The following is a 72,089-nucleotide window of genomic DNA, read 5'->3' as shown; positions in this document are numbered from 1 at the left end:
AAGTGTAAAATAAAGCCCATTAACATCCAAAAAAGATAATATAATAGCATGGAACAATCAAAAATTATAGATACGTTGGAGACGTATCAAGCATCCCCAAGCTTAATTCATGCTCGTCCTCGAGTAGGTAAATGATAAAAACATAATTTTTGATGTGGAATGCTACCTAGCATAATTCTCAATGTAATTCTCTTTATTGTGGCATGAATATTCAGATCCGAAAGATTCGAGACAAAAGTCTAATATTGACATAAAAATAATAATACTTCAAGCATACTAACTAAGCAATTATGTCTTCTCAAAATAACATGGCAAAAGAATGTTCATCCCTACAAAATCATATAGTTTGGTCATGCTCCATTTTCGTCACACAAGAATGCTCTCATCATGCACAACCCCGATGACAAGCCAAGCAATTGTTTCACACTTTAGTAATCTCAAACTTTTTTCAACTTTCACGCAACACATGAGTGTGAGCCATGGATATAGCACTATGGGTGGAATAGAATATGATGATGGGGGTTATGTGGAGAAGACAAAAAAGGAGAAAGTCTCACATCGACGCAGCTAATCAATGGGCTAGGGAGATGCCCATCAATTGATGTCAATGCAAGGAGTAGGGATTGTCATGCAATGGATGCACTAGAGCTATAATGTATGAAAGCTCAACAAAAGAAACTAAGTGAGTGTGCATCCAACTTGCTTGCTCACGAAGACCTAGGGCATTTGATGAAGCCCATTGTTGGAATATACAAGCCAAGTTCTATAATGAAAAATTTCCACTAGTATATGAAAGTGACAAAACAAGAGACTCTATCATAAAGATCATGGTGCTACTTTGAAGCACAAGTGTGGAAAAAAAAGGATAGTAGCATTGCCCCTTTTTATTTGTTTTTTTTTTGGGCCTTCTTTTTTTCTGGCATTTCTTTTTTGGGGGGGATAATGCTCTATTAATGATGATCATCACACTTCTATTTATTTACAACTCAATGATTACAACTCGATACTAGAACAAAGTATGACTCTATACGAATGCCTCCGGCGGTGTACCGGGAAGGGCAATGAATCAAGAGTGACATGTATGAAAAATTATGAATGGTGGCTTTGCCACAAATACGATGTCAACTACATGGTCATGCAAGGCAATATGACAATGATGATGTGTGTCATGATAAACGGAACGGTGGAAAGTTGCATGGCAATATATCTCGGAATGGCTATGGAAATGCCATAATAGGAAGGTATGGTGGCTATTTTGAGGAAGATATAAGGAGGTTTATGTGTGACAGAGCGTATCATATCACGGGGTTTGGATGCATCGGTGAATTTTGCACCAACTCTCAAGGTGAGAAAGGGCAATGCACGGTACCGAAGATGCTAGCAATGATGGAAGGGTGAGAGCGTGTATAATCCATGGACTCAACATTAGTCATAAAGAACTCACATACTTATTGCAAAAATCTACAACTCATCAAAAACCAAACATTACGTGCATGCTCCTAGGGGGATATATTGGTAGGAAAAGACCATTGCTCGTCCCCGACCGCCACTCATAAGGAAGACAATCAAATAACACCTCATGTTTCACATTTGTTACACAATGGTCACCATACGTGCATGCTACGGGACTTGCAAACTTCAACACAAGTATTTCTCAAATTCACAACTACTCAACTAGCACACTCTAATATTACCACCTTTATATCTCAAAACAATTATCAAGTATCAAACTTCTCCTAGTACTCAGTGCACTTTTTATGAAAGTTTTTATTATACCGATCTTGGATGCCTATCATATTAGGACTAAATTCATAACCAAAGAAAATTACCATGCTGTTATAAAGGACTCTAAAAATAATATAAGTGAAGCATGGGAGATCAATAATTTCTATAAAATAGAACCACCACCGTGCTCTAAAAGATATAAGCAAAGCACTAGAGCAAAATTACCTAGCTCAAAAGATATAAGTGAAGCACATAGAGTATTCTAATAAATTCCGATTCTTGTGTGTCTCTCCCAAAAGGTGTGCACAGCAAGGATGATTGTGGTAAACTAAAAATCAAAGACTCAAATCATACAAGACGCTCCAAGCAAAACACATATCATGTGGTGAATAAAAATATAGCCTCAAGTAAAGTTACCGATAGAAGAAGACGAAAGAGGGGATGCCTTCTGGGGTATCCCCAAGCTTAGGCTTTTGGTTGTCCTTGAATTTTACCTTGGGGTGCCTTGGTCATCCCCAATATTAGGCTCTTGCCACTCCTTGTTCCATAATCCATCAAATCTTTACCCAAAACTTGAAAACTTCACAACACAAAACTTAAACAGAAAATCTCATGAGCTTCGTTAGTAAAACAAAACAAACCACCACTTAAGGTAATGTAATGAACTCATTATTTATTTATATTGGTGTTAAATCTACTGTACTCCAACTTCTCTATGGTTCATACACTCAAATACTAGCCATAGGTTCATCAAAATAAGCAAACAACACACGAAAAACAGAATCTGTCAAAAACAGAACATTCTATAGTAATCTGTAGGTTTCGAATACTTCTGGAACCCCAAAAATTCTAAAATAAATTGATGGAAGTGACTAATTTATCTATTAATCATCTGAAAAAATAATTAACTAAATAGCACTCTCCAGTAAAAATGGCAGCTCATCTCGTGAGCGCTAAAGTTTCTGTTTTTTACAGCAAGATCGCAAAAACTTCCCCCAAGTCTTCCCAAAGGTTCTACTTGGCACAAACACTAATTAAAAGCATAAAACCACATATAAACATAGGCTAGATGAATTATTTATTACTAAACAGAATCAAAAATCAAGAAACAAAAATAAAATTGGGTTGCCTCCCAACAAGCGCTATCGTTTAACGCCCCTAGCTAGGCATAAAGATTTCAATGATGCTCCCATGAAAGACAAGAATTGAATCACAAAGGGAGCATCATAAAACACGTGACAAACACATCTAAGTCTAACATACTTCCTATGCATAGGCATATTATAGGCAAACAAATTATCAAGGCAAGCAAAAACTAGCATATGCAAGGAAGCGGAAAGAAACAATAGCAATCTCAACATATCGAAAGGTAATTTAGTAACATGAAAATTTCCACAACCATATTTTCCTCTCTCATAATAATTACATGTAGGATCATAAACAAATTCAATAATATAGCTATCACAAAACATATTCTTAACATGATCCACATGTATGCAAAGTTGACACTTATCCAAAATAGTGGGATTAAAATTAATTAAAGTCATGACCTCTCCAAACCCACTTTTATCAAAAATTTCATAAGATTGAACATTCTCCAAATATTTGGGATCTAAAGTTGACACTCTTCCAAACCCACTTTCAATAATATTGCAAACACTATTATCAATCTCATATTCATCATGGGGCTTAAATAAATTTTCAAGATCAAAAGAAGAATCACCCCAATCATGATCATTGCAACAAATAGTAGTCATAGCAAAACTAGCATCCCCAAGCTTGAGGTTTTGCATATCATTAACACAATTGACATTAAGAGAATTTATAATAACATCGTTGCAATCATGCTTTTCATCGAAGGAACTATCAAGTATGGGTGCAATAGCAACGATCTCATGTTTAACATAAGGAACTATAGCAAATTCATCTTCATAAATATTGGCATCATGGCCACAAGAATAGCAAGCATCATTTTCATCAAGGGATATTTCAATCAAATCATCGGAATCATAATTATCTATAGATTCATGCATATCATTATTTTCTTCCGAAGCAACGGTAATTCTTTCAATAAATTCTTTGACATAGACATTATCAGCATAGTTTTCATAGCAATATTTAAGTATGCAAAAATTTTCAGATTCGTAAATAGTAATATCATACTTTTCAATCAAAGAAGCAACTTCATAAGCACCCATAAAAGCAACAAATTCTTCAATTTGCTCGATATCGTAGTAACTATAAACACCCTTATAAGATTTCATTATCATTAAACTCACATAGGTAGGGGAGGTGTTTTTTAGGGTTCTTAGAGCAACAAGTAAGATCACAAATTTCACAAAGATTCCAAGCATAACATAGCAATCTGTTCATTTGATCCCATAAGAGTCTCCCTTTTTCAGACAAACGGTGACGCACAAAATGAGCATGCTCGTCTAAAGATTTCCCATCAACTAGGCTAGTTGGGGTTTCAGCACGAGCGCATAAGGATCGAAGATGATCCAAGTAGAACACTTTAAGTGGATCCATAACAATAGATTTTTAGCAAGCAAAGATGCAAGAAAATAGAAGGCACATGGAAACACAAAGGAAGATACATACGGGAAGAAGGCGAATGGAAAAAAGGGCAAATAAAACGGCAAAGGTGATGTGGTGGAGAGGAAAATGAGAGGCAAATGGCAAATAATGTAATGCGAGGGATAAGAGTTTGTGATGGGTACTTGGTATGTCTTGACTTGTGCGTAGATCTCCCGGCAATGGCGCCAGAAATCGCACGTTGGCGGGAGATCGAATCTTGACTTGGTGTAAGCCTTCCCGGCAACGGCGCCGGAAATCCTTCTTGCTACCTCTTGAGCACTGCGTTGGTTTTCCCTTGAAGAGGAAAGGGTGATGCAGCAAAGTAGCGTAAGTATTTCTCTTATTTTTTGAGAACCAAGGTATCAATCCAATAGGATACTACATGCAAGTCCCTCGTACCTACACAAACAAATAAGAACCTCGCAACCAACGCGATAAAGGGGTTGTCAATCCCTTCACGGTCACTTACGAGAGTGCGATCTAATAGAGATAATAATGATAAGATAAATATTTTTGGTATTTTTATGATATAGATTGAAAGTAAAGATTGCAAAATAAATGGTGCCAGAAATAACTTGTTGACGGGAGATTAATATGATGGAGAATAGACCCGGGGGCCATAGGTTTCACTAGTGACTTCTCTCAAGATAGCATAAGTATTACGGTGGGTGAACAAATTACTGTCGAGCAATTGATAGAAAAGCGAATGATTATGAGAATATCTAGGCATGATCATGTATATAGGCATCACGTCCGTGACAAGTAGACCGACTCCTGCCTGCATCTACTACTGTTAATCCACACATCGACCGCTATCCAACATGCATCTAGAGTATTAAGTTCATAAGAACAGAGTAACGCATTAGGTAAGATGACATGATGTAGAGGGATAAACTCAAGCAATATGATATAAACCCCATCTTTTTATCCTCGATGGCAACAATACAATACGTGTCGTTTCCCTTTCGGTCACTGGGATCGAGCACCGCAAGATTGAACCCAAAGCTAAGCACTTCTCCCATTGCAAGAAAGATCAACTGATAATTCGAAGAGACTTGCAAAGATAACCAATCATACATAAAATATTTCAGAGAATAATCAAATATTGTTCATAGATAGACTTGATCATAAACCCACAATTCATTGGATCTCGACAAACACACCGCAAAAAGAGTTACATCGAATAGATCTCCAAGAAGATCGAGGACAACTTTGTATTGAGATTCAAAGAGAGAGAAGAAGCCATCTAGCTAATAGCTATGGACCCAAAGGTCTAAAGTAAACGACTCACACATCATCGGAGGGGCCATGGAGTTGATGTAGAGGCCCTCCGTGTCGATGCCCCCTCCGGCGGAGCTCCGGAAAAAGCCCCAAGATGGGATCTCTTGGGTACAGAAGGTTGCGGTGGTGAAAATAGGGTTTTGTGGTGCTCCTGGATGTTTTCGGGGTACATGAACATATATAGGAGGAAGAAGTAGGTCGGTGGAGCCACAAGGGGCCCACAAGGGGGAGGGCGTGCCCAGGGGGTAGGGGCCCCCTGCCTCGTGGCCACCTCGTTGGTTGCTTGACGTCTACTCCAAGTCCTCTAGATCACGTTTGTTCCAAAAATAACTCTCCTGAAGGTTTCATTCCGTTTGGATTCCGTTTGACATTCCTTTTCTGCGAAACACTGAAATAGGCAAAAAAAAGCAATTTGCACTGGGCCTTCGGTTAGTAGGTTAGTCCCAAAAATAATATAAAAGTGTAAAATAAATCCCATTAACATCCAAAACAGATAATATAATAGCATGGAACAATCAAAAATTATAGATACGTTGGAGATGTATCATTACTACAGAACCTTGTAGGTCAACTAGAGTACGATCCGCACTAGAGTGGTACTGTAATCCTGTTCTGGAGGTCATGTTACTTGACCATGACGAACCTACGAACTATGAGGAAGCGATGATGAGCCTAGATTCCGCGAAATGGCTTGAGGCCATGAAATCTGAGATGGGATACATGTATGAGAACAAAGTGTGGACTTTGGTTGACGTGCCCGATGATCGGCAAGCCATAGATAATAAATGGATCTTCAAGAAGAAGACTGACGTTGACGATAATGTTACTATCTACAAAGCTCGACTTGTTGCAAAAAAAATTTGACAAGTTCAAGGAGTTGACTATGATGAGACCTTCTCACCCGTAGCAATGCTTAAGTCTGTCCGAATCATGTTAGCAATTGCCGCATTTTATGATTACGAAATTTGGCAAATGGATGTCAAAAATGCATTCCTTAATGGATATCTTAAAGAAGAGTTGTATATGATGCAACCAGAAGGTTTTGTCGATCCTAAAGGTGCTAACAAAGTGTGCAAGCTCTAGCGATCCATTTATGGACTAGTGCAAGCCTCTCGGAGTTGGAATATATGCTTTGATAGTGTGAACAAAGCATATGGTTTTATCCAGACTTGTGGAGAAGCTTGTATTTACAAGAAAGTGAGTGGGAGCTCTGTAGCATTTCTAATATTATATGTGGATGACATATTGTTGATTGGAAATAATACATAATTTCTGGATAGCATAAAAGGATTCTTGAATAAGAATGTTTCAATGAAAGACCTCGGTGAAGCTACTTATATATTGGGCATCAAGATCTATAGAGATAGATCAAGACGCTTAATTGGACTTTCACAAAGCACATACCTTGATAAAGTTTTGAAGAAGTTCAAAATGGATCAGTCAAAGAAAGGGTTCTTGCCTGTGTTGCAAGGTGTGAAGTTGAGTCAGACTCAATGCCCGACCACTGCAAAAGATAGAGAGAAAATGAAAGTCATTCCCTATGCCTCAGCGATAGGTTCTATCATGTATGCAATGTTGTGTACCAGACCTGATGTGTACCTTGCTATAAGTTTAACAGGGAGGTACCAAAGTAATCCAGGAGTGGATCACTGGACAACGGTCAAGAACATCCTGAAATACCTAAAAAGGACTAAGGATATGTTTCTTGTTTATGGAGGTGACGAAGAGCTCATTGTGAATGGTTACATCGATGCAAGATTTGACACTGATCTGGATGAATCTAAGTCACAAACCAGATACGTATTCATAATGAATGGTGGAGCTGTCAGTTGGTGCAGTTCCAAGCAGAGCGTCGTGGTGGGATCTACGTGTGAAGCGGAGTACATAGCTGCTTCGGAAGCAGCAAATGAAGGAGTATAGATGAAGGAGTTCATATCTGATCTAGGTGTAATGCCTAGTGCATCGGGTCCAATGAAAATCTTTTCTGACAATACTGAAGCAATTGCCTTGGCGAAGGCCCAGATTTCACAAGAGAACCAAACACATCAAGAGACGCTTCAATTCCATCTGCGATCAAGTCAAGGAGGGAGACATAGAGATTTGCAAGATACATACGGATCTGAATGTTGCGGACCTATTGACTAAGCATCTCTCATGAGCAAAACATGATCAACACCAAGAATCCATGGGTGTTAGAATCATTACTATGTAATCCAGATTATTGACTCTAGTGCAAGTGGGAGACTCAAGGAAATATTCCCTAGAGGCAATAATAAAGTTGTTATTTATATTTCCTTATATCATGATAAATGTTTATTATTCATGCTAGAATTGTATTAACCGGAAACTTAGTACATGTGTGAATACATAGACAAACAGAGTGTCCCTAGTATGCCTCTACTTGACTAGCTCGTTAATCAAAGATGGTTAAGTTTCCTGACCATAGACATGTGTTGTCATTTGATGAACGGGATCACATCATTAGAGAATGATGTGATGGACAAGACCCATCCGTTAGCTAAGCATTATGATCGTTTAGTTTTATTGCTATTGCTTTCTTCATGACTTATACATATTCCTCTGACTATGAGATTATGCAACTCCCGAATACCGGAGGAACACTTTGTGTGCTATCAAACGTCACAACATAAATGGGTGATTATAAAGATGCTCTACAGGTGTCTCCGATGGTGTTTGTTGAGTTGGCATAGATCGAGATTAGGATTTGTCACTCCGAGTATCGGAGAGGTATCTCTGGGTCCTCTCGGTAATGCACATCACTATAAGCCTTGAAAGCAATGTGACTAATAAGTTAGTTACGGTATTATGCATTACATAATGAGTAAAGAGACTTTTCGATAACGAGATTGAACTAGGTATGATGATACCGACGATCGAATCTCGGGCAAGTAACATACCGATGACAAAGGGAATGGCGTATGTTGTTATGCGGTTTGACCGATAAAGATCTTCGTAGAATATGTAGGAGAAAATATGAGCATCCAGGTTCCTCTATTGGTTATTGACCGGAGATGTGTCTCGGTCATGTCTACATAGTTCTCGAACCCATAGGGTCCACACGCTTAACGTTCGATGATGATTTGTATTATGAGTTATGTGATTTGATGACTGAAGTTTGTTCGGAGTCCCGGATGAGATACAGACATGATGAGGAGTCTCGAAATGGTCGAGAGGTAAAGATTGATATATTGGAAGGTTATATGGGGACAGCGGAATGGTTCCGATAAGGTATGGGGATTCTTCGGAGTACCGGGAGGTTACCGAAACCCCCCGGGAAAGTTATTGGGCCTAATGGGCCATAGTGGAGGAGAGAAGACATGCCACAGGAGGTGGGGCACGGCCCCCTTGCCCCAATCCAAATTGGACAAGGGGAGGAGGCGCGTCCCCCCTCTTTCCTTCTTCCTCTCCCTCCTTTCCCCTTTCCCCCTCACCGTTGGAAGGGAAGGGGGGCCGAATCCTACTAGGTTTGGAGTCCTAGTAGGACTCCCCCCCTTGGCGCGCCTCCCCCTTGGTCGGCCTCCTCCTCCCCCCTCCTTTATATACGTGGGCAGGGGGCATCCAGAGCACAACCGATAATCTCTTAGCCGTGTGCGGTGCCCCCCTCCATAGTTTAACACTTCGGTCATATCGTCATAGTGCTTTGATGAAGCCCTGCGCCGGTAACTTCATCATCACCATCGCCACTTCGTCGTGCTGGCGGAACTCTCCCTCGACCCTCTACTGGATCAAGAGCTCGAGGGACGTCATCGTGCTGAACATGTGCTGAACACAGAGGTGTTGTACGTTCGGTACTTGGATCGGTTGGATCGTGAAGACGTTCGACTACATCAACCACGTTACTAAACGCTTCCACTTTCGGTCTACGAGGGTATGTGGACACACTCTTCCCTCTCGTTGCTATGCATCTCCTAGTTAGATCTTGCGTGTTCGTAGGAATTTTTTTGAATTGCTACATTCCCCAACACCAGTAGCTATGTGTTTTATCTCTCTCTCTCTCTCTCTGTCTCGTGTTCTTGATTTGGCACGTTCTTGATGTACCGTGAGCTTTTTTACTATAGTTGGATCATATGGTGTTTCTCCCCCTCTATCTTCCTGTGATGAATTGAGTTTTACCTTTGAGGTTTCACTATTATCGGATTGAATACTTTTATGGATTTGAGAACACTTGATGTATGTCTTACGTCGTGGTGACAATGGCATGTTCTATTGATTCACTTGATGTATGTTTTGGCACTCAACTCACGGATTCCTGAGGTGACATTGGGGTAATCTATGCATAGGGGTTGATGCACGTTTTCATCCTTGTTTCTCCGGTAGAGATCTTGGGGCACTCTTTGAGGTTCTTTGTGTTAGATTGAATATTATGAATCTGAAGTTGTTTGATGCATATCATATAATTGACCCACAAATACTTGTGGTGACATTGGAGTATCTAAGTGACATTAGGGTTGATTGATGGGTTTTCATATGGTGTTCTTTTACTACGAACTCTAGGGATGTTTGTGACACTTATAGGGATGGCTCAATAGATTGATCGGAAAGAATAACTTTGAGGTGCTTTCGTACCCTACAAGTAATTTCATCTTATTTTCTCCGCGATAGGAACTTTGGAGTGACTCTTTGTCGCACTTTGAGGGATTGCCATATGATTTAATTATGTTATCATTATTGAGAGACTTTGCACTAGTGAAAGTATGAACCCTAGGCCTTGTTTTCAAGCATTGCAATACCTTTTTTGCTCACTTTTTTACAAGTTACCTTGATATTTTTATATGTTCATACCACAAAAACCCATATCTGCTATCCATATTGCACTTGTATCACCATCTCTTCGCCGAACTAGTGCACCTATACAATTTTCCATTGTATTGGGTGTGTTGGGGATACAAGAGACTCTTTGTTATTTGGTTGCAGGGTTGTTTGAGAGAGACCATCTTCATCCTACGCCTCCCACGGATTGATAAACTGACATCCACATAAGGGAAATTTGGTATTGCCCTACAAAACTCTGCGCTTGGAGGCCCAACACGAGTCTACAAGAAGAAGGTTGCATAGTAGACATCAAAAATCACGTCTTGACCATATCAGATCACAACATACCCTGCAAAAACAAGTTAGACGTCCTCTACTTTGTTGTTGCAAGTTTTACGTGGCTGCTATGGGCAACTAGCAAGAACCGTTCTAACCTATGCAAAACCACAACGGTGATTATCAAGTTTCTATTTAACCTTCTGCAAGGACCGCCGTAGTTAAATCCGACAACTAAAGTAGGAGAAACAGACACTCGCCATCCACCTTTATGCAAAACAAGTTGCATGTCAGTAGGTGGAACCGGTCTCATGTGCGTGGACATGTAAGGTTGGTCCGGGCCGCTTCATCCCACAATGCCGCCGAATCAAAATAAGACATTGGTGGGAAGCAATATGAACCTCACCGCACACAACTCCTTTGTGTTCTACTCGTGCATATCATCTATGCATAGACCTCACTCATGATGCCACTGTTGGGGAACGTTGCAGGGAAAACAAGAATTTTCTACGCACACGCAAGATCTACCCATGGAGATGTATAGCTACGAGAGGGGAGAGCATCTACATACCCTTGTAGATTGCTAAGCGGAAGCGTTTATCAACGCGGTTGATGTAGTCGTACACCTTAACGATCCGTCTCGATCAAGTACCGAACGTACGGCACCTCCGCGTTCAACACACATTCAGCTCGATGACGTCCTCACCTTCTCGATCCAGCAAGAGAGGCAAAGTAGTAGATGAGTTCCGGAAGCACGCCGACGTGGTGAAACTATTTCTGCAGGGCTTCGCCAAGCACAACAGATTTAGGACGGAGGACGAACTAGAGGGAGAGGGGGCGCCGGCACACGGCTTGGTGAATCATGGTGTCCCCCAGGGGCTAGCCCTGCTCCTCTATTTATATGTTGAGCCCCGGGGTCGCTTCTTCGAGAAAGCGCCTCCTCAAAGTCGGTTTGGAATGCAAGGAAGAGTCCTTCTCGGTTTCCAGTACTAGACGCCACGGTCCTCGGCGTCTGGCCCAGACGCCATGTACCTCGGCGTCTCGCCAGGGTCCCTGGCATCTTGTCCCTGACCTCCGCAAAACTTCCTTTTGCACCAACCTAAAGCCCCGTGGCCTTACCCCTTGGTCCAACCATATCATCTTATATATCAATCTTTACATCCGGACCATTCCAGAGCTCCTCGTCATGTCTGTGATCTCATCCGGGACTCGAAACAACATTCGGTCACCAACATACATAACTCGTATAATACTATATCGTCAACGAACGTTAAGCGTGCAGACCTTACGGGTTTGAGAATGATGTAAACATGACCGAGACGCTTCTCCGGTCAATAACCAATAGCGGGACCTGGATGCCTATATTGGTTCCTACATATTCTATGAAGATCTTTATTGGTCGAACCTTTATGACAAATACGTAGTTCCCATTATCCGTCGGTATGTTACTTGTCCGAGATTCGATCGTCGGTATCTTCATACCTAGTTCAATCTCATTACTGGTAAGTCTTTTTACTCGTTCCATAATACATCGTCTCGTAACTAACTCCTTAGTCACTTTGCTTGCAAGCTTCTTATGATGTTGTATTACCGAGAGGGCCCAGCGATACCTCTCCATCATACGAAGTGACAAATCCCAATCTCGATTCACACCAACTCAACAGACACCTTCAGAGATACATGTAGAGCATCTTTATGATCACCTAGTTACGTTGTGACGTTTGATAGCACATAAGGTATTCCTCCGGTATCCGAGAGTTGCATGATCTCATGGTCGAAGGAATATGTATTTGACATTTAAGAAAGCAGCAACAATGAACTTAACGATCATATGCTAAGCTAACGGATGGGTCTTGTCCATCACATCATTCTCCTAATGATGTGATCCCCTTATCAAATGACAACTCATGTCTATGGTCAGGAAACCTTAACCATGTTTTGATCAGTGAGCTAGTCTAGTAGAGGCATACTAGGGACTTGGTATTTGTTTATGTATTCACACATGTATTTAAGTTTACAATCAATACAATTCTATCATGAATAATAAACCTTTATCATGATTAAGGAAATATAGTAATAACCACTTTATTGTTGCCTCTAGGGCATACTTCCAACAGAGCTTGTGCTGAGGACTATGAAGAATGGTCTTGTGGAGGTAAGTCGTGATAAGACGTTGGCCTTTATCAGAACCCACATTGGCCCAATGCATGAGATACAGATCAAGGAAGCCAACTTCCTCATTCTCGAGTAATGGATTTGTAGCATGCTAGAGCGATCAAAGCCTCATTAAAGATGGCTTGACCACACTCTCAAACCCAAGATATATTTTATCAGCAGGGTACTCGCTGACAAATCCAAGGCCCTCTATAACATTGGCAGTGTAATACATCTCACCCATTCCTAACCTAACTACTACGTCTTCGTGTAGAATCTGAATTTTAACGCTTAGTGCACTCAACTTGTGTTGTGGTAACATCAATTCACCGGGCTTAAACATTTGCATGAAGCACCTACTGGTAGAAACATTCACCACATCTTCTCCTGGTTCCTTACTGGCGGTAGGTTCATTGGTTGATTTCCTCTTTCTCTTTCTACCCTTTTTACGACGCCGAGCTGAGGGGTCCGTAGAAGATGGCTCTTCGGAATCCATTTGTTGCGTTTGCTAAAATTTAGTGTGCAATTATGAGTCATGAAGCATAAAAAATGAAAGAAATATTCGACATGACCTTTGCTAAAAGTAGGACATAACGAGTACCAGAAATTCGGCGAAATGGAAATGAATCGACATTTCGCCAAAACATTGGCACTCATGTCAATACCTGCAAATATAAGCCAACGACACTACAATGGATCCTAGTTAAAAAATGAAAGAAAAAATTGACATGACCTTTGCTAAAAAGAGGACATAACGAGTGCCAGAAATTTGGCAAAACGGAAATGAATCAACATGTCGCCAAAACATTGGCACTCATGCCAATACCTACAAAATGTTCCTAATCTACTCATAGTTACCCTAAGCACAAATAACACTAAGACACACTACTCAAATTTAATCCATGCTAAATATCTATTTACCCAAACCCAACTTTGACCATACCGGAGAGGTGGCTCGATTGGTGTCCAAAGGCGGTGTGTGGTCTCCGATGTTGGTGGAGGAGGGCGTGATGTCTGGAGGGGTAGCCATCGCGGAGGAGCTTCGCGGTGGCGGTGGCAACAAGATGTCCCCGGTGTTAGAGGAGTCCATGCCCACGGCAGTGAGGAGGGCTGCGATGCAGCGTCGACGAAGGGGCAACAACGAGGGGCGCGGCGGCGACAAGAGGGCCGTGATGCCACGTCGATGAAGGGGCAGCAACGATTGGCGGGGAGGCAGCGAGGAGGAGAGGCAGCAACGAGGGCGCCGCCGTGAGTCAGGCGAGATGTAACGCCCTCGATGCGGCTATAGCTCCCACGTGTCGAGGCATGACTTAGAGACATAACCGCATTGAAAGCAATGTCGCAAGTTAGGCAATCTTCACAACATCCCATGTAATATAGATAATAAAAGGGGAGATACATAGTTGGCTTACACTCGCCACGTCAATCAAAGTACATAAATAGCATTACAACATTCAAACACTCATGGCCCGACTGCGGCGCCAAAATAAAAGATAAACCCAACATGCGACACGGTCCCGATCACCCCAACTGGGCACCACTACTGATCATCAGGGAAAGACACGTAGTATCGGCATGAGTCCTCGTCGAACTCCCACTTGAGCTCAAGCGTGTCATCTGGAACGGAATCATCAGGCCCTGCATCTGGTTTGGAAGTAATCTGTGAGCCACAGGGACTCAGCAATCTCGCACCCTCGCGATCAAGACTATTTAAGCTTAATAGGTAAGGCAAGGAAAAATATGTGGAGCTGCAGCAAGCGACTAGCATATATGGTGGCTATCCTGTTCGCAAAAGAGAGCCAGAAGAGGAGGCAAAGTGTGAGCGAGTAACTAGAGGACAACCTGCGCAAGCATTACTCCAACACCGTGTCCACTTCCCGGACTCCGCCGAGAAGAGACCATCACGGCAACTCACACAGTTGATTCATTTTAATTAAGTTAAGGTTCAAGTTATCTACAACCGGACATTAACAAATTCCCATCTTCCCATAACCGCGGGCATGGCTTTCGAAAGTTCATATCCCTGCAGGGGAGTCCCAACTTAGCCCATGACAATCTCTCACGGTCAACGAAGGAATAGACCTCCTCCCGAGACGTTCCGATCAGGCTCGGTATCCCGGTTCTTCAAGACACTTCGACAAGTTAAAACAAATCCAGCAACAGCGACCAAATGTGCCGACAAATCCCGATAGGAGCTGCACATATCTCGTTCTTAGGGCACACTCAGATGAGACTAGCTATGAGTAAAACCAACCCTCAAGTTTCTCCGAGGTGGCCCCGCAGGCAGCTCGGTCGAACCAACACTCAGAGGAGCACTGGCCCAGGGGGGGCTAAATAAGATGACCCTCGGGCTCCGGAAACCCAGGGGAAAAGAGGCTAGGTGGCAAAAGGTAAAACCAAGGTTGGGCATTGCTGGAAAAGCTTCAATCAAGGCGAACTATCAAGGGGTACCCATTATAACCCAACCGCGTGAGGAACGCAAAATCCGGGAACATAACACCGATATGACGGAAACTAGGGCGGCAAGAGTGGAACAAAACACTAGGCGAGAGGCCGAGCCTTCCACCCTTTACCAAGTATATAGATGCATTAAGATAACATGGCAATATAATGATATCCCAACAAGTAAATAATGTTCCAACAAGGAACGGTCTCCAATCTTCACCTGCAACTAGCAACGCTATAAGAGGGGCTGAGCAAAGCGGTAATATAGCCAATCAACGATTTGTTAGGACATGGTGGGTTAGAGATTGAACATGGCAATTTGGGAGGCATGATAAGCAAGTGGTAGGCATCGTAGCATAGGCATAGCAAAAGAGCGAGCATCTAGCATAGCAAAAATAGTAGTGATTTCGAGGGTATGATCATCTTGCCTGCAAAGTTGTCAGAGTTGACTGGATCCTCGAAAGCAAACTCAACGGGCTCCTCATTAGCGAACTCGTCTCCCGGCTCTACCCAAACAAGACAAACAAGCAACAAGGACACAATCAACCATGTGCAAACTCAAACAATATGATGCAAACATGGTATGCTATGCGGGATGCAATATGCGATGCATATGCAAAATTTGACAAGGAATGCATGAACCTGGCCTCAACTTGGAAATCCAAGTGTGCCACTGGAAAGGTGAGATGAAATCTCTTGAAAACGATATAAAGAACACCGGAATCGGAGTTACGGTTTGGAAATGGCAAGCAATTCAAATATGGCCACGTTCTGTGATTTACAGCAAGTAGCCATCTAAATGCAACAAGATGAACATGCTACAACACCCAAATATGGCAACAAAATACATGGCAGGGATCCACTCATGATGCTTAACAAAAGACTAGCACTGAGCTACGGTCAATTCATCCATTAACAGGTTCAAACAAGCATGGCAAAAATACATTTGGCAAACAGATCTCAGACTTAGTGAAATTAACACTTGTCTGGAATTTCAGATCAGATAGCACTCTTTGGAGCATGAAAACTATATGCTACAGGACCTGAACATGGCAAAGTAAAGCACGGCCTAGAGCTACTCAAAGAGCTTAACAAAAGTCCCCTAGTGACCTTGAGCCAAAAGGGATCAGAAAATACATTTGCAAGCATGTGAACATGGCAAAAACATAATCAGATCACAGACTTAGTGAAAACTGGAGCATGCTGAAACAGATATCAAGTAGGCATGTTTACGAGCTCGATGCACTCACTACAGAGCAAGTCATGAAAATCTAAGCATACACGCATCAAGAATACACAAAATACAAGCTATACATGGCAAGAAAAATAACATAGCATGCACGGATAAACTACAACATCCTCGGCAAAATCGCTAACAAGTAGACAATCTGCCCAGATTCATGAAATGACAAAAGTAGAGCTCGATTGACTCAAGTTAGGGTGCTCCATAATTTCAAACAAAGGCATGGATGGATAGAGCACTACAAGATTAACAAAACATCCTTACTGATCATCCTCTAAAGAGGCACGGATCACTAGGAAACAACATGAACATATGGCATAATGAGATAAACAGGTCAAGGACTTAGTGGAAATGCTAAGTCCCTGAAATCAGCATTAACGAATGCTCCACTTTGCAAGCTTGTGCTAGTCACCACACACATCACAAAAATACATGGGTTGCACCTCTGGATAGATGGAAAAACATATAACAAAACTCATGTAGAGATCAAGGGCATATCATGCACACATTAATCATGGCAAAAATGACAAATCTCTAATTGGAGCAGCAGATCTGACAATTATCTCAAATAGTATTCTTCTAACAGCATTTCGGGCATCAAGATGTACTCAAATGAAAATGATGCAATGAGATGAAATGATGTGCTCTTAGAGACGAACATTTTGATATGCTATATGTCCAAAACGGAGCTACGGATGCAAAGTTACGGCATGATTAAATATGCTAGAAAAAGTAACAGAAAAGGACTTAGAGAAAATGAGAGGTCAACCCTAGGGTTTTTTGGATCCAAATCTGAGCACGGGGTTTGAGGCTCGCCGGGGTGAGTTCGTCGGAGTTGCCGGCAGGAGTGGAAGACGAGGACGGCGTCGAGGGAGAGGGGCGGCGGCACCGGATCCGGTCGTCGGTGCACCTGCCGGCGACGAGGGCAGCGCGGTTCGGACGTCGAGGCGGGAGGAGGCGGAGGACGGGCGCGGCGGCGAAGGTCGACGGCGGGGAGGCGCGTCGGCCGTCGAGGAGGGAGTGCGGCGGCGCAGCGAGGAGGAAGCAAGCGCGGGCGCGGTCGGGCGGACCGGGCCTCTGGGGCCCGCTGCGGGCCGCGGCGGGCCGGCGGAGGAGGCGGCGATGTGGGCACGGGCGGCGCCACGTGGCAGCGCGGGATTGGTCCGGGTGGGGCGGCGGACGTGTCCGGCCGGACCGGACACGTCCGTCGGCGATGGTTTTGTCCGGCGGCGGCGGGTGGAGATGGATCTAGGGTTTCGGGAGGAAGGGGAAGGAGAAATTTCGGGGAGTCTTTAAATAGGCATAGAGGGAGCTAGGAGAGTCCAAATAAGGTGCGGTTTTTGGCCACTCGATCGTGATCGAACTCTCTAGAGGATGGAGAGGGTTTTGGTAGGTTTTGGGCCAACTTGGAGGGGTGTTGGGCTGCAACACGCATGAGGCATTTTCGGTCCCTCGGTTAACCGTTGGAGCATCAAACGAAGTCCAAATGGTACGAAACTTGACAGGCGGTCTACCGGTAGTAAACCAAGGCCGCTTGGCAAGTCTCGGTCCAATCCAAAAATGTTTAATCCCCACACATGAAAGAAAGGTAGAAATGACCACCGGAGGAGAACGGAGCATCGAAATGCAAAACGGACAACGGGGAAAATGCTCGAATGCATGAGACGAACACGTATGCAAATGCAATGCACATGATGACATGATATGAGATGCATGACAACGACAACACACACGGAGACAAAAACCCGAATCCGAGAAAATAAAATAACTTAACGCCGGAAACGGCAAGAGTTGGATTACATATTAGGTAAATCATATCCGGGGTGTTACACGAGATTTGGGAGAAGGAGATGGGGGGTAGCGGCTGGGGAAATTGCAAATTTTGGTTTGGTTTATGGGGTGGGCGGAAATGAACTGCAGTCAGCATCATGGGTCTACATGTGACGGGCGTGGTAGGGTGCCCGCCACACGTAAGTGGACAACACTGGCGAGCGGCCAACAGAACCTGCCACTGCTACGAGTGCATAATATGTACGTCCTCCATGCCTGGTAAGAGTGCTTACCATAATTTAGTTGTGGCGTGCAACAGCCGCACCCGCCACTGATGTATAAATAAACAGTGGCGAGCATGTGTCACCACCCGCCACAGTTAGGTTTCATTATGCGGCCAACTCTGAAACGGTCTACCTGTGGCGGGCTGGTATTCATGGCCACCACTGCTTTGTCAATAGCAGTTGCGGGTAAGCTTTGGTACTCGCCACATCTACATTTCTAAATTAGTTGTGGCGGGTGACTCGCCTCGCCCGCCATAAATTTGTGTTCACCTATAAGTCTTTTCCCAGTAGTAATGAGAGAGACGAGGAAGGGGATGTGGCCAATGCACCACTGGAGAAGGGGTCGAGGGTTGCCATCTCCAAGGCATGGGGTCGCCCTGCTCGCTCGTGGAGCTCCTCTCCTTGAGGCCGTCGGCTAGATCCCATCATGATGTTGATGTCTTGTCAGTGAGGAAGAAGGGACCTCTGCTCGCCAGAGAAGCAAGGTGAGGTTGATGGCCACCAAGCGATGAGGCGGCTAGAGAAAGGCGCAGACAGAAGGCCTCGACCCGGAGCCCCAAGTGAAGCCAGGAGATCATCGACGTTGAGTGCGCCATGGCGGATGGCGAGTGGCAGCGGGTGGAACCCTAGCCGGTTTAAAAAGGAAGAGAGAAGGGAGGCAGGGCGAAGGACATGTGTTGTGCCCGAGGGTGTGGACGTGTTTGTTTGCGTGTTGAGTATTGGGGGGACTGGGAGGGAAAAACCGGAGTAGAAATCAATACGGGGGGTGGGCTTCGTTAGGAAAAAATCGGTAGGGCATGGGATGTCTTCGATGGATGGGAGGCAACGAAGAGAAATGAAACGAAACGACAACATACTCCCCTTTTGGCGTAGAGATATGTACAAATGCATATGCAACTATTTATATAATGGAATGTGCAAGACGTTGTCGTGGCAACAAAACACTGCCACATCAGTGTCTTATTTTGAACTGGGCCATGCTACCGGTGGCGGTGAGTGGTTTAGCTCATGAGTGGTATGATACTTTGTCCAGGGATACAAATGAGGGGCGCCCTGCACGCCATAACATGTTACTAGTGGCGAGCATCATGCCCGTCACTGGTAGGCCTTTTGCGCCTGTCATTGGAAGCTAATTCCGCAGTAGTGTGAAAATCTAATTCTATGGCTGGACTTCTCCATGAAAGCAAATAATTCTGCTGTACTGTAAAAATAACTGACTGTTGCTTTATGTACCTTTGCTCTCTGTATTTTTGTGGGTGTACCTTTGCTCTCTTCCATGTGCACTTTCTGGAAAGGCCAAACCAACAAAGTAGACCACTGTCGCCAAATTGAAGTTCTTACTTAACATCATAATTATGAGATGATGGAATATTTGGATGATAAGGAATAACAAATTTTGAACAACTCCAGAAATTTTATCCTGGAAAACCTTGTTAAAGCAGGACCTCAAGATCATGAGCTATCATATTAAACAACGTCACCATTCCTCAATACTGGATTGATAGTACTTTCTGATTTCAGTTAACAAGGATTTTACTATGATGTTCACTAAACAAGGAGTTGGCTGATTTTCCCTAGTCTTGCTTTTCCTTTTCTTTTTGTATCTATGATACCTTGGCTTAATATATGAAATTACCGTAGAAATATCGTTTTCCAGTTCTTGTGTGAAAAAGAAGATCACAACACTTGGTGTATGAAATTTAGCAAGTGGTTTAACAAATGGAAGAAGTAATCAAACAAGTCACACACCATGCAGACGTACATGAAGCGCAAATTTGGCAGTACTATGCCAAAGCTTCAATCCTCCGCCGCACAAAAAAAAAAGAAAGCTTCAATCCCAAACACCGCTACTCAAAACCGTGACGAGAGATAGAGCAGTAGAGAGGGTCATCTTCCCCGTCGGATCGTCGTTCTAGTATCGGTGTCTGCCAGACCCCGCTACAACTGGAGTGATACTACTGCTAGGTAGATAAGCTAAACAGCGCACTACAACACGAGGGGGGAAAGGCAAGGGTTTGGCTAAAGCGCAAAAGATTAGTGCTTGCGGGTTGGCTTTTGTCTGTGTAGTTTGCTTTGATTGTAGATGCTTTTCCCCCAAAAGCGGGACGCCATGATGGAAAGCACCATGCCACTTGCATTCGAGCGCACCAAACCAACAACCGCACGCACGTCTAATTTGGGCAAATCAGCGTCCAATGTTGCATATAAAATATATTGTATTTTTGCTTTGGATAAGGTTGATAGGACGGATCAGATATATTTTATCGAAATCCACATGAAATCTGACGTGACAGTGTGATTTGCTAGTGTCGTCTTTTTTTTTCTTTGCGAAAAGATTTGCTAGTGTCGTTGATTTCCGCTGCATGCATGGAGAGTCGTGTATACACCCTCCGTGCTCGAATAAAACAATGTAAAGTTTATTTTTTTAGCATCAGTACAGACACAAGCGTTCATATACATGCGTATACACTCACCCCTATGAACGCATACACGCACACCCTACTCCTATGAGCACCTCCGAGAGACTGAGCCGGCATATCAACTTGAGATTTACGAAGCCAACGTAGGCGCCTCGTCGTCGACAGGAACGTCTCCTCTCACTGAAAGCGCATCGCCGGAAATCTTGAAATAAATCCAGGAATAATGCGAACACCAGGATTTGAACCCTGGTGGGTTGGGGATACCACTGTCCACCTAACCATCTCAACCATAGGTTGGTTCGCAAAAAAATGTAAAGTTTAACATACGAAAAAGATCAACATCTACAAATCCAAATTATTGATTCTATGAAAGTATATTTTATTGTATTTCTAACGATATTTTTCACAAAAAAAAGTATATTTAAGGATACTAGTTTGGTATTGTAGTTGTTCGTAAAATAATTCGACAAACTAAGTCAAGGTTTTCATTGTTTGACTTGAACAAAATTTATAGGTTTTCTTGTCGAGCACAGAGGGGGTACTATATTGTGAATGCTATTGTCTGACGATCTCGGAAAACACATCGGTCATTTTCAAACCAGATGAAATTTCCTTTTTTTCGGAAGTCAACGCCTCATCAAACTTTCTTTTTTTGTAACTTAAAAAAACTAGAAGTTTAAAATCTTGAGAAATTTATAATTATTAGGAATTTCAAACTTTCAAAATTATGAAGCTTTAGTTAATTTCCAACTTTTAGAATATATTGGCATGAAAAATATATTAAATGGATTTTCTAATTATCCAGAAATCCAAAATTCCACGGAAGATGGGAGGATTATAGCAACTCTAGCAGAGTTTATATTGGCAGGCTCCATATCGTGTATGGATTTGAAAACCTCTCAGGCAAATCGCACAGAGTCGTCATAATGCGGCATCCATATATTTCCCTGCAAATAGGACCCACCAATCATTGGGTCATAGGTTCTACCCAAATGATACTTCTTCAATGTATCTATAATTTTTATGTGTCGTGCCGATTATTATTTAAGTTTGCAATGTTTTCAAACTATGTCAAGGGACTAACCTATTACTTCAGTGCTCAGCGTAAGTTTCTGTTTTCCGATGTTTTCACAATTTCAGAAAATTGCCATAGAAAATGTCCACGAAAATCAGAACAAATAGGACAAAGGTTTTTGTGTCAGAAGAGGATCAAGCAGCCAAGGCTCAGCCTAATATGTCTCCAACGTATCTATAATTTTTTATTGTTCCATTATTTTATATTATCATTATTGGATGTTTTATAATCATTTTATATCATTTTTTGGGACTGGCCTATTGATATAGTGCCAAGTGACAGTTGTTGTTTTTTGTTTATTTTTAACATCGCAGAAAATCAATACCAAACGGAGTCCAAACGCAGCGAAATTTTTTGTGGATTTTTTCTGGACCAGAAGACACCCAATGGACCGGAGAAGCACCTAGGGGTGCCCCGAGAGGAGCACAACCAACCAGGGCGCCCCTGGGGCCCCCAGGCACGCCCAGGTGGGTTGTGCCCACCTCAGTGGCCTTCCGCACCGCCTCTTTGCTCTATAAATCCCCAATATTCCAGAAACCCTAGGGGAGTCGACGAAAATCAATTTCAGCCATCACAAGTTCTAGAACCACCAGATCCAATCTAAATACCATCACGGAGGGGTTCATCATCCTCATTGGCGCTTCTCGGATGATGCGTGAGTAGTTCTTTGTAGACCTACGGATCCGTAGTTAGTAGCTAGATGGCTTCCTCTCTCTCTCTTTCTCTCTCTCTCTCTCTCTCTTGATTCTTAATACAATGGTCTCTTCGAGATCTATTTGATGTAAATCTTTTTGTTGTGTGTTTATTGGCATCCAATGAACTTTGAGTTTATGATCAGATCTATGCTTTTATCCATGAAAGTTATTTGAGTCTTTTCATCTCTTATATGCATGATTACTTATAGCCTCGTATTCCTTCTTTGAATCTTTGGTTTAGTTAGGCCAACTAGATCAATTTTTCTTGCCATGGGAAGAGGTGCTTTTTGATGGGTTCGATCTTACGGTGCTTGATCTCAGTGACAGAAGGGGAACCGACACATATGTATCATTGCTATTAAGGATAACAAGATGGGGTCTATTTCTACATAAATAGATCTTGTCTACATCATGTCATCGTTCTTATTGCATTACTCCATTTCTTCATGAACTTAATACACTAGATGCATGCTGGATAGAAGTCGATGTGTGGAGTAATAGTAGTAGATGCAGGCAGGAGTCGGTCTACTAATCGTGGACATGATGCCTATATAATGATCATTGTCTGGATATCGTCATGATTATTCGAATTTCTGTCAATTGCCCAACAGTTGCTATTTTCTCGAGAGAAGCCACTAGTGAAATCTATGGCCCCGAGTCTCTTGTTTATTATATTTGCCTTTGTGATCTATTTTTATATGCTTTTATTTTCACATCTATTAATCCAAAAACACAAAGATACCTTGCCACAATTTTTATTTATTTATTTTAACTCGTGATCCCGCGAGATCTATTTATCCAATTTACTATAATTTTACCTATCTTTTTACCCGTGAGGGATTGACAACCCCTCTCTTACGTCAGGTTGCAAGTATTTATTCTTTGTGTGCAGGAGCTGTCTATGTGGTGTTGCGTGGTTCTCCTACTGGTTCGATAACCTTGGTCTCATCACTGAGGGAAATACCTACCGTAGTTGTGCTGCATCATCCCTTCCTCTTTGGGGAAATACCGACGTAGTTCAAGCCGCATCAAAAGGAATTTCTGGCACCGTTTCTGGGGAGACATCATCAACATCTACCAGGTTCCTAATCACAAATCTTATCTTCTTGCAATTTACATTATTTGCCATTTGCCTCTCGTTTTCCTCTCCCCCACTTCACAAAAATTTTCCGTTTTATTCGCCATCTTTTTCGTTCGCCGTTTTCTCGTCAGATCTGTTTTTGAGTGCAATCTTGTTGCGTAGTCACAATGACTCAAGAGAACACCAAGTTATGTGATTTCTCAAATACCAACAAGAATGATTTCATTAGCACTTTGATTGCTCCTCCCGCCACTAGTGCGGAGTCTTGTGATATTAATACCGCTTTGTTGAATCTTGTTATGAAAAATCAATTTTCCGGTACTCCTAATGAGGATGTCGCATCCCATCTTAATACATTCGTGAAATTATGCGATATGCAAAAGAAAAAAGATGTGGACAATGATCTTGTGAAGTTGAAATTATTCCCGTTTTCTTGGCGAGATCGTGCAAAATTTTGGTTTTCTTCTTTGCCTCGCAATAGTATCAATTCTTGGGATAAGTGCAAAGATGCTTTTATTTACTAAATATTTTCCGCCCGCTAAAATTATTTCCCTTAGAACCCAAATCATGAATTTCAAGAAACTTTAACATGATCATGTTGCACGATCTTGGGAAATGATGAAATTAATGCTAAGGAATTGCCCAACTCATGGGTTAAATCTTTGGATGATCATACAAATTTTTTATGCAGGGTTGAATTTTGTTTCTCGTAAACTTTTGGACTCCGCTGCGGGTGGTACTTTTATGGAAATTACTTTGGGTGAAGCCACCAAGTTGCTTGACAACATTATGGCAAATTATTCACAATGGCATACCGAAAGAGCTCCTACTAGTAAAAAAGTTTAATTCGGTTGAAGAAATGTCTTCTTTGGGTGAAAAAAATGATGCTCTTATGAAATAGGTTGCTAATAAAAGTGCTCCTATTGATTTTAATGATGTGCCTTTGTCTATTTTGATTGAGAAAAATAGTGATGCCATAGATGTGAATTTTATCTCGCGAAACAATTTCGATAACAATGCTTATAGAGGTAATTTTAGTCATATACCTTTTCCTAGTAATTCCTCTAATAATTATGGTAATTCCTATGGCAATCTTTCTTATAATAATAATAGGAACACCTATGATCTTGAGAATAATATTAAATTTATCAATACTCAAAAAGTTTTCAATGCTACAATAGAAGAAAAGCTGAATAAGATTGATGATATGTCTAGAAGTATTGACAGAATTTCTCATGATGTAGAAAATCCCAAGATGGAAATTGTGCCTAAGGTTGAGGAATAAATTAAGGCTCTTTATGTTTCTATCGATGAGACTAAGAAAAGAACCGCTATACTTAGAGCTAGAAGTGAATTTTTAGAAAAAGCGTTTTCTAGTGATTGCTTTCATAAAAGTGATGAAGATCTTAAAATGATTGGTGTTTCTTCTATTGATTCTTTGTTTAGTAAAATTAATATTGACAACAATGGGACTAAAGAGAAATCAAATTTAGCTAGAAGGTGTCCGGATAATTCGGAGGGTGAAAATCTTGTTGAGAAAATTGATAAAAGTGGGTTTGAAGAGGTCAAAACTTTAACTAGTGATGTGCCCACTCTTTTGGATTACAAAGACTTTAATTATGATAGTTGCTCTTTGATTGATTGTATTTCTTTGTTGCAATCCATGATAAATTCACCCCATGCTTATGAACAAAATAAAGCTTTTACTAAACATATTGTTGATCCTATGATGAAAGCTTTAGAAGAAAAGTTGGAATTAGAGGTTTCAATTCCTGGAAAATTGCATGATGAATGGGAACCTACCATCAAAGTCAAAATTAAAAAATATGAGTGTTTTGCTTTATGTGACTTGGGTGCTAGTGTTTCTACAATTCCGAAATCTTTATGTGATGTGCTTGGTCTTACCGATATTGAAGAGTGTTCTCTAAATTTGCACTTGGCGGATTCTACTATTAAAAAACCTATGGAGAGAATTAATGATGTTCTTATTCTTGCAAATAGGAATTATGTGCCCATAGATTTTATTGTTCTAGATATTGATTGCAATCCGTCTTGTTCAATTATTCTTGGTAGACCGTTTTTACGTACTATTGGTGTCGTGATGGATATGAAAGAAGGCAATATTAAATTTTAATTTCCACTAAGAAAGGGTATGAAACACTTACCTAGAACTAGAATTATGCCACCATATGAATCAATCATGAGGGCACCATATGGATCTAGAAACAAAGATGACAATACTTAGATCCTTTGCATTATGCCTAGCTAGGGGCGTAAAACAATAGCGCTTGTTGGGAGGCAACCCAATGAATAAAATTTACTTTTGTCTTTTTCTTTCTGTTATTGAGTGTTTGCACAATTATTCTACTGTTATGATTATGTTTTTTGTGTTTTAGTTAGTGTTTGTGCCAAGCAAAGCCTTTGGGATCATGTTGGGTGATAGTTGATTTGATTTTGCTGAAAAACAGAAACTTTTGCGTCTAGGAAAATAATTTTCATTTTTTAAATAAGCACGATAAAATATTGATTGTTTTTGCCGAATATTAATATATGAATTTCTCACGTTGTCATAATTTTTCAGAATTTTTGGAGTTACAGAAGTATTCGAAATTTCCAGATTGCTACAGACTATTTTGTTTTTGACAGATTCTGTTTTCTTTGTGTTGTGTGCTTGTTTTAATGATTTTATGGTTTTCTTTGAAGATTTTTTGCCATAGAAAAGTTGTAATACAGTAAATATAATGTAAAAATAAAATATGAATGGCTTTCCAACAGTACTTATAGTAATGATTTGCTTTCTTATACTAACGGATCTCACGAAGGTTTTGTTGAGTTTTGTGTGATTGAAGTTTTCAAGTTTTGGGTAATACTACGATGGATGAAGGAACAAAGAATAGCAAAAGGCTAAGCTTGGGGATGCCCATGGCACCCCAAGATAATATTCAAGAAGTATTAAGCAACTAAGCTTGGGGATGCCCCCGAGTGGCATCCCCTCTTTCTTCTAATGACCATTGGTATTTTACTTGAAACTATATTTTTATTCGTCACATATTATGAGTTTTGCTTGGAGCGCCTTGTATGATATGAGTCTTTGCTTATTTTGCTTTGTTTTTTAGTCATGAATCCTTACTGGACACACCTATTTGAGAGAGCCAAAATTATGCCATGACTTGTTAGAATTGCTTTGTATGCTTCACTCAAAGCTTTTTGAGCTATGGAATTGCTCTACTGCTTCACTTATATCTTTTTTAGCACGGTGTGCTTTAGTATTTTTTGAGAAATGCTCTCATGTTTCACTTAGATTTATTTGAGAGTTAGTAATTTTTTTAAGAAATTCTCTCTTACTTCACATAAATTATTTTGAGAGAAGAAAATTTGTATGCTCATGTTCTTCACTTAGATTTGTTTGAGCTATCAAAAGCAACATATGAAACTAGTCCCAAAGTGATAGATATCCAAAGAGGATATAATAAAAAAATTCATGAAGATCATTGGACAAAATAAATTTGATTCTTTGTAATAGTTTTGAGATAGGGACATTTACATCTATGCCCTTAACTCGAACCCACTACTCAGTTTTGCCCCTAATTTTTAGGTATGCTCAGTTTTGCCCCTCCGCCGTTAGTTTCACTTATAGAAATGCCCTTCTCTGCCGTTACCGTCCGGTCAAAGGTCTTTGACCGTCCTGAAAAAATAGCAAAAAAAATCAAAAAAATATGAAATTTGGTGGGATCGAAGATAGTCATGTCCGCAAGGCGCGTGCACATTTTCATGCCGTTCGGACACTCCGGGAGCTCGTGTCAAAGGAAAACATAAATTTTGTACGCATGCGAGCAGTAAATTCAAAAAAAAATAGAAAAAAAATCAAAAAAATATGAAATTTCGTGGGACTCAAGATATTCAGGTGCGCAAGATGTGTGCACGTTTTTGTTGTGTTTGGACATTGTAGGAGCTCGTGGAGAAAAAAACAAATTTTAGCTCAAAAAAACTTTGAAAAAATGCACTATTTTGTTTTTTTTCTCTAGAGCGCCCCGTACGTCATTTGATCACCAAAACTTGCAAGCACTTTGTGCACTCAAGCCTCTTTGACGCCAAATAAATTCAAATTTTTTTAAACTTTTTTGCTATTTTTTCGAATTTACTGTTCATAGGCATAAATTATTTTTGTTTTCCTTTGCCACGAGCTCCCGGAGTGTCCAACCAACACAAAAATGTGCACGCGCCTTGCGGACATGACTATCTTCGATCCCACCAAATTTCATATTTTTTGATTTTTTTTGCTATTTTTTTCTGGATGGTCAAAGTACTTTGACCGGACGGTAACGGCGCAAAAGGGCATTTCTATAAGTGACACTAACGGCGGAGGGGCAAAACTGAGCATACCTGAAAATTAGGGGCAAAACTGAGTAGTGGGTTCGAGTTAGGGGCAGAACTGGAATTGGCCCTTTGAGATATGTCGATATAATATGTGAGTCATGTTGATGAGTAATTATGCTTTAGTAAGAATATTGGTGTTAAGATTTGTGATTACCTATGCAAGCACGAAAGTCAATAGTTATGCAATGAAATTACATCCTACTTGTGGTGCATTATTCGGTGTTAGTTATGCTTAATGCTCGCTTATGAGATTTTTTGTTTCTTGGTTGGATGCTTCTCAATCCTTTGTTAGCCTTCATTTGCACTAAGTATGGTCACTACTTGTGCATCCAAAATCCTTTGAACCAGTTTTTGCCACATGAGTCCACTATACCTACCTATATGCGGCATTCTTTTAACGTTCTAAGCAAATTTGTATGTGTCATCTCTAATTTTCAAAATAAACTTCTCTTTTGTGTGCTCATACCTCTCATGAAACGGTAGGGGGTGGCTGATGTATTTCCATGCTAGATGTGTTATTCTCAAGACGAGTGCTTATTCACTTGTCATTGCACGAGAGTACAACAAAGGTATTAGGGATGCCCAGTCCCAAAATGAAAACTGAATTTACTTTATGTTGTCAAATAATAAATTCCTTGGAAAGTGTTGGTATGGAAGGCACTCGTGGATACGGTTAGCCATGGAAAGTGAAAGTATGGTGGAAAAGGAATAATAAACTTTATTTTCTGTTTGGGAACCGCCTATGATATATCTAGCATGGAACGTATTGGGAACTACTTGATCGTTTTCGTTGACAGGAAAAGCATGCAACCCAAAATGTTTTATCTCTATCTTTTTCGCTTTGAGCTCTAGCACCTCTACAGATCCCTACTTCCCTCCGCGAAGGGCCTTTCTATTTACTTTATGCAATTTTTATTTTTACTTAAGTCTCCATCTTCTCTTATAAAGCACCAACTAAGGGGCACTATGATCGAACTTGAGCATTGGGTATAGCTAATATGCGAGTGTGTTTCATGAATGGATCAATGATTGAGCATAATGAGCTAGGGATAACTTGATTTGGCATTGATATTTTAAAAGACATGGTTGCTTGTTGATATGCTTGAGTATTAAAGTCCTCATGTCAAAACTAGGCTATTGCTTTGAACCATATAAAAGTCCCATTGTCCATGCTATAAAAGAAAGAATATGTGATGAACATGTTAGGCAGCATTCCACATTAAAAATTCCGTTTTTATCATTTACCTACTCGAGGACGAGCAGAAATTAAGCTTGAGGATGTTGATACGTCTCCAACATATCTATAATTTTTTATTGTTCGCTGTTATATTATCATTCTTGAATGTTTTACAATTATTTTATATCATTTTTTGGGGCTAACCTATTGACATAGTGCCAAGTGTCAGTTGTTGTTTTTTGCTTGTTTTTTACATGGCAGGAAATCAATACTAAACGGAGTCCAAACGCAGCGAAATTTTTTGTGGATTTTTTGGACCAGAAGACACCCAATGGGCCGGAGAAGCACCTGGGGGTGCCCCAAGGGGGGCACAACCCACCAGGGCATGCCTGGGCCCCCAGGCGCGCCCAGGTGGGTTGTGCCACCTCAGTGGCCTCTCGCACCGCCTCTTTGCTCTATAAATACCCCAATATTCCAGAAAGCCTAGGGAGTCGACGAAAATCAATTCCAGCCGCCGCAAGTTCCAAAACCACCAGATCCAATCTAAACACCATCACAGAGGGGTTCATCATGTCCATTGGTGCCTCTCCGATAATGCGTGAGTAGTTCTTTGTAGACCTACGGGTTTGTAGTTAGTAGTAGGTGGCTTCCTCTCTTTCTCTCTCTTGATTCTCAATACAATGGTCTCTTGGAGATCTATTTGATGTAACTATTTTTGCGGTGTGTTTGTTGGGATCCGATGAACTTTGAGTTTATGATCAGATCTATGTTTTTATCCATGAAAGTTATTTGATTATTTTGATCTCTTATATGCATGATTACTTATAGCCTCGTATTTCTTCTTCGAATCTTTGGTTTAGTTAGGCCAACTAGATCAATTTTTCTTGCCATGAGAAGTGGTGCTTTGTGATGGGTTCGATCTTACGGTGCTTGATCCCAGTGACAGAAGGGAACCCGACACGTATGTATCGTTGCTATTAAGGATAACAAGATAGGGTCTATTTCTACATAAATAGATATTGTCTACATCATGTCATCGTTCTTATTGCATTACTCCATTTCTCCATGAACTTAATACACTAGATGCATGCTGGATAGCGGTCAATGTGTGGAGTAATACTAGTAGATGCAGGCAGGAGTCGGTCTACTAATCTTGGACGTGATACCTATATAATGATCATTGCCTGGATATCGTCATGATTATTAGAAGTTCTGTCAATTGTCCAATAGTAATTTGTTTACCTAGCGTTGCTATTTTCTCGAGAGAAGCCACTAGTAAAATCTACGAACCCCGGGTCTCTTCTTTATTATATTTGCCTTCGCGGTCTATTTTCATTTGCGTTTATTTTCAGATTTATTAATCCAAAAACATAAAAATACCTTGCTGCAATTTTCATTTATTTATTTTATCTCGCGGTCCCGCGAGATCTATTTATCCAATCTACTATAATTTTTCCTATCTTTTTACCCGTGAGGGATTGACAACCCCTCTCTTACGTCGGGTTGCAAGTATTTATTCTTTGTGTGCAGGAGTTGTTTATATGGTGTTGCGTGGTTCTCCTACTGGTTCGATAACATTAGTCTCATCACTGAGGGAAATACCTACCGTAGTTGTGCTGCATCATCCCTTTCCTCTTTGGGAAAGTACCGACGTAGTTCAAGCCGCATCACAGCCCCAGGTGGGCTCCACGGTCCCTAGGCCCCCACCTTATAGGGGCGCCTAGCCTGGTGGGCACCCCCTTCCAGGTGGCTCTGGTGTCCGGTGGTCTTTATGAAGGAAATATGCCCTAGAGGCAATAATAAAGTTATTATTTATTTCCTTATATCATGATAAATGTTTATTATTCATGCTAGAATTGTATTAATCGGAAACATAATGCATGTGTGAATACATAGACAAACAGAGTGTCACTAGTATGCCTCTACTTGACTAGCTCATTAATCAAAGATGGTTATGTTTCCTAACCATAGACAAAATAGTTGTTATTTGATTAATGGGATCACATCATTAGTTGAATGATCTAATTGACATGACCCATTCCATTAGCTTAGCACCCGATCGTTTAGTATGTTGCTATTGCTTTCTTCATAACTTATACATGTTCCTATGACTATGAGATTATGCAACTCCCGTTTACCGGAGGAACACTTTGGGTGCTACCAAACGTCACAACGTAACTGGGTGATTATAAAGGAGTACTACAGGTGTCTCCAAAGGTAGATGTTGGGTTGGCGTATTTCGAGATTAGGATTTGTCACTCCGATTGTCGGAGAGGTATCTCTGGGCCCTCTCGGTAATGCACATCACATAAGCCTTGCAAGCATTACAACTAATATGTTAGTTGTGAGATGATGTATTACGGAACGAGTAAAGAGACTTGCCGGTAACGAGATTGAACTAGGTATTGGATACCGACGATCGAATCTCGGGCAGGTAACATACCGATGACAAAGGGAACAACGTATGTTGTTATGTGGTCTGACCGATAAAGATCTTCGTAGAATATGTAGGAGCCAATATGGGCATCCAGGTCCCGCTATTGGTTATTGACCGGAGATGTGTCTCGGTCATGTCTACATTGTTCTCGAACCGTAGGGTCCGCACGCTTAACGTTACGATGACAGTTATTATGAGTTTATGCATTTTGATGTACCAAAGTTAGTTCGGAGTCCCGGATGTGATCACGTACATGACGAGGAGTCTCGAAATGGTCGAGACATAAAGATTGATATATTGGACGGCTATATTCGGACACCGGAAGCGTTCCGGATGATTTCGAAGAAAACCGGAGTGCCGGAGGGGTTACCGGAACCCCCCGGGGAAGTAATGGGCCTTATTGGGCCTGAGGGGAGAGAGAGGGCAGCAGCCCAAGAGGTGGCGCGCCCCCCCTCAAGGGAGTCCGAATTGGACTAGGAGGGGAGGGCGCCCCCCCCCTTTTCCCTCTCCCTCTCCCTCTCTTTCCTTCCCCCCCCCCCAAGTCTCCTAGTTGGACTAGGAAAGGGGAGTCCTACTCCCACTCCCTTGGCGCGCCCAATAGGCCGGCCGACCTCCCCCTTGCTCCTTTATATACGGGGGCAGGGGGGCACCCTAGAACACACAAGTTGATCCTCGTGATCGTTCCTTAGCCGTGTGCGGTGCCCCCTGCCACCATATTCCACCTCGGTCATACCGTTGTAGTGCTTAGGCGAAGCCCTGCGTCGATAGAACATCATCATCGTCACCACGCCGTCGTGCTGATGGAACTCATCCCCAAAGCTTTGCTGGATCGGAGCCCGGGGAGCATCATCGAGCTGTACGTGTGCTAAGAACTCGGAGGTGCCGGAGTAACGGTGCTTGGATCAGTTGGATCGGGAAGACGTACGACTACTTTCTCTATGTTGTGTCAACGCTTCCGCAGTCGGTCTGCGTGGGTACGTAGACAACACTCTCCCCTCTCGTTGCTATGCATCACCATGATCTTGCGTGTGCGTAGGAAATTTTTTGAAATTACTACGTTCCCCATCACTTTATATACTGGAAAACACTACCGCAATTTATCAAGCATTTTTCTGTCGCCACCACTTCGTCTTCCGAGGCAATCTTTGTTTTCATCCATGACTGGTACTCTGTTGGAGAGGGAATTCATCTCCATCTTCATCGACATTGATCGTTGTGCTCAAGATGAGTTGTGAGTAGTCCACATCTAGACTACAGGTTTCATGGTAGTTGCCAAGATGTGACCTCTTCATTCCCATGTTTAATACAATAGTCATATGAGTTGCCCCAAATAATTATGGTTGATCCGATGTATTCTTTAGCGGTGGTCTGGATCAGATGATAACTTATTTCTTTATATTCAGATCTATGAATGCATTTATGTTTGATCTATAGATGTATATTTCTCTCCAATTGCTTGTTTATTCTTCACCATTTTAGATCGTTAATCTGTAGTGGGAGTGGTGTGCATTAGTTGGGTTTAATCTTGCCAATAATCTACTGCAGTGATATTTAGTGCAAAAGGTTTGTACTCCCTTTGTTTCATAATGTAGTTGCCCATGTTTTTCGAGATTCAAATTTGACCATAAATTAGACCAATAATACATAAATTATTTTACTGAAAAATTATACCTTTGAAAACTTTTTCCGAATACGAATTCAAAGGTATCTGTCATGCTCCCGCTGCATTCGCCCATGTATACAGAGGATAATGTATAAAGGCTGCGTCAATTAATTCGGATCAGATGGAGTTTTTTTTTTACATCTAGCAGTTTTTGTACGTTCTTAGCAAGGTAACCAGCTGTACACAACTGTGATTCCCGATATAAGAAAAGGTAGCACCAGCCTTTGGAAAGCCATGGTCATGTCCTCGAGCTCCGAGCTGATCCATGACCATGCTTTAGGCAAAGCTAGGAAATCAAGAATACAAGCAAGCAAGTAGAAAAAGGAAAAGAGAACGGACGAATTCCTCACTTGCTCCCTAAGCAATTTAAGCTTTAGCTTTTGCTAAACACGGGAGCACGAAACCGGCGCTACGTATCTTGTCTTTTGACCAAGATCCATGACAGTACGTCAATCGTGTATACATCTTGTGTGCTGATTGAGTTTGCACAAGTGTATAACTGGTTGCATTGGGTAGATACCTTGTGTAAGGCCCTGTTCGACAAAATTGCCACGGAGCGGAGCCTGTGAAGCGCCCTTCCAGCCACTTCCCAAATTAAAACTAGATCCTGCTCCGCTCCGGCGTGGAGTTGGAGAGTGGAGAGAGTCCGAGTAGCCCCTAAGTATCGTGTTTCTGTGGCCAGTTTGCGATCATTGCCAATAACAACTGCACGGGTAAAAGGACCGGGAAGAAAGAAGAATAGGCCAGTATTGTATCTCCTCCCTCTCTCGGACCAATTCGGAATGTTTGGAATTTTACTTGTCGGTGGATTTTTCTGTCAAATTTAAGTTTGTAATTTGCCTAACTGGAAGGATTTTAATAGGATTCTAATATGATTTGATAATTTGTTCATTCAATAGTTTGGACTAGACACATGCATTTACCTTTAATATTATTTTAGTACAATTTACCATCTAATGAGACTCCGAAAGCTCGAAAGAGAAAACATGTATCATGCCAAAATAAGTGTATCGACAAACATGCCAATTTCTTTGTAGCTAGTAGCATATAGTACTCCATCCATTTACTATTATAAGATGTTTTGGATATATCAATGTTGATTATATACGGACTGAAATAAGTGAACAAACACACTAAAACATATTCATACATCCGTTTAGAAAAAAGTAAGAATATCTTATAATAGTGAACAAGGAATACATCACGGCGATGATGGATATTTCGTACTAAAAACAACAACAATAGTTAACATGAAATTTGTTCTTGTGCATATTCAAAAGTTTCTATAAAGATGCGTTTATGTGGGTCCCTTGAAGTTGAAGCTTTTCTTTCCCCTATAAACCCTCCTCTCCTCCCGCTGCCTGCACAATCCATCAGCCTCTAGATAAGCTCATCCCTTAAGCTAATCACTCTCACACTCTTCTTCCATAATCTGTCAGGTGTGTCTGTTTATTTCCATTGTATCGTCGCATCCACACCCTTTCTAGGACAATTTAATGGATCTCGCGACGACGCCCGCGCGGCGGCCCATGGAGCATGGGCTGGCGCGGCGGCTGTGGCACGTTGTGCTCGCCGTGTGCCACATGCTGCGCCGCGGACTCTGCCGGAAGCGGCTCATGATGGACCTGAATCTCCTCCTCGGCCGCGGCAAGCTCGCCGGTCGGGCGCTTCGCGGCCTCCTAGCCCAACCCGCCACGGCCCATGGCCATGGCCACCGTATCTCCTCCTCCTCCACTTCCACCATGGCGTCGTTCTACGGGCACCACGCGCGGGCGGTGGAGTTCAGCTGCACCACCACGCCGTCGTACCCGCAGTACTACGGGCTCTTCCCCTTTAAGAGCCGCGGCGGGCGCAGCGGAGGCGGTCGGGGCACCGCCCGCGACGACTACGGAGGCCTGGATGCCGCTGCGGTGGCGCGGGCGTTCGAGATGATGAGCGCCGACGTGGAGTCCGGAAGAGCCACGCCGGCGGTGGCAGGGATGGCGACGGCGACGCCATCACCGATGGTGGCATGGATCCTGGGCCGCAGCCCCGCTGGTGTCCGGCGGCTGCGCGTCACCGACTCGCCGTTCCCGGTCGTGCCGGAGGACGGCAACAGCGGCAGCAGCGAGCGCGTGGACGCCGAGGCCGACGACTTCATCAAGAGGTTTTACGAGCAGCTACGGATGCAGCACTCGATCGCCATCCCGGATAGCTGCGTGTCGTAGGTATAACTTGATCCTCCCGGCTGCTCGTCGGCGGCGTTGTGACCGGCTAGCGCATCCGCGCCGTGTGTTACGGCTTACGGGTGCGTGTTGCCTGTATCGTGTGGTACTGGACTACTGGCTGCACCTGCATGCGTGCATCGACGTCGACGGCCGGTGGAGATGCCGTGCCGAGGCATGTCGAACGAACTCTATTCCTGCTTTAGCATAGAAAGATTGGAAGTGTTTCGTGTCTACTACTACTATTTCACCGAGTAATCATTGCCCTTTTAACTTTTTTTAACACAATACAATCGTAAATACTGGTATTTCATTGATTTGGCAGAAGTGTGACCACAAAGACAAAGAGTGGTGATCAAGTGATCATGTGATCAAAGGAACAAGAAAAAAGAAAAAGACAAAGAGAAAGAGAGGGAAGCCCTCTTTCACAAACTCGCGCCATTTCTCACGTCAAATTCCCCAAAAAGGTCGCTATGCATTTTGCACCGGCTATCCGCCATTACTTCATGTCACTTTTGTTTGCGTCAATCACGTCCTTCACGCTCGCAAGCTTTGCCCTGAGAGCAATTCCAATGGGGCGATTCATTTCATCCGCGGCCGTCCGTTTGGATCGGCGCGGATAGAAAAGACGGCCCAACGCGCCGACTTAAATGGACGTGCGTTCGTTTTTCGTCCGCGGGCGACCCATTCCCGGCCCATTTTTAAGCCTGATTTGCATCGGCGCGGACACGCGACGGACGCGCGCGCGCTCGCCTACTCCTATCCCCGGGCCCGCTCGTCTGTGGCACATTGGCCTCCCCTCCCCCCGGCCAACAAGCAACCCTCGTCCCCCGTCTCTACCGTCACCGACGCCGCCGCTCATTTTGCCGACGACTCTTCCAGCTGTCGCCGCCTCCACATCCGCCCAGCAACGCCATCCCTGCCCCCAGTCGCCCGCCGCCGCCGTTTTGCCGCAGGGGAGCAAGCTGGTTCCCGCCGCCGCTTCCCCCGCCGCCCAGCCGCCCGCGACCAAGAAGATGCCTCGCCGCCCCCGCACGACCAGCACACTCGTCGGACGCCGTCACACTCGTCGGACGCTGGCCGGGCAGCTAGCTGGTCTGTGGGCGTCGCGTCTCCCCTCGCCGGCCGTCTCCTTTTTCGACGCCCGCAAGCTGTTCGACAGTTTGCCAAGGTACGAAAATGGACTCCACCGACGAGTTCTTTTTCCATAATTTTCTTTGCGACTCCGACGATTCGTCGTCTGACGACGAGGAGGAGATATTGACTGTCGTGTTGGTCCATTACCACCTCAACAAACAACGGCCGTTGTTCCGTGGCTCCATTCCGGGCCACCTTCCGGCGTTGAATCGTAACCGGGAGAGCGGGCATTTCCTTCTCTGTAAGGACTACTTTGATACAACAAACCCGTTGTTCAAACATCACAAATTCCGCCGCCGGTTCCATATGAGTAGGCATGTTTTCAACCGTATTAGAGAGGGAGTGGTCGGCTATGATGACTACTTCGAGTGCAAAGAGGATGTCGTCGGCAAGATTGGTTTCTCCTCTTATCAGAAATGCACTGCCGCCATCCGAATGCTTGCATACGGAGTGCCCGGTGATCTCATTGACGAATACGTCCGTATGAGCAAGTCTACATGCCTAGAGTCCCTATATAAGTTTTGCAAGGCTGTGATTGCTGTGTTTGGTCCTGAGTACTTGAGATAGCCGACAGCTGAAGATACAGCCCGTTTGTTGGCGATGAATGCTAGCAGGGGCTTCCCGGGGATGCTTGGCAGTATAGACTGCATGCACTGGGAGTGGAAGAACTGCCCTTCTGCTTGGCAAGGGCAGTATAAGGGACATGTCAGGGCTTGCACTGTCATACTAGAGGCCGTGGCGTCTTAAGATCTCTGGATCTGGCACTCTTTCTTTGACATGGCTGGATCACACAATGATATCAACGTGCTTCAGCGCTCGTCGGTGTTTACTAGGCTTGCCGAAGGCAACAGCCCACCGGTGAACTTTACTGTCAACGGCCACAACTACGACAAAGGGTACTATTTGGGTGACGGTATCTATCCTCAGTGGAACACTATTGTAAAGACAATACCCAACCCTGTCGGAGAGAAAAGGAAAAGATTTGCCCAAGAGCAAGAGAGTGCTAGAAAGGATGTCGAGCGTGCCTTTGGTGTTTTGCAATCTCGATGGGGCATCGTTCGGTATCCTGCTAATACTTGGAGCACGCAGAAACTATGGGAGGTGATAGCTGCTTGTGTGATCATGCACAATATGATCGTAGAAGACGATTGCCCGGAACGTCTGTACGATCAAGGCTTTCAGTTTCAGGGTGAGAATATTATGCTTGAGCATGGAGTAGCGGCAACATTTGAGCAGTTCACTCAGTTTCATGAAGACATGCGTGATTGGGAAACTCACGTACAACTGCAAAATGATTTGGTTAAGCATATGTGGACTCATGTTGGCAACCAATAGATGTATCTTTTTTTATTCATTTGCAAAACTATGTGAAACATTTTTATTTTTATTTGGCCTGTAAAATATACTATTTATTTGGACGGACTATTTTGTTTGTTAAATTTTCATTTCACAATATGTTGAATGCAATGCAAAATTAGACGGCCAGCCGGCCACGCCTACACATATGCGTCGACGCATTGGGCGCGCTGTCGACCCATATGAAAAACAGGATGGACGTCGGGCGAGCGGCCGATCCAAATGGATAAAAAACGAACGAAATCGCCGTCTATTTAGGTCGGTCCGTTTGAGTTGCTATGAAGGTGTAGCTGTTACCCTCAAACTAGATATGCCACAAAACAAATGTCACCATCGTCTTTGTTCCCTTTCCCGTCCCTGGCACTGCTTTGCCGATCATCGTTGACACAACTTCCGTCGTTGTCTTCCTTTGTGAACAAACTGCCGGGTCTAGCGCGACGCAACTCTTCCATGTTGCTATCTTATAGCAATTCCAATACAGGTACCCATTTTGTCTACCGTCATTTATTTGGGTTGACGCGGACAAAGATAAAGGCCCAACGCGTCAATCTATTCGTAAAACGTGTCCGCTTCGCGTCCGTGCGGACCTATTTATGCCCTAAATTTGTGGCAGAAATGCGTCGGTGTGGACGCGAAGTGACCGTCTCGCGTGTCTTCCTGCTGTCCGCCGCGTCCCCACCTGGCAGCTGCCCAACTACCATGGTCATCTTTATTAATGGCGAACGCCCATCGCGGGCCCACGCATCAGTGAAGGCGGTCGGCCTTTTTTAATCCAAGCGTACGGTGCGGGCCCGTCCTCATCCGCTTTCAGACGCCCTGTCCCCATCTCGCTATCCCTGTGCTCTCCCATCGGCGACAAAATCCTAGCAAATTGTAGCCACTGCAAGCCGCAATGGGTCTCTTCTCAGGAAAGGGAAAGGGCAAGGCCCCGCCGTCTCTCCCCACGCGCCTCCCCCCTCTGTCGTTGTCTTCCGGTCGGCCAAGGCAGTGGATCGCCGTCCCAGTGCACCAAGCGAAGTGGCACTGAGAGCACCGCGTCCCTCTCCCCTACCTCGACGTCACGCTGCCGCATGACTGACACTTGGATCCGGAGAGGATCCCATTGACGGTGGGGCCGCGGTCGGCACGGGCACACGCAAAGGAGGTGTAGCGCCGATGGCAGCTGCTGACGCCGAAGTAGCAGCAAGGGCCGGCGTACGCGGTCGACTCGCCGGCATGGCAGCGTTGGTTCGCCTTCGAGCACGAGGAGGCCGAAGGCGCGGCGTCCGCGACGTCTCGCATGGCTCCCCGCCGCTGCCCCTCTTCATGCACGACGAGGACTAGGTGGTGCTGGCCGCTGTCCTCCGGGAGAGCGAGGAGGAGGAGGACGAGGAGGAGGAAGCGACTTGCGAGGCGCGCATGGTGGAGGCCATGGCGCTGTCCGCGGGCGGCGACTGCGTCATGTCACTGCTGGCCCTGCCATCCCCAACCAAGGCCGAGCTGGAGCCGACCCCCATCGAGCGCTACTCCTGGATTAGGGTGGCGCGTGAATGGGTCAGTGCGCCACTGATCTGGATGGGGGCAACGAAAGCGCAGGAGCGCGCCTACCTCGAACAATGGCACCAGCAAAAGGCTGGCCAAGGAGCATCGCGAGGGCGAGTACCTTGAGCAGCTAGAGCGCAGCGCCGAGGAGGAGCGTCATGAGGCCGAGGAGCAGGCGCGCCGTGCCCAGTCGGCGGCGGCACAACCCGCGGCGGACGACATCACCAGAGTCCGGAATACAACGTTCCCCTGGGCCGGGCCGACGCCGACGCTGATCGACCTGATCGGCCCTAACGTCAACGACGAGGACGCCTGGGGCAGCACGCCTCATTGTAGTTTAGGTTTAGTGAATGTAAATGTGGACAAGTAGACTCTCGCCAGCCTTTGTGGCCGGCATTAATGTTTAATTAATGTTTTTCTATTTTTGAAATATTTGTGTTTTATTTTTTTCCGCGCGACCTAGAAAATTGGTCGGGCCAACGTTGGGCGCATCCGCGCATGCGTCGACCCAAACGCGAAAGCGGACATGGGTGTCCGTCGTGCCGACTCAAACAGATAAATTCGTCGTTCGTTTGGGTCGGCGTGTTGGAGTTGCTCTTAGACCAGATCGCCATGAAGACCGGGCACCCCCAGAGAAGGTGAATCGAGGTCTCGAGGTTTTTGTTGCAGAGCGGGCAGAAATAGTCATTCTTCCACCCCCTCCGCTGAAGACGATCGTTGCACCATGGCCTATCATGATGCAACAGCCAACAAAACATTTTGACTTTGCCAGGAGCCCAAACCTTCCAGATCATGGATATAAACGTGAGGCGCGACCAATTTGAGAACTACATGTTGTAGGCCAAGCGCGCGGAGTACTCATCATTGCCGCTGACCGTCCAAGCAATCTCATCATCAAATCTATCGACGAGCGCGATGCCAGTCGTGTGGATGGCCCGGCGTTGTCATGGCGCAGACCGTGAGCCCAAACGGTCCCCATAAAACGCGGCCACCACCGACTTGTTCTTTCAAATGGAGTGATTGAACAGGTTCAGGAAAGCAAACCGAAGAGGGTGACCACCCAACTAAGAGCAGTGCTAGAAGCTTGCCTTCTCGCCATTGCGAATGATGACGGATGTCGTGGAGGCGAAGAGAGCTTTGACCTTGTCATCGCATGGCGTGCCAGAGCCAACCCAGGGCCTCTTTGGATGCCTCCAAGCGAGCCATAGCCAACACAGCCTCATAGTCGTTGGAGAAGTCTCCTTTCACTGAACGAACATCATCGAAAAGCCTAAAATAAATTCAGAAAATATGAGCACCAGTGTCGTCATCGCTCCTCCGGACAAACTTTGTTGTAGTAAACAATTGAGAAGTCATCGTACTAAAACCCCAAAGGACTAGCGCACCAAAAAAGCACTCGTCGTCACTGAAGAGAAGCGTAGATTAAAAGGATCCAACCTGTAGACACATGGACGAATGAAGACTGGATCCGCGTAGATCCACAAAAGACAAACATCAGCCAAATCTCGTAAGATCCACTAGAAACAAATCTCTGCCCCATGTGAACGCACGTACACATAACCTATCTGTACGTACATCAGAAGTTTAGAAATAGAGGCGAAGAGTGAAGAAACAGAACACATAGCATAGGAAGGTGGGGGATGAGGGAAGAGGATGAGACGTAGCCTACCTCTATAGATCGTAGGTAGATCGGGAGCCGACAAGGAGGCGTTGCATGAAATATTGAACAGAGCCGACAAACTACGCTAATGAGCCTCATTGCCATCGTTAGGCCTCCAATGTCACCAGGACAACAACCATGGAACTGCACTTTGCTCCAATACTCGCGGAAATATATGAGGGATGTGGGGAAGGATTTCAAGGGTCTGGAGCTGGCTAGAACAAAGCCATCGCAATCGACGAGGGGATTAGGTGGCCCGGTGTTGGAGACGGAAAGAGTTTATCGAACAATGACACCTTCATCAACGGGGAAGAGCTGGCTGGGGCAACGCCGCCACTGCCTCCATCGAGATGTTAGAAAAGGGGAAGGTTGTGCTGTGTGTGTTCGATTTTGTTCAGGGTGTAAGTACAAAATGTTACATCGAAGTATCTGGAATTCCACGCCAATCTACCTGTACCACATGTTTTACATCAAACGGCTGAGGATGCTGGATCGCACGATCGCACGTAGAGCCCAGATCTTCTTCGAGCAAGGCCATTTCGAATTCTAAATTTCGAATGGGACAAGCTACTGTCTGTTACCTGGGCCCCACTTATTAGTGGCACTCAGCTCCCCATCCACGCGAAAGAGCCAGCCGCTACCGTCTCCACCACACGGCCACAATCTCTGACCCTCGCTCCTCCCCCCACCGCAACCAAGGAAGGAGGCGGTGGAGACGGCAGGAGCCGACTAGTGCCGCATACAGCCCGCTTGCAGCGACGCCTCATCGGATGCTCCCGTCTCCGATACCAAATAGTTCGGTCGTTGCGGCGGCGGTCTAGGTGTGCTCGCCGGAGTCGTTGGACCCGTCCCGGAGCGACGCAGAGCACATGGCCGAGGCCCTCCTCCACCACCTCCCCCGCCGCTTCGGTGCTTCCACCACCGCCTCCTCGTCGCCGTCCTCCCACGGGGTCCTCTCACCCGCCCCACGCGCCGACCTGCGGGTCACGCGCTTGGCGGCTGCCGCCCCGCCTGGGCGGCCACACCGGCTCATGGTGCGTGCGCGCTCTTTTTCTCCTGTGGCTTCCTCGGAGAGAGGACTTCTGCGCTGTTAAGGGTTTTTGCGCTGTTGTGATGAGGGAAGCTCGAGTCTCATGTAGGGTTTGGCGGTTTGGGAACGTGGGGTTTGAGAAGTCTTCTGATCGTTTAATTGGGGTTTCCTTCTGGATTACATACATAATAGGGAGAGTATCCTGATTAGTTGCTGATTCATGCGGAGAGTTGTCATTATGCAAACAAAATAGATACACCTGCAAGCCATAGATTAATTTGTGGTGTTGGAATGAGTCTAATCGATGGCATTTACACACTATTTGCTTGATTTGGGCTATATGAATCACATTCACCTCACCCTCCCTGAGAATTGTACACGCGGATATTGGAAATTGTGAATATACTTCAGACTATGTTACTTCATCCTTGGTTGAAGTTCTTTATGACTGAAACTAGAAAGGCTTCTTGCATTTACATGCTTGGGACACGGATAGGGTTACTGCTTAATTTATTCAACTGATTGCTGAGAGTGTTTGATATCTTTGGACTTTCCATTGTTCTCATGCTAGGCCCATGCCGCAGTGCGTTCAGAGACTGGTGAGCAACCTAAATGGTGGGAAAAGAACGCTGGTGCAAATATGATTGACATACACTCCACACAGGAGTTTTTGGATGCACTAAGGGATGCAGGCGACAGGCTTGTTATTGTAGAGTTTTATGGAACTTGGTGTGGTTCTTGCCGGGCACTCTTCCCAAGGGTAATTACCATTAATTCGTACTGATATATATGTAACTATGTACGTTTGATTTTTTCATGCCTTGATTGCCTTTTCTTTCAAATTTTGTTTCTCACATGTCTAGTTATGACTTCACATAGTTGTGTGGATAGATGTCATTTAGAAGGTATGTTGCTTGTGTAATACTGTAGTACTGTTTGTTTCTTGATCTTGTTCCAGAGTTGCCAATGACCTTGTACAGAAACAGGGAAACATTTTCCTTTCCATTTATAATTGGTAGATTGGTATTTACAATCTTTACAAGACTAGGGCTAGATCTAAAGCAGTCTCTCTCATTTCAAAATGTAAGGATTATAGTTTCTGCAATCTTGTTCCAAAATATAAGGCTTGAATTAGAATGAATATTTTTTTTTCTCTTTCGTTGTCATTTATCTCCCCCCTCTCTTGAAAATTTATGCATAGACACACATACTACATATTATCTCTCTTATTCACAAGACATTAGCACCATGGATACCATGGTTATAACTCCTTTAGCAATCCATCATCGTGATGAGACCTTAATAGGTTTTTGGTGAGTCGTAAGATGTTACTGTTCTCTAAAATAGAAGAGAAATATTAATTGATCGCTGCATAGCTGAATACTATGGTGCCAAGATGCTTAGTGGGTATGGACATATAGTGTTGAATTAAGGCCAATTCCTTTGCTGAAATCTTCCTGGATCAAGTTGAACACGAGGTCATGCCTAATACTGTGTTGCTGAAAATTCCATGGTCCTGGTCCACCTAGAGATTCCACCAAGGGTAAAGATAACTCCATTTAAGTTCTTTGCTGCTTGGGCAGAGATTTTCTTGGTTCTTGCCACCTGCAAGGTTCACAGACAAATCTGTTCTCAAGTGTCATAGAACCAGCACAACAAACGCTGGAATTTTATGCCAAACCTGCTATAAAAGGTCACAATCAAGCAATGCGCAGGTCACCTATTCTGCATTCTAGTCACGATAGAGAGTGCTAATTTATTAAGTATTCTTTTTTTGAACATTTATTAAGCATACTTAGGATTTGACAATCATCACAAGAGTGTGCCAGTTTAGCATTTAGCTGGTACTCCCTCCTTCCCAAAATATATGGCGCACTTGACTTTGCATGGTCTTTAATGCACAACTTTGACCACTAATACATACTCCCACCGTCCCATAATATAAGAGCGTTTTTGACGAGTAGGGCGTTTCGGTGCCCAGGCTCATCTGCACCCGGTTAGAAAAAAATTCGTAAAAAATTCAAAACAAATTCCAACAATTCCATTTTTTTGTGCGGTAGATAATTTGATGCGTGAGGCCCGCTCCACATTTCAAGTCATTTGGACATCTGAGCAACTCTCAGCAAAAAAGACAAATCAGGCCAAAACAGTGCATGAACAGTAAACATTTTTACAGATCCCCAATTTGTATTTTTTGCTGAGAGCTTCTCAGATGTCCAACTGATTTGAAAATTAGAGCGGACCTCATGCATCAAATTGTCTACCGCACAAAAAAAATTGGAATTTTTTGAATTTTTCTAGTATTTGTTTTGATTTTTTTTCGTCAGCACGGGTGCAGATGAGCTCGGGTGCAGAGATGGATTTTCGCGTTTTTGACACTGCACTATTGTCAAAAACGCTCTTATATTATGGGACGGAGGGAGTACAAAATTATATGAATCTAGCATGTATAAGTGGTATCATCGTATTTGTCTTGCAAAGTAGTTTTATTTCATATATCTTTGTACTAATTCTGTAGACATGCTATAAGTGAAAATCATAATCAAAGCTATACATCGAAGACCAGAAAAAAGTGAACCACGCCTTGTATTTTGGGAAGGAGGGAGTAGAAAGCATTACCAGTTAGTTAACAGTTCACAAGAAAAGGAGGCCAAGCTGCAAGGTAGATGTATTCCTGATTAGGACTCCCTAGATTCTCTCTTTTTACCAAGTTATTACACACCTGTTGTTTCTTACCTAGAAGCTTATGGCCTTTTGGAGGCTGTAACAAGGCCTGGATTCCGGAAGCTACTGAATTTGTGTGCATAAGTTGTTACCTGCTGAACTGTCCATCCTAAACTCATTGTCTTACCATCTCCTTGTGGCTCTTTTCTCAGCCCCTCAATTTGGTTCCTTCTGTAGCTGCATTATGTTTAATAGGCATGCAACTGTTGGGTATAGATCATCACCAATGGCTGGCTGATTGGTTTGCTTTGGGCATTATGTTAGTGTTGCAGATCTTGCTTGGTTCATGGTTCTCGAGTGACTTGGCTGCATAGGTCAATACCATGACTGAGATTGCCCTTGCTTTAAAAAGGCTGCTTGCTTGCAATTACGAGACGGCTCACCTTTGCCCAGGTCATGTGTTTTGGTGACCACCTCATCTTCATGACAATACAAGCTCTTACTGCCAACTTGTTAGCAACTTAGCATCTAGCTTAGCAAGGACTTTCCAGTTTATGATTGGTACTTTGAAGAACTAATGGACGCTTTATGGATTTTACCGTGACAGACTTTTTGTTTGACATTTTTGTGGCAATCACTTTTTATAAACTCCATACTGAGTCGATTGATTGGTTTCATAGGTTCATTTTTTTAACCTTGTGCTACTTGCTTTCCTTAAAACATAAGTACTCCCTCCGTTCCTAAATACTTGTCTTTTTAGAGATGTCAAATGGACTACCACATACGGATGTATATAGACATACTTTAGAGTGTAGATTCACTCATTTTGCTCCGTATGTAGTCATTTGTTGAAATCTCTATAAAGACAAATATTTAGGAACGGAGGAAGTAGTTTATGATTACCATCTGATAGCATCTCCCTAACATGTATACTGTTCTGAAACTAATGGCATCTCAATTCACAATGCAGCTGTGCAGGACAGCCACGGATAATCCTAATATCGTATTCCTAAAAGTAAATTTTGATGAAAACAAACCTATGTGTAAACGACTGAATGTGAAGGTCCTCCCTTTCTTCCATTTTTATCGCGGAGCCGATGGGCAACTGGAGGCGTTCTCATGTTCCTTAGCTAAGGTAAACCATACATCACCCCCTTCATAGCTCACCTTGTACAATAGGTAATCTTTAGTTACAACTCATAATGTACTGTATCAGATTGTCGGAAACTCCAGACACATTATCTTTTTTCTAGAGAGGCTTCTTTTGAAAGTGTTTTCACTTTATTGTTTTGTTGTTCAACTATGGGTTCAGAAGATAGGCACCAGTAAATACTCTGCAAAGTTCTGTCCAAGTTCCGTATGCTCTCATTAAATCAAGTCTCTCCTTTACAGTTTCAGAAGCTGAAGGATGCCATTGCCGTTCACAACACCGATCGCTGCAGCATTGGTCCACCTGTCGGAGTTGGGGATGTGCTTGCTAGCTCGAGCTCCCAGGAGAAACCTGCAGAAGCTGCAAGCTAGCCCTCCTTAGAAAGCATCTGTTTCTTTGCCCGACTCATTTTTTTGCCCCACTGTAATCAGCTCAGGAGAATCTTCCGTTTTCCTGTATAGAGGGGGCTCACGTACGCATCAGATGTTGTGAGGATTACTGTTTTTCTCTCAGGGAAGGAAAATGTGTATCATATATAGCGTGCCAACTTTTCCTTGTGCTTGGCAGAAGCAGTAGTGTTATACTACATCATTTTAGGGGTGGTAAAAGTCATGAACTCCATCCTGGGGCAGTGGGGCTGTCACACACCGTTGGTTTGGCCAAGGACGTGTGGTGAAGCCAGGCCTAGGTAACGACTAAACCGACCGTTTATTTCTAATTAGACTGATTTTCCTTAGTGATCTCTCTGAGCCATCCCAATCATCATCTGTGCCTCACTATCTGTGAACTACAGAGCAAAAATCGCAGCAACATTTTGCTAATATTGTGCTCTTTTGGAATACAATTTTTGGATACTGTGTTGTACTACAATTTGAAGGCTATGTTCAACCATAAGGTGGGCATCCAGCTGATTTTTTTGGTTAATACCAGCTGATTTCATTAACTATTCCTTTTTTTCCCGTGTGGTTATTGTTCATAACGGAAGCATGTTTTAGCAACTGCATACTGAGTCAAGTGACTCAAAATTAATGAATTATTCAGACAATCGAGAATATCAAACAGATAAGAAAACCTTATTTTCTGGCTAAATTGCCGCATCTCTTCTCTTCGCCCTGGCCCATCCAAGGTGCTTTTCAAATTTTGAAAATAATCAGCCAGAGAAAAGTACATAAGTTCTGTTCAGTATTACTCTTTGAAATTGTTTTAGTTACAGACTGTTCTCATGTATGACTACAAGTATTGCATGCAAAATACTTTGGAACAGTCCATTTTACAATAAAATTGCAAGTACCCTGCCTAAAAAAATGCAGGTACTCTTCACCGTAAGCCCCAGGCCCCCAACTATTGTGCCTACTTCTATACATTTCAATGTTAGCATGTATCCTTCCATTGCATGACTTCACTCAGAATCATTCCATTGCATGGCTTCACTTGGAGAATCAGAGGAAGCATACCGAAACACATAACCCTTTCTGCTCATCAACTACTACTAGGCAGGCCTCAGCGATTCCGTTTCAAATCCTTGTCATATATTTTCAATCGTTGAGACTACATGGCTGTGGCATAACTGTTCCCAATTTCCTCCATTTTGCATTCTGACAGGTGCTCTTTGCATCACCACCCCCTCGTTTTAGAGTAAGCCTGACGTTGTGCAAGGCTATCCCATGGCAAGGTACAGCTTTACTGCAACTGAGCTTGATAGCCTCTCTTGAGGCACTTGTCCCCCTAATGTTCTTAAACAACAGATTGCTCACCTCCACAGCCACTTTCTATACAAAAGAATAACACACCAGGTTATATCTATGTACATACACCGCTTGGTATGAGCGGGTTGCTATCTCAGAAAACAATCAACAAAAAATAAAATCAATGTACATAAACAAATGAATAAATCCATCATGGTCGTCATGTTCTTTCACCTGTTTATTACATGGTGTAGCCGAGTTGCAGTAGTTCTGGTCGATAATGATCGGGTTCCGTACATTATCCATTATCATGTTCTTGAACACAATATTCTTTGCATAACCCCGCCCACCCTGCCATGTCTTGATACGAGCTCCATTCGCCGTGTCGTGCAGTCGCACCCCGTCAATGGTGATGTTTGCAACTTGAGCTTGAGAGTTGCGATCACCTAAGCTCCCAATGCTTATCCCATGCCCTGGTCCACACACGATGTTCTTGACATGTAGATTCTCAGTCCCATCCTCAATTGACATGCAGTCGTCCCCAGTCTTGATTGCACAGTCCATGACTTTCACATCCTTACTATGGACGATATGGATGCCGTCGGTGTTGGGGCTAGTGCTGGGTGCTCTGATTGATAGGCGTGACATCCTTACATCGCTGCAACGCTCCATTGATATGTGGATTTGTTGGCTGTTCAACACTTCTAAATTATTCACTTTCAGATTTGTACAAGAATAGAACGTCAAAGCCTGGAAAGTGAAAAGAAAGATAGCCAATATGTAAGCAAGAAAAACAAGGCTACTCGATTGGAATATGCCAAGTAAGATGATTGGAAGGTGCACTCACCGTTGGAGCTTGCCTGCAAGGCTATCAAGGAAAAGAACAATTCATATTAGAAATGTTTCAGGAAAAAATAAATTGAAAGCTGTAATAGTTAAAACTTTTTAAAGTTGACAGTGAAACATTATATTTTCCTAGTGTTTTTCATTAATGCACAACTCAGAAGTTCAATATACTTACGAGTTTTGTGTTTACTTTGCAGGAGTTCTGCCACCAAAATTTTCCATTTCCATCAATGGTCCCACCACCGGTGACAGTAAGACCTCTCACAGATCTGAACAAAATCCAGTGCCTAATGGTATCCTCTATCCAGTATGATCTCTTTGGAGGAGCTACCAAAGTACCTTCAATCTGGAATTTGGTAGAACTTGTCATCTTTGTTTGCAAAAGTTGATGGAAGAAAATAATGTATGCATGTTATTGTTATTCATCTATCTCACCATTAACTTGATACTGGATTTGCATGGGCCAAAGAAAGTTACATGCTTCGTCAGGCATTTCTTGCCCTTGGGGATGAGCACAGTGCTAGGATTCAAAGAGGAGCAAGCTGCAGCCCACGCCTTTGACAATGCCTGCAAGAAGTGGATGCGCAAGAAACCCATGGTAAACCTTCCGTATGCATTTCTATCTCTAGTGAAATATGTATTTTGAGTTGGTTTTGCATTATACATACCTTTGTGTCGTCGTGGCGTCCATCCCCGTAAGCCCCATATCTGAGCACACTGAAAACATGATTTGACTGTAGAGATCGGTCTCTATGATCAGCCCAATTTGTCAAAGGGGCCACTTTCATGTCTTTCTTGGCAAGAACACAACACAAGAATAATGATAGTAGAGAGAAAAGGGGCACAATGGAAGCCATTTGTGCACACTTAGTATGTGCTGTTGGTGCTGAAACTGATGGGATCAAGTATTCCATCATGAGGATTATTTATAGGTGCCAAGTTTGGTTGGAGATCTTTGGTTGTTCTTAGCTCAGGTTGCTTCTGGTTGATTAGCTAAGTTGGCATAGATATTTGGAGCGCAGCAACAGAAGATTCTCCTGGCATGGGAGTCAAGATAAATGTGCTTGAAACATTATGTTTGCCTTTTTTGCCATTGCACCCAACTAACCCAGTTTGGCTTTTGAGATTATTTCAACACTAAGATCCAAACAGCAAAATTAAGGACACCTGGAGTACCCACTGTAGAGACAGATCATCTGAGAAACGCATGCATTTCTTCGGTGCTGCACTCTCCAGACCCACTAACCTTGCATGGATGTTTGAACCCTTACAGATGTATAACCTACTGGCTGGTGGAAGTAATGAATCATCGTGCAACTTATCAGTGCTAATGACAAATCATCAGGGAAAGAAGGCATGTGATTGCATTTGGACCTTTTCAGGTAGGTATCTTAACATTCATGAACAGAGGTTTCAGTTATAGGATCTTAGCTGAGAAAGGAGAAGCGTGGGGCTCGATTCATGGTTGCCGATTTGATGGAGATTTCTTGCGCCGACATTTTAGCGAGGTCATTATCTTCTTTCTCCCGGCTTCTGCCGCTGGCTGGGGCGCCGGTGGGCGGCGAGCTGGTGGTGGTGGCGGCGGCGGGTGCGCCTGCTGCAAGGGTTTTCGTGCGAGGCTCTACTTCTGGTCGTTGCTAGGGTGGACCAACTCCTTGGGCCACGACCAAATGGGCCGGTGGCGTCCCGGGCCCAGAACACGCCACCACCTTATGCCAGTCGTGTGGGGGCGTCTGTCAGGAGGAATTCCCTATTCGCCGCTTACTGCGGCAAGTAGTCGCCGCTTCGCACAGGGCGCAGCTCACCCTGGGCCGGCCAATTTGAATGGTTTCGCCTCGCGAGATGAACCACAAAAAACCAATGGCGCTAGGGATCGAACCTAGGACCTCCAGTAGCGATACACACTCGCTAGCCACCGTGATCAGCTCGTGGATCTGTAAGAAAGCAATGCTAAACTTAAAGAAACTAAGAGCGACGAAAAACCCATATGTTCCTTGTACTGTTTTTTCTTCAGTCTTATTCTATTCTTTCTTGTTTTCTTTGTTTTTCTTTTTCAATATTTTTTACTTTTTCCTTGTAAGCTTTTCAAAAAGTTCAAATATGGTTCAGAATTTTTGAAAATGTTCTTTTTGTCAAAAATTGTTCATATTTCTGAAATAGTGTTCACATTACAAAATTTTGTTCAGAATTTCGAAAATTTTCATGCTTTCTTTGTTTGTTTGTTCTGATTTTCAAAATTTTGTTCACATTTGAAATCTTTTTAAAATTAATTCAAAAAATGTTCGAGTTTCAAATCTTGTTCGCATTTTCAAAAAATGTTCACAATTCGAAATAATGTTCGCATTGCCAAATTTTGTTCAGAGTTACAAAAAATGTTCCCTTTCTCAAAAATTGTTCACAGATCCAAAAATATGTTCGCTTTCTTCAAATTTTGTTCCAAGCTTCAAAAAAATGTTCGAGTTTCAAATCTTGTTCGCATTTTCAAAAAATGTTAACAATTCAAAATAATGTTCGCATTGCCAAATTTTGTTCAGAGTTACAAAAAATGTTCCCTTTCTCAAAAATTGTTCACAGATCCAAAAATATGTCCGCTTTCTTCGAATTTTGTTCCAAGTTTCAAAAAATGTTCGCTTTTCTATTTTTCGTTTAAAATTTTATGAAATGTTCTTGTTTTGCAAAATTTGTTCAACATTAAAAAAACTTTGCTGCTTTTCAAAAAAAATCAAAGGTCAAAAAATGTTCAACATTTAAAAAAAATTATTCGCTATTTTTGGAATTGTCTGCGTTCAAAAAAAGATACGGGTTTTGAAAACGAACTACGTTTTTCCTGCAAAAAAAGAATGAACTGCGTTCGAACTTCTATAAAAGTTTAGATCTGTCGTGGATTATGTTCTTATAGTATTTGCTGCCTAGTGTTGGCAAAGAACGTTTAGTGGTGCAATGGCTACCGCACGCGGGTATTAAGCGGGAGGTCTCGAGTTCGATTCTCCAGTCGCCCTCACATTTTTGTGTTGTATTTTACGTCAGTAGCTGCTCCTTCGTGGGCCGGCCCAAACGAAGCACCCCTGTCAGGACCCAATGAACTAACTCCGGACATGTAAGGGCCCCTCCAGTCTGCCGCAGATAGGAGGTCCCCTGTCAGGACCCAATGAACTAACTCCGGACATGTAAGAGGGTGTTTGGTTCCAGGGACTTTTTGGTGTTGGGACTAAAAAAAGTCTCTAGCAAACCAAACAGGATGAGACTTTTTTAGGATTTTTTGCTAAAAGTCCTTAGAAGTACCTCCTTGAGAGTCTTTTTCAAAAAGTCCTAGGAACTAGAAAAAGTCTTAAGACTAGAGAATCAAACATCACCTAAGTATCTCGGGAAGGCTGGCTAAATAGACGGCACAACTTGAGAACGAATGGGTGTGCCCGGGGACACGAACACAAAAGGTTAGCTGCAAATCAGCCGTGTCCAAAGGCATATCCATCTTGAGTGGTTCGGTTGCTCATTTGCAACCGATTTTAGATGGATCTTGGGGTTAATTTATAAAAGGAGCATTTGTTAAACGTGTTGCACATTGCTTGCTTGACAAAGTCTGGACAAGTGCTTTGCAAGCAGATGATGGGGCATCCGGGCAGGTCGCCCGGCAGGGTGAACGACTAGGCAGGCGGAGGCAAGCGTGGGCAGGCCAGATGTCCCATGGACACATCCTTCCACCATGGATCTGGTACCGGATGACAAAATGAAATCCAGTTTAAGATCTTTCTCGACCATTTATCTGTAAGTAATGTTATTCATGGCAATTAATAATATTGTCTTGCTCTGTCTCATACTTTCTAGCATGTTGTTAATGAGACTTTCACTCTTTTCAACAGGAGGTTCAAGTTGGGCCCGAAACATAAAAACATAGCTACCTGAAAAAAAGACCAAACAACTCACGATGGACGTCGGGTCCAACAAATGCAGCGCTGCCACTCGGTATCTTGGCGTCACGACCCCTGCCCAGTTGGGATTCAAGGTCGATGTTAGGACCGAGAGTATATCAACCAGGGGGGTTTGAATGGGAGATTCAAAAATTCTTGCGAATATTTTGAGACGAACCCAAACGCAGCAGCGGAAATAAGGTATGATGGAAAATAACTTAATCAAACTCGATACTGAGGATCAATTCCTTCAAGATAGCGAGCAACAATAGATCGAGTATAGGCTACCACAGGTTTGACAATAACTATTGTAATGCAATAAACAAACAGATACATTAGCATAAGATAGCACTGGGTAGAACTATGCGTGGAACATGCGAGAGATAACTAAGACGAAGTAAATGACATATGACATGGGGACAACACTTCCAAAAATAACAAGTGCGAATGGAAATGAATGCTACTGAAAGGATTCATCAAGATAAGCAATGAAAGATAATCAGATGGGAACGAGAGAAATGATTGATATGAGTGATATGCAACAGTTGTAACTAGATCAGATAAACTATTGTCACAGAGCACGAAAGTAAACTGCTGAAATTATGCAGTAAAGTAGATAGAACCAGTGGTGCTCGATGGCGACAACTGGATTTGGTAGACCAGTTTGCCCTTCTGCCAAAGAACTATGTCTGGTTGGAGGGGTTGTGATTTAACACAAAAGATAAACTCTCTTCGCCCTATTCTCCTTCAACTCAGAGCTGATCAGACTCTAGTTGATTTCACTCATGGTAGATACTTGTCGGCGATCTCCAAACCTTCGATCGACCTTTGAAAACAACAGTCACTCTTGGTTGCTGAAGATCTAGCTCGGTGAAGACAACAACTCTTCAACACTCGAGCCGACACCTATCCGTCTAGAGAGTGTGCAGCTCTCAAGAGCTCTAACTCATAACTACTCTAGGTACAAGAACTCTAACTCATAACTCATAACTACTGTGATGCTCAACCATTGTCTAAGTTTGGGCTCTTGATTTTTCTCTCGGTGGATCTTAAACTCAAATCACTCGGAGAGGGGATGCTCAATCAATCTTCTCGGAAATCATAAGCGGAGTAGCCAACGAACGATGTTGGAGCGGGGTGGCTATTTATAGCCGCAGCCTTCCCTGAACAGAAATGACCAAATTGGACATGTGGAGCAGCCAATGGCTGAATGACACGAGTCCAATGGTCGGAAATTGAGCACAATGGTAACATTACTTGCGGAGCAAGTAAAGCTAACTCCTTCGTTCGAAAGATATCTCCTACAACATGAAGAACAACGTCTACTGCTGCCAGGTAATCATTCGAAGCATAAGAGATTTCTCTCACATCTTTCATAGGTTTTGGGCTAAGCATCACAATGGATCTAAGCTACGAGAACCATACCCCTCTTAACAGTACGGAGGTCCTATGACTCAAATAAATGAAAGAAGAAGAACGAAATGAATATTACGTCTTCACTTTGTCTTTGACTTTCATATGCTGCGGTCATTTTTCTTCGGACAGAAGCTTTGAACTAATTGCTTTACGTCAGCAATAATTTTTGAGGGGCTAACTCCTTCACATCAATCTTCTCGCCAACATGTCTTCAATAGATGTAGCCCATTCTTATCTGCAATGCTGATATTCTTCGGTGAAGTTCCTCGAACTTGACACCGGAGATAGCATTCTCTTTGGTTCTGCATGGACTATTTCTCTCTGTATGCACTAGCAAACAAATCAGTCCATGCCTGTTTTTGTCAACAATCTCCAAAACACAGGAGGGCAATAGTTGCACCAACAATCTCCCCCTTTTTGGATGATTGTTGGCAAAACAGAACACATCAAAGGATAAATAAGTAAATTAAATGGAATGCGAAGGATAATGAAAGACGAGGGATAATTACGAAGATAAAATACGCTCCCCCTGAAGATATGCATGAGATGCATAGATGACAGAAATGGAAGGTAGCGATGTGAATCTTTGTACGAGTGATATTGACACATGATCTCAATCGTGGTCTCTTCAATACACTGGATAGTGTCTGAGGTGTTTCCTGTCACACACAATCTTTAAGAAGATTTGTTAGATAAAGTGAATACTTTGAAATGATTTGTGACAAAGGATAAGCCATGAAGATTTTCTCAGAACACAATTTTAATCTAGAATCCACTCGAGATATAAGATTTCTGCAAGTTAGATATATGAGGAAATCAGAGCAAAGGAATTATAGATATATTGCTCGTAGTAGATATGCTTCAGATGAAGTTCTCCTGCAACAAAGATGTTACGAAGGAGAAGTGCAAGGAAAACAACTTGATAGATAGAAATAATTTTCTCTTGAAACACAAGAGAAATAATCCGAAGCAACTTTCTTCTTCTACAAGGTTAGATAGAGAAAGATAATCATTATAAAATATCTAACCAACAAGCATATATAGAAACAAGGAGTGCGATGTCTCGTTTAGAGAGGCATGATTTCCAATCCTCCTTGAAGTGCTTTTATTTTCCCTACACGACAGATAATTATCGAGGATAATCATTGCTAGGGAGTAAACTTCCGATAGCATGATACGTCTATGTCGTATCTATAATTTTTGATTGTTTCATTCTACAACTTTCATATACTTTTGGCAAATTTTTATATTATTTTTGGGACTAACATATTAATCCAGTGCCCAGTGTCAGTTCCTGTTTGTTGCATGTTTTTTTGTTTCGCATAATATCCCTACCAAAGGTGTCCAAACGAGAAACTTACGGAGATTTATTTTGGAATATTTTTCATTTTTGGGAACAAGAATCAACATGAGATGATGCCCGAGGGGCCCACAAGTCGTAGAGGCGCACCCCCTACCCATGGCGCGCTTGGGAGGCTTGTGGCCACCCGTAAGGCGGTTGGTGACCTTCTTCGGTCGCAAGAAAGCTAATATCTAGATTAAAATCGTGCTAAACTTTCAGCACAATCGGAGTTACGAATCTTCGGGAATTTAAGAAACGGTGAAGGGCTAGAAAACAGGAGCACAGAAATAGAAGGAAACACACACACACACACAGAGAGAGAGAGAGAGAGAGATTATACTTGAGATCAAATTGAAATGTTGCATTGGTATGCCAGGAATTTATGCTTGAGATATGATTATACTTGTTGTTCTAGGATGAAGGTTCCACACGCTCCCTTTTCATGTAAATTTAGCGATAATGAAACCTTGGCTTCTTATGCTAATGGTATATATGATAACTATGATGTGGAACAAATAGAATAATTTGTTGCTTTTAAGGGTGCTTATGAAATTGAATCTTTATTTGAAAAGTGTGAAAATTATGATGATGTTGTTTATAGACCTGAAAATTATGCTATACTTAAATATTGCTATGAGAATTATGAATATAATGCCGATATTAATGAGTTTATTGAGAAAGTCTCGGCTGTCCAAGAAGAGACTAATATTTTGCAGGAATCTATGGAAGAAGAAATTGATAACACTGTGAGCTCATTGGATGAAAAAGATGAGGAGGAGAGCAAAGAACAAAAGGAGGAAGTGCATATTAGCTACCCGTGCCCACCTTCTAATGAGAGTAACTCTTCAACTCATACATTGTTTGATTTCCCTTCATGCTTACCAAAGGATGAATGCTATGATAATTGCTATGATCCATTGGATTCGTTTGAAATATCCCTTTCTAATGAAACTGATGCTTGCTATGCTTGTGGCCATGATGCCAATATGAATTATGCTTATGGAGATGAACTTGCTATAGTTCCTTATGTTAAGAATAAAATTGGTGCTATTGCACCCATGCATGATAGTCATATTATCTTTTTAATTCTCCCAACTACACTATATTAGAGAAGTTTGCTCTTATTAAGGATTATATTGATGGGTTGCATTCTACTATTGCACACGATGATTTTGATAGATATAATATGCATGTGCTTGCTGCTCCTACTTGCAATTATTATGAGAGAGGAACTACATCTCCACCTCTCTATGTTTCCAATACAATAAAATTGCAAGAAACTATTTATGCTATGTATCGGCCTTTACTATGTGTGCATGAATTGTTCTTTTATCACATGCCGATGCATAGGAAGAGAGTTAGACTTCGTTGTTGCATGATATATGTTGCTTTGTGCTCACTACTAAATTATAAATCATTGTTAATTAAAATTGGCTTTGATATACCTTGGAATCCAGGTGGATCCATTACTTGAGCACTTTATGCCTAGCTTAAGGGCTTTAAAGAAAGCGCTGCCAGGGAGACAACCTGGAAGTTTTAGAGAGTCATTTTATTCCGTTATGTGCTTCTAAAAAGTTTAAAAACAAAAAATATAGAGGGGAAGCTAAAACTTTTCAAAAAGAAAAGTGAAAGTAAGAAAGACGAGCACTGTTGAAGTGGGGGAGCTCCTTAAACTTTGTTCATTCCCATGGAAACTTTGCAAATCTTGAATTACAGAAACTTTTCAACAAAAATAATTATCCTCTTGTAAAACTCCATTGTATTATAAAAATAATGTGCCAAGATTTGCCTTTAGGATGATTAGAATGCTTGTTTGGTGTGTGCAGTGCAAAGACATAAACTTTGGCTGTGGTGCCTGAATTTACATTTTTTACTGGAATGTCAAAAGTTTCTGAAATTTTACACAGTACTACTATACAATTTTTTTATTTTGTCCTAATGTTTCAGAATTTTTGGAGTTACGGAAGTATGGTCAATATTTAGATTGCTACAGACTGTTCTGTTTTTGATAGATTCTGTTTTTATGCATTGTTTTGCGTGTTTTGATGAATCTATGGATTGTATCGGAGATTTTCAATAATACTTAAAGTGGTGATTTGCTTTATTATACTAACGGATCTCACGAGGGTTTTGTTAGGTTTTGTGTGATTGAAGTCTTCAAGTTTTGGGTGAGATCACGATGAATGAAGGAATGAGGATTAGCAAAAGGCTAAGCTTGGGGGTGCCCCAGGCACCCCAAGATAATATTCAAGAAGTATCAAACAACTAAGCATGGGGATGCCCCCGAGTGGCATCCCCTCTTTCTTCTAACAACCATCGGTATTTTACTTGAAACTATATTTTTATTCATCACATACAATAGCTACAAGGCAAAAACAAAATATGATTGAGTTTTCAACAATACTTGAAGTGGTGATTTGCTTTATTATACTAACGGATCTCACGAGGGTTTTGTTAAGTTTTGTGTTATTGAAGTTTTCAAGTTTTGGGTGAGATCACGATGGATGAAGGAATAAGGAGTGGCAAGAGCCTAAGCTTGGGGATGCCCGAGCCACCCCAAGGTAATATTCAAGGACTCCCAAGCAACTAAGCTTGGGGATGCCCTTGAAGGCATCCCCTCTTTCTTCTAGCGATCATCGGTAATTTTACTTTGAGCTATATTTTTATTTGTCACATGATATGTGCAAATTCTTGGAGCATCTTTTGTTTTTATTTTTCCTTTTTGTTTTATGCACCATGCTTGTATGAGATAGTCCTTGGTTGATTTATAGAATGCTTCATGCACTTCACTTATATCTTTCGAGTATGGCTTTATAGAATGCTTCATGTTCTTCACATATATCATTTAAAGTTTGGATTGCCTGTTTCTCTACACATAGAAAACCGCCATTTGTAGAATGCTCTTTTGCTTCACTTATATTTGTTAGAGCGTGGGTATATATTTTATAGAAATAATTAAAATCTCATGCTTCACTTATATATATTTAGAGAGACAACGGGAATTGGTCATTCACATGGTTAATTAGTCATAAAATCCTACATAAAACTTGTAGATCACTGAATATGATATGTCTGATTCCTTGCAATAGTTTTGCAATATCAAGATGGTGATAGTAGAGTCATGCTACACTGGTACAACGAGGCGCTATACAAACGGTTTTAACCCCTTTCCGCAATGGCATTCGGAACCGTCGCCAAGTGAGTGACTGCGATAGGGGGTCCTTCCCACACGACCCAGAAAACCGTCGGTGATAGGGAGCCTCAATGCATATGCAATACTCCCTACTCGTTTGTGCTCGCATTGCCTTCGCAGTCGGTATTCCGTGGTGCTATGTTTACGATGCGCGATCTATCACAAATAGTTCACGATTATAGAAGTAGACAATCACACGCATTTACTTTTCCTCGACTGTGTGCGATTCGATGTAAGAGCGCACATAGTTGTCGCTATAAAACCGTATGCGAAGGTTGAATATATCCCACACAATTCATCTGTCGTACCCGCCTCGGATGATCGACCTATCGCACGTGTTCTTCTATGACCAAACGTTTGCGATGCGCACAACATCACAAACAGTTCATAATTGTGAAGCGTGTGTGATAAGGTGACTATCGCAAACATTTAATAAGAAAGAACCCTGTGCGATGCTGTTGTTAACCGCACACGTTTTTTCTTAGCTAATCGTGTGTGCAGTAGAGGTTGATCGCACACGTAGTGGATCCTAGAAACGTGTCTGATCTCCACGTCTATCGCAGATGTTTCGCTTTCGCAAACCATGTGTAGTGTAATCCCTAGTTAATCCCTAATTTAAAAATCACATGTTTTTAATTTTAAAGTAGGCAATCACTTATTTCATATCCAACCATGTTTATTACAAATATAGGTTCAACCACGAATGCATAATTCGATGCACAGGTACATATACCGAAGAACTACAGAAGCACCAAGTAAAGAATGATGAACCACAGTTGTACTAATGTAACACCCACGATGTGGCTATATCTCCCACGTGTCAGAGCACGACTTAGAGGCATAACCACATAGTAGGCATGTCGCAAGAGGGGTAATCTTTACACATCCCATGTACTGAATAAGAAAGGGATAAAGAGTTGGCTTACAATCGCCACTTCACACAATACATAAATATATCATTACATCATCCAGGATACAATCAAGGTCCGACTACGGAACCAAATAAAGAAAGACAACCCCTAATGCAAAAGATCCCCGATCGCCCCAACTGGGCTCCACTACTGATCGAAAGAAAAACGAAACAACACAACAAACACAATCTTCATCGAGCTCCCACTTGAGCTCAGTGGCGTCATCTACACTGGTATCACCGGCACCTGCAACTGTTTGGAAGTATCTGTGAGCCACGAGGACTCAGCAATCTCACACACGCGAGATCAAGACTATTTAAGCTTATGGGTAGGAAAGGGAGTGAGGTGGAGCTGCAGCAAGCACTAAGCATATATGGTGGCTAACTTACGCAAATGAGAGCGAGAAGAGGAGCAAAGCACGGTCGTGAACTAGAAGTGATCAATAAGTGATCCTGAAACTACTTACGTTCAAGCATAACACAAGAACCGCGTTCACTTCCTGGACTTCGCCGGAAGAGACCATCATGGCTACACACGCGGTTGATGCATTTTAATTAAGTTAAGTTTCAAGTTCTCTACAACCGGACATTAAAAAATTCCCATCTGCCCATAACCGCAGGCATGGCTTTCGAAAGTTCAAACCCTGCAGGGGTGTCCCAACTTAGCCCATCACAAGCTCTCACGGTCAACGAAGGATATTCCTTCTCCCAGGAAGACCCGATCAGACTCGGAATCCCGGTTACAAGACATTTCGACAATGGTAAAACAAGACCAGCAAAGCCGCCCGAATGTGCCAACAAATCCCGATAGGAGTTTCACATATCTCGTTCTTAGGGCACACCGGATGAGCCAGACACCGGGTTGGCATAAACCCTGGTTGCCGCGTCGGACATCACTCAGGTTGGACCAACACTTAGAGAAGCACTGGCCTGGGGGGGTTAAAATAAAGATGACCCTCGGGAGCACGACTCCCAAGGGAAAAGTAGGTGGTGGTGAGGCAAATGGTAAAACCAAGGTTGGGCCTTGTTGGAGGAGTTTTATTCAAAGCGAACTGTCAAGGGGTCCCCATAACACTCAACCATGTAAGGAACGCAAAATCAAGGAACATAACACCAGTATGACGGAAACTAGGGCGACAAGAGTGGAACAAAATGCCAGGCATAAGGCCGAGCCTTCCACCCTTTACCAAGTATATAGATGCATTAATTAAATAAGAGATATTGTGATATCCCAACATATCCATGTTCCAAACATGGAACAAACTTAATCTTCACCTGCAACTATCAACGCTATAAGAGGGGCTGAGCAAAGCGGTAACATAGCCAAACAACGGTTTGCTAGGACAAGGTGGGTTAGAGGCTTGACATGGCAATATGGGAGGCATGATAAAGCAAGTGGTAGGTATCGCGGCATAGCAATAGAGCGAGAAACTAGCAAGCAAAGATAGACGTGATTTCGAGGGTATGGTCATCTTGCCTGAGATCCCGCAAGGAAGAAGAACAAGTCCATGAAGAAGACAAATGGACGTAGTCGAACGGATCCTCACAAATGCGACGTTAACGGAACTAACTCGAAGAAGCACACTGGAAAGAAGCAAAACAACATGGTAAACAACCATCACATAACATGGCATGATGCGCAAACAAGTATGATGCATGTCCGGTTTAAATATGCATGGCATGAGAAAGTGCACAAACAACCCTACAAATTAAGTGGATCTCAATATGCAACGAGTTGCATATTGACGGAACACCACAATTCTTATTTAGTTCTCTCTCGTTTATGTACCCAACAATATTAAATGTTGTTAAACATGGCAAGAGGTGAAGCAAAGTAAAACTACATATCTAGGTAAGTTCAAATGAGGCCGGAACAACAAGCAACAAGTCCGGAGAAATCCTCATGAGCATATATTAGATTTGGTACTGTTCTGCCCTAAAGCATATTTTAGAGTTGTTAAACATGCAAAGTGATGCCAACATGTTAAACTAGGCTTTATTCCACCCCATTTACATATAAAGTTTGTTAAGTTTGGAGCTACGGTTATTAAGTTATGAATTAAAGTATTTTAGCATGGCATTTGAGAAAATTTAATCAAACAACATTTTAAACATAGATGAAAGTGGCATATTATGGACCTACACAAAATTCTAAGCAACTTTCATGTTAAGTTTGTTAATTCCGATGCACGGTTGTGGAGTAATTAAATGCAAGAAGAACACGGGCTTTTCTGCAAAACTATTTTACACTGGATATTAGATAAATTTGTTCAGAAAAAAACATGGGTTGTAACTGAGTGGGCCCAACAATGGGGGAAAAAAGGAGGGCGCGCAGCTGGCCTCACCATGGGCCTCGGCCCATTCAGTGGAGGAGGGAGGCCGGTAGGGCGCGCAGCTGGGCCTCGGGCGTGCTTGTAGCCCACGCGGGCACTTGCGACAGCGGCCTAGGTCACACAAGCGCTCTCCTTGCTCGGCCGAATCACATAGGAAGGGGATGAAGCAGGGGAGCTCGGGAATGGCAGCGGAGGAGGCATGGTTACAGCGTGGCGCCGGGCGGGAACCGGCCGGAACGGGCGGATCCGGTGGCTGGGCGGCGGAGTGAAGGAGATCCGGTGGAGGAGGCGATGATGGCGTCCCCATGGAGCTTGTTCGGGGACGTTGGTGTTCCTGTGAAGCAGAGAGAGAGACAGACGAGGTGAGCGCGGGAAGAATAGCGATGGACTAAGGAGAAGGAAAGAGGAGGACAGAGAGGAGAAAGAAGCAAGGGTAGTGACGAGCACTCATTTGCTCGCCGGGTTCTCGCTGGAGCGGCGAGGCAAGGCCTGGACCGAAAGGGAGGCGGCGCCGCGGAGCTGCCGGTGGCGGAGGATCTCGGGCATGGGCTCCTGCTCGGGGAAGACGACGGGATCGAGGAGTCCCGCGTGTGCTCGACACAGCAGGAGGCGTGGTGGAGCTTGAGGCCGGAGGGCTCGGGCGCAGGAGGGGCTCGGGTTGGCCGGCACATGATCCCAAGGTGGGAGGAGGCTGCAGGTATCGGTGGTTGGCTGGGGGAGGGGATCGAGGGAGATCGGGTGAGGGGATCCCGAGGAAGAGGATTTGGTGGAGAGTGCAGCGGCGGGTGAAGGGACAAGCCTCCTAATTTCTAGGGTTTGACCAAAATGGACTAGGGGTGAACGAATATATACACCACGGGTTAGGTTAGGGGCTATCTCGTCCCTCCGATCAAAATCAGACGGTCAGGAAAAATAGGCTAGGGAGTCCAAATAAGAAAATGGTGATGTTTTGTAGATGTTTGGGGATGATCTGGACACAACGGTGGCAACAATCCGGGTCGGGTTCGGGACAGCTTTCGGACGCGCGAGGGGGTCGATGCACTGTGCAAAGAGGGTTTGACGGACAAGGTCAAGTGTGAGGTTGGACTGAGAAGAAAGAGGAGGAAAGCAAAAGTGTGTGGCAACCGTTTCCGGAGACCAAAAACGTCCGACGTTTGACCGACTATATTGACGCTATAGATATCTGTTGGGGCATCAAACGCACTCCGAATGCGATGAAACTTGGCAGGCGACCTACTAACAACATAACAACACTGCATGCCAACTTTCAACCCATTCCGAGAACATTTTCCGGCCACTTATAGAATAATATTTCGGACGTGCCGTGGGCGCGTGCAAGTGTGTTTGGACTCAGAACGGACAACATATGGAACTGGAAGACCCGGACGGATGCAAGTTTCAAAAACATGCAGATGCAATGCGGATGATGACATGGCAAGATGCAACACGCAAGCAAATGACATGGCAAAGACAGCGAATAACTGGAAGACACCTGGCGCATCGGTCTTGGGGCGTCACAACACTCCACCACTACAAGAGGATCTCGTCCCGAGATCTAGGATGGCACCGGAGAGAAAACAGAAGAGGAAGAGAAGAGGTAAAACAAAGTTGCTCCTTCGACAAATGAGTGAAACCAAAGAACCTTGAGAGGTTAAACCATTTAAGAAAAGAAAACAACAGACATGATCAAAACTGAAACACTCCGTTAGAAAAGAGGAACAAGGAACATTACTAAAACCTTGTAGGTTGAACGACATAAGAAAAAGGGTTGCAATGGACAAGAAGTACTAGCAAGCACTCCAGTTAAAACGAGATGCAAGGAACGATAAGGATCAATTACGACAACACTCCGGTTGGAAATGGAAGGAATAAGAATGATATAATTTGGACATCACTCCAACTGTAAATGAAAGGAATTTAATATGAACTTGGGAAGATTGGATGATACTTGATGAACTCAACAGCACATTGCCTCCAGAACTATTGAAAGAATGGCACAAGGGGTAAGAAAGATTTCAGACAGCACTTCGGTTGAATGGATAGATAAAGGAAAGAGCATGATCTTGGAAAAACGAGATGATAGGACGAAGAGAGCAACATCACAGTGCCTCCGGAACGAAAGAAAATAAAGTAGATCATTAGCATAAGAGAACGGAGAAAGAAATGACGACTTCTCCCACAATTGAATTTGAAAAGCATGCTTGCAAAGAAGGATTGAACGGAGTTGTTGGGAAATCAACAACAAAAAGAATAAGGTTGTAGTGGGCTTATGGAAAATATCTCAAAATTTGAGATGAAATTCTGCCACTACAGAAACAAAAGATTGGATTGAAATTCACAAGGAGACGAGAAACTATATCACCGGGAGGATAAAAGAAGAACTTGGGTCATTTATAAGCACCATAAATAGCAACAATCCTTAGGAAAAGTTTTAGGTAAAATATAACCCAAGATAACTCCAATGAAGAGAAAGACTGGTTGAAAAGATGTCTTGAGCGAAGAGAAAATGATGGATTTAGATATGTCACTCTTGAAAACTTGTGAATCATGAAACACGAAGGGAAATTATCAACAATGCCATAACACCACCTCAAAAGATGAGTTATGAAAGAATTGCACTTCGGAATGCAAGATTAAGAATTCTTGAACTCCCCGAAACAAAACATGTGTTGGGCACCATGTTGATTAAAGAGTATAGCTTAGCGGATCAAAATTCTGAGAGAAAACTTGAAGAACAATTTAAGAATGAAAAGAATCCTTGATGAACCACCACGTAGAGTCTCCATGAAGAACTCCGGTAATAAAAGAAATGGTCAAACGAAAGGAAAGAGAAGTTGAAAACACAAGGTGAAGCCTTGCGATGATTTAGATGGAACTTTGCGACGAGATAAAGCAGAAAAACTTGGGACTCTGGAATAGAAAGATGAACAACTGAAATCAAGTATCTTGATCAACCTCCGGAATAAAGAATTAATCATTTGGGTGAATCAAGAATAAGAATTATGTTATGCTCATCCTTCACCAATTTAGATTGATGACAAGCAACGGATTTGGCATACTACTTATTCTTGTTGAAAAAGGATTAATATAGATATAGCACAAACTCAATGGACCACCGGTGGGATTGAAAACAACGAATACATTGATATGATAAACGAAGGAAGAAGAATCTTGAACGAACCACCGTAAGAATTAGAAATGAACGAAGTAAAGATGAAGAAACACCGGGAAGGATTAGAGAATGAATGGAGATACTTGAGGGAATTTAGATACAAGAGAACGAAGAGATCACGAATTGATTAGAGAATACTTCAACGATGCACCGGTAAGATTTAGAAAATGAGAACTGAAAGCTGGAATGAATAAACTCGAAATGATGGCCTTCGGAGAATCAAACTGAAAAGACTCTTGAATTGCTCTGGATGGGTGAAAAGAATTCTCGCAATTGAAAACAATTATGAGAGGATGGTAAACAAGCTAGAACCATGAATCTTGAGAGACGGATAAGATTGAGGAGAAACTCTTCTTCGGTCTTCAGAATCTGAGAATGACGACGAGAAACACCACCATGATTTTTTGAGGCACTCCGGAATGAAAATTAGCAAGGTTGAACCAACAATGAAAAGAATTTGAAAAATCTTGGAGAAAGACATTTGACTGATGAAAATTCATTCTTACGTCAAACTTCGAAAAGAATTTAGGATAGCTCCGGGAAAATTAGAAGAGTCAGGTAAGATCCTGGGAAAAGACCTGTGGGTTAGGGCCCACTCAAAAGAAACACCGTTGAACGATTTAAAAGATAGATTGTGCCGGTTGAATTAAATGACTTGAATGAGATTACAACCTCGAAAGAATTTGAGCGAATTGAGAATGGAAACTTGAATCTTCTGAGATATCTTCAGCACTCCCGAACAAATGAATAGCGAGAAGTGAATGATTATGAGGTGCACCTGCATGAGAAGGTATTTGAAACGAGGAAAAGGATATGTTCCACAAAGCTTGAATTGGATCCACTGGTGAAGATAAAAGAAACGAAGAATGATGAACTTGAAGCTCCGTTAGAGTCTTCCTGAGAATCACCGGGTAAGAATATTGAAGCAAAATAATGAAGAGACTTCATAGCAATAAAAATGGATGCTTGATTAAGAAGTCTGAGTCCTTGAAGAGACAAGGGTGGGAGGGCGGGAAAAACAAAGGCAACTTGGGACGGATGAAACCAACAACATTGAGAAGACTTGGAGTTGAACTTGCGGATGATGAAAATGAACGGATCCACTTGAAGGGAAGCTCACCGGTTGAGAAGAAATTGAAATGACAAACTCGATGATCGAGAAGGATTAGTATTCCCATAGAAATATGAGAACACCGCTTAGGAAAGTTATGGAATCAACACTTGACACTGAAGCAACTCGAATACCACAAACAAAACAAAACAAAGGATTGGCTTGCAAAATAAGCCGGAACAAACATATGATAGAGATTTCGTCCGAAGTTTTCGTGGTGGGCCCCACACGGGCTCGATCATACAACACCATCATGTACAAGGCAGTGCACATGACATACGAAGCGTCCCCGAGTCAGTATAGCCAAGGACTCTTTAAGACACAACAAGACCACTGTAAAACCAACCGTGGATAGGCGGACCACTAGACGTCGAACCCCAATTTCATATCATACATATGTCGGAAAGATATCCTAGGAGCTACTTGAATTCCCACTTATAAACTCCCGAAACTTTCTGGTTATGCAATCGGGTGTTGGGGATACAGGGGAAGCATAATATCTCACCCAAAACTAGCAATCCTACATCCAGCTGTATCCATCCTTCAACACATAACCAAGAAACCTTCGGAAATCATTTACCTCAACCTTCGAAAAGCATCCGTTATACGAGTTATGGCAATACTCCCGAACTCCCGCCCCAGTACTGGGTGGTGTCGAGGTTATCTCACCAACAACAGCATAAAAGAGATTTTCGATGTCAGCGAACTCATGTATTCCAGAACTGCAACGATAAAATTGTGACGACAACACCTCGGAGCTCAACTCCCTGGGACACTGCCACAACCCCTAAATGTCAGGAGGCACCAAGAACAATGTTCTCGTCACAAAACCATAGAAACGATTCCAAGATACCCGCGTGATCCTAAAAAATCATGAAATTTGAGGAGAGAAGAGTCAAACTCTACGTCAGGAGGCCTCACCAGAGCGACAAAGGGACTGAGGAGTAAAACGAATCCTACTCTCCAATATATATAAACCTATAAGACTCAAAACATTTTTCTAGACTCAACAACGTCAGCGATTCGACCAAGCAGGGGGCTCCTAAGTCGGGGATGGCTCTGATACCAACTTGTAACACCCACGATGCGGCTATATCTCCCACGTGTCGGAGCACGACTTAGAGGCATAACCGCATAGTAGGCATGTCGTAAGAGGGGTAATCTTTACACATCCCATGTACTGAATAAGAAAGGGATAAAGAGTTGGCTTACAATCGCCACTTCACACAATACATAAATATAGCATTACATCATCCAGGATACAATCATGGTCCGACTACGGAACCAAATAAAGAAAGACAACCCCTAATGCAAAAGATCCCCGATCGCCCCAACTGGGCTCCACTACTGATCGAAAGGAAAACGAAACAACACAACGAACACGATCTTCATCGAGCTCCCACTTGAGCTCAGTGGCGTCATCTACACTGGTATCACCGGCACCTGCAACTGTTTGGAAGTATCTGTGAGCCACGAGGACTCAGCAATCTCACACACGCGAGATCAAGACTATTTAAGCTTATGGGTAGGAAAGGGAGTGAGGTGGAGCTGCAGCAAGCACTAAGCATATATGGTGGCTAACTTACGCAAATGAGAGCGAGAAGAGGAGCAAAGCACGGTCGTGAACTAGAAGTGATCAATAAGTGATCCTGAAACTACTTACGTTCAAGCATAACACAAGAACCGCGTTCACTTCCTGGACTTCGCCGGAAGACACCATCATGGCTACACATGCGGTTGATGCATTTTAATTAAGTTAAGTTTCAAGTTCTCTACAACCGGACATTAACAAATTCCCATCTGCCCATAACCGCGGGCACGACTTTCAAAAGTTCAAACCCTGCAGGGGTGTCCCAACTTAGCCCATCACAAGCTCTCATGGTCAACGAAGGATATTCCTTCTCCCAGGAAGACCCGGTCAGACTCGGAATCCCGGTTACAAGACATTTCGACAATGGTAAAACAAGACCAGCAAAGCCTCCCGAATGTGCCGACAAATCCCGATAGGAGCTGCGCATATCTCGTTCTCAGGGCACACCGGATGAGCCAGACGTCGGGTTGGCAGAAACCCTGGTTGCCCAGGGGCGCCGGACATCGCTCAGGTTGGACCAACACTTAGAGAAGCATTGGCCCGGGGGGGGGGGGTTAAAATAAAGATGACCCTCGCGAGCGCGACTCCCAAGGGAAAAATAGGTGGTGGTGAGGCAAATGGTAAAACCAAGGTTGGGCCTTGCTGGAGGAGTTTTATTCAAAGCGAACTGTCAAGGGGTCCCATAACACCCAACCATGTAAGGAACGCAAAATCAAGGAACATAACACCAGTATGACGGAAACTAGGGCGGCAAGAATGGAACAAAACACCAGGCATAAGGCCGAGCCTTCCACCCTTTACCAAGTATATAGATGCATTAATTAAATAAGAGATATTGTGATATCCCAACATATCCATGTTCCAAACATGGAACAAACTTAATCTTCACCTGCAACTATCAACGCTATAAGAGGGGCTGAGCAAAGCGGTAACATAGCCAAACAACGGTTTGCTAGGACAAGGTGGGTTAGAGGCTTGACATGGCAATATGGGAGGCATGATAAAGCAAGTGGTAGGTATCACGGCATAGCAATAGAGCGAGCAACTAGCAAGCAAAGATAGAAGTGATTTCGAGGGTATGGTCATCTTGCCTGAGATCCCGCAAGGAAGAAGAACGAGTCCATGAAGAAGACAAACGGGCATAGTCGAACGGATCCTCACAAACGCGACGTTAACGGAACTAACCCGAAGAAGCACACCGGAAAGAAGCAAAACAACATGGTAAAAAACCATCACATAACATGGCATGATGCGCAAACAAGTATGATGCATGTCCGGTTTAAATATGCATGGCATGACAAAGTGCACAAACAATCCTACAAATTAAGTGGAGCTCAATATGCAACGAGTTGCATATTGACGGAACACCACATGTCTTATTTAGTTCTCTCTCGTTTATGTACCCAACAATATTAAATGTCGTTAAACATGGCAAGAGGTGAAGCAAAGTAAAACTACCTATCTAGGCAAGTTTAAATGAGGCCGGAACAACAAGCAACAAGTCCGGAGAAATCCTCATGAGCATATATTAGATTTGGTACTGTTCTGCCCTAAAGCATATTTTAGAGTTGTTAAACATGCAAAGTGATGCCACCATGTTAAACTAGGCTTTATTCCACCCCATTTACATGTAAAGTTTGTTAAGTTTCCAGCTACGGTTATTAAGTTATGAAATAAAGTATTTTAGCATGGCATTTGAGCAAATTTAATCAAACAACATTTTAAACATTTTAAAAATAGATGAAAGTGGCATATTATGGACCTACACAAAATTCTAAGCAACTTTCATGTTAAGTTTGTTCAATTCCGATGCACGGTTGTGGAGTAATTAAATGCAAGAAGAACATGGGCTTTTCTGCAAAACTGTTTTACACTGGATATTAGAAAAAATTGTTCAGAAAAAAACAACATGGGTTGTAATTGACTGGGCCCAACAATGGGAAAAAAGGAGGGCGCGCAGCTGGCCTCACCATGGGCCTCGGCCCATACGGTGGAGGAGGGAGGCCGGTAGGGCGCGCAGCTGGGCCTGGGGCGTGCTTGTGGCCCACGCGGGCACGTGCGGTAGTGGCCTGGGTCACGTAAGCGCTCTCCTTGCTTGCCCGAACCACAGAGGAAGGGGACGAAGCAGGGGATCTTGGGAACGGCAGCGGAGGAGGCATGGTTACAACGCGGCGCCGGGCGGGAACTGGCCGGAACGGGCGGATCCGGTGGCTGGGCGGCGGAGTGAAGGAGATCCGGTGGAGGAGGTGATGATGGCGTCCCTATGGAGCTAGTTCGGGGACGTTGGTGTTCCTGTGAAGCAGAGAGAGAGAGAGAGAGACAGATGAGGTGAGCCGCGGGAAGAATAGCGATGGACTAAGGAGAAGGAAAGATGAGGGCAGGGAGGAGAAAGAAGCAAGGGCAGTGACGGGCACTCATCTGCTCGTCGGGTTCTCGCCGGAGCGGCGAGGCAAGGCCTGGACCAGTAGGGAGGCAGCGCCGCGGAGCTGCCGATTGCGGAGGAGCTCGGGCATGGGCTCCTGCTCGGGGAAGACGACGGGAGCGAGGAGTCCCGCGTGTGCTCGGCATAGCAGGAGGCGTGGTGGAGCTCGAGGCCGGAGGGTTGTAACTGAGTGGGCCCAACAATGGGGGAAAAAAGGAGGGCGCGCAGCTGGCCTCACCATGGGCCTCGGCCCATTCAGTGGAGGAGGGAGGCCGGTAGGGCGCGCAGCTGGGCCTCGGGCGTGCTTGTAGCCCACGCGGGCACTTGCGACAGCGGCCTAGGTCACACAAGCGCTCTCCTTGCTCGGCCGAATCACATAGGAAGGGGATGAAGCAGGGGAGCTCGGGAATGGCAGCGGAGGAGGCATGGTTACAGCGTGGCGCCGGGCGGGAACCGGCCGGAACGGGCGGATCCGGTGGCTGGGCGGCGGAGTGAAGGAGATCCGGTGGAGGAGGCGATGATGGCGTCCCCATGGAGCTTGTTCGGGGACGTTGGTGTTCCTGTGAAGCAGAGAGAGAGACAGACGAGGTGAGCGCGGGAAGAATAGCGATGGACTAAGGAGAAGGAAAGAGGAGGACAGAGAGGAGAAAGAAGCAAGGGTAGTGACGAGCACTCATTTGCTCGCCGGGTTCTCGCTGGAGCGGCGAGGCAAGGCCTGGACCGAAAGGGAGGCGGCGCCGCGGAGCTGCCGGTGGCGGAGGATCTCGGGCATGGGCTCCTGCTCGGGGAAGACGACGGGATCGAGGAGTCCCGCGTGTGCTCGACACAGCAGGAGGCGTGGTGGAGCTTGAGGCCGGAGGGCTCGGGCGCAGGAGGGGCTCGGGTTGGCCGGCACATGATCCCAAGGTGGGAGGAGGCTGCAGGTATCGGTGGTTGGCTGGGGGAGGGGATCGAGGGAGATCGGGCGAGGGGATCCCGAGGAAGAGGATTTGGTGGAGAGTGCGGCGGCGGGTGAAGGGACAAGCCTCCTAATTTCTAGGGTTTGACCAAAATGGACTAGGGGTGGACGAATATATACACCACGGGTTAGGTTAGGGGCTATCTCGTCCCTCCGATCAAAATCAGACGGTCAGGAAAAATAGGCTAGGGAGTCCAAATAAGAAAACAGTGATGTTCTGTAGATGTTTGGGGATGATCCAGACACAACGGCGGCGACAGTCCGGGTCGGGTTTGGGACAACTTTCGGACGCGCGAGGGGGTCGATGCACTGTGCAAAGAGGGTTTGACGGACAAGGTCAAGTGTGAGGTTGGATTGAGAAGAAAGAGGAGGAAAGCAAAATTGTGTGGCAACCGTTTCCGGAGACCAAAAACGTCCGACGTTTGACCGACTATATTGACGCTATAGATATCCGTTGGGGCATCAAACGAACTCCGAATGCGCTGAAACTTGGCAGGCGACCTACTAACAACATAACAAAACCGCATGCCAACTTTCAACCCATTGCGAGAACATTTTACGGTCACTTATAAAATAATATTTCGGACGTGCCACGGGCGCGTGCAAGTGTGTCTGGGCTCAGAACGGACAACAGACGGAACTGGAAGACCCGGACGGATGCAAGTTTCAAAAACATGCAGATGCAATGCGGATGATGACATGGCAAGATGCAACACGCAAGCAAATGACATGGCAAAGACAGCGAATAACTGGAAGACACCTAGCGCATCGGTCTCGGGGCGTCACAACTAAAGACTGTAAAGAGAGAGGCGAAAGACATTCTGGTTGCTGGAGAAGGTGAAGCGAAATGCACATATTGTGCCCTCCTCCATGCATAATGCGCGCATGACTCTAGGCCAACCCCTTTGTGATGGCTGCCTGTCCATCCTTCACTGTCTTCATTAGGACTTCTCGATGCTCATTGTAGTCCGGATGAAATACTTTAACCTTCATTGTGTGTCCACCAATCATGTACTTTGCAAGGTAA

At 43.6% G+C, this 72,089-nt stretch overlaps 3 protein-coding genes across 3 annotated transcripts; 2 read left to right on the top strand and 1 right to left on the bottom strand.

Moving 5' to 3' along the window:
* Nucleotides 1-34,804: 34,804 nt before the first annotated feature.
* Nucleotides 34,805-35,974, top strand: LOC125520332 (uncharacterized). Its single transcript, XM_048685257.2, has one exon. The coding sequence runs from the start codon at nt 34,950-34,952 to the stop codon at nt 35,658-35,660; it is 711 nt and encodes a 236-aa protein (XP_048541214.1). The 5' UTR covers nt 34,805-34,949; the 3' UTR covers nt 35,661-35,974.
* Nucleotides 35,975-41,964: 5,990 nt separating this feature from the next.
* Nucleotides 41,965-46,709, top strand: LOC125552430 (thioredoxin-like 2, chloroplastic). The gene is made up of 4 exons (XM_048715986.2): nt 41,965-42,365; nt 42,933-43,121; nt 45,996-46,160; nt 46,418-46,709. The coding sequence occupies exons 1-4, from the start codon at nt 42,201-42,203 to the stop codon at nt 46,544-46,546; spliced, it is 648 nt and encodes a 215-aa protein (XP_048571943.1). The 5' UTR covers nt 41,965-42,200; the 3' UTR covers nt 46,547-46,709.
* Nucleotides 46,710-46,845: 136 nt separating this feature from the next.
* LOC125552422 (polygalacturonase) lies at nt 46,846-50,338 on the bottom strand. The gene is made up of 6 exons (XM_048715976.2): nt 49,375-50,338; nt 49,142-49,273; nt 48,882-49,052; nt 48,708-48,728; nt 48,095-48,610; nt 46,846-47,944 (listed from the first exon to the last, which is right to left on the bottom strand). Exons 1-6 carry the CDS (start codon nt 49,621-49,623, stop codon nt 47,711-47,713), a joined length of 1,323 nt encoding a protein of 440 aa, XP_048571933.1. The 5' UTR covers nt 49,624-50,338; the 3' UTR covers nt 46,846-47,710.
* Nucleotides 50,339-72,089: the final 21,751 nt, after the last annotated feature.

The sequence above is a fragment of the Triticum urartu genome, chromosome 1A, assembly GCF_056163025.1.
Source record: "Triticum urartu cultivar PI428250 chromosome 1A, HENAU_Tu73, whole genome shotgun sequence".
In the NCBI taxonomy this organism is placed as follows: domain Eukaryota; kingdom Viridiplantae; phylum Streptophyta; class Magnoliopsida; order Poales; family Poaceae; genus Triticum; species Triticum urartu.
This window is presented reverse-complemented; position numbering and strand designations above follow the sequence as displayed.

Coding starts and splice junctions, on each gene's coding strand:
- LOC125520332 (XM_048685257.2), top strand. CDS start 34,950: ATGGATCTCGCGACGACGCCCGCGCGGCGGCCCATGGAGCATGGGCTG.
- LOC125552430 (XM_048715986.2), top strand. CDS start 42,201: ATGGCCGAGGCCCTCCTCCACCACCTCCCCCGCCGCTTCGGTGCTTCC. Junction 42,366..42,932: donor GGCGGCCACACCGGCTCATG/GTGCGTGCGCGC, acceptor TTCTCATGCTAG/GCCCATGCCGCAGTGCGTTC. Junction 43,122..45,995: donor GCCGGGCACTCTTCCCAAGG/GTAATTACCATT, acceptor TTCACAATGCAG/CTGTGCAGGACAGCCACGGA.
- LOC125552422 (XM_048715976.2), bottom strand. CDS start 49,623: ATGATGGAATACTTGATCCCATCAGTTTCAGCACCAACAGCACATACT. Junction 48,729..48,881: donor GCAAAGTAAACACAAAACTC/GTAAGTATATTG, acceptor TTTCCTTGATAG/CCTTGCAGGCAAGCTCCAAC. Junction 47,945..48,094: donor CTACACCATGTAATAAACAG/GTGAAAGAACAT, acceptor TCTTTTGTATAG/AAAGTGGCTGTGGAGGTGAG.